At 33.8% G+C, this 67872-nt stretch overlaps 6 protein-coding genes across 13 annotated transcripts in view; 3 read left to right on the top strand and 3 right to left on the bottom strand.

Moving 5' to 3' along the window:
- Positions 1-13635: 13635 nt before the first annotated feature.
- LOC116346931 (E3 ubiquitin-protein ligase listerin) lies at positions 13636-20182 on the bottom strand. The gene is made up of 9 exons (XM_031777247.1): positions 19965-20182; positions 19203-19813; positions 16576-19108; positions 15988-16490; positions 15736-15919; positions 15385-15568; positions 14906-15275; positions 13982-14828; positions 13636-13894 (listed from the first exon to the last, which is right to left on the bottom strand). Exons 1-9 carry the CDS (start codon positions 20010-20012, stop codon positions 13835-13837), a joined length of 5340 nt encoding a protein of 1779 aa, XP_031633107.1. The 5' UTR covers positions 20013-20182; the 3' UTR covers positions 13636-13834.
- Positions 20183-20615: 433 nt separating this feature from the next.
- On the top strand, positions 20616-24166 carry LOC116347082. Its single transcript, XM_031777499.1, has 2 exons — positions 20616-21201; positions 22065-24166. The coding sequence occupies exons 1-2, from the start codon at positions 21031-21033 to the stop codon at positions 23187-23189; spliced, it is 1296 nt and encodes a 431-aa protein (XP_031633359.1). The 5' UTR covers positions 20616-21030; the 3' UTR covers positions 23190-24166.
- Positions 24167-25060: 894 nt separating this feature from the next.
- On the bottom strand, positions 25061-28714 carry LOC116346889 (transcriptional repressor protein YY1-like). 4 transcript variants are annotated; one of them, XM_031777157.1, is made up of 7 exons: positions 28326-28711; positions 27531-27768; positions 27265-27406; positions 26718-27130; positions 26385-26607; positions 26109-26228; positions 25061-26013 (listed from the first exon to the last, which is right to left on the bottom strand). In XM_031777157.1, exons 2-7 carry the CDS (start codon positions 27730-27732, stop codon positions 25896-25898), a joined length of 1218 nt encoding a protein of 405 aa, XP_031633017.1. In that variant the 5' UTR covers positions 27733-27768; positions 28326-28711; the 3' UTR covers positions 25061-25895. The 4 variants fall into 4 exon arrangements, with proteins under 4 accessions (XP_031633017.1, XP_031633019.1, XP_031633018.1 ...); XM_031777159.1 differs by having other exon boundaries at positions 27265-27403; positions 28326-28707; XM_031777158.1 differs by lacking the exon at positions 28326-28711 and adding an exon at positions 28229-28245.
- Positions 28715-29152: 438 nt separating this feature from the next.
- On the top strand, positions 29153-31651 carry LOC116346888. The gene is made up of 4 exons (XM_031777156.1): positions 29153-29399; positions 29495-29659; positions 29741-30140; positions 30197-31651. The coding sequence occupies exons 1-4, from the start codon at positions 29268-29270 to the stop codon at positions 31543-31545; spliced, it is 2046 nt and encodes a 681-aa protein (XP_031633016.1). The 5' UTR covers positions 29153-29267; the 3' UTR covers positions 31546-31651.
- Positions 31652-32262: 611 nt separating this feature from the next.
- On the top strand, positions 32263-37646 carry LOC116347120 (nuclear factor NF-kappa-B p110 subunit-like). 2 transcript variants are annotated; one of them, XM_031777559.1, is made up of 10 exons: positions 32263-32516; positions 33836-34039; positions 34116-34712; positions 34784-34888; positions 34953-35098; positions 35172-35202; positions 35561-35821; positions 35882-36864; positions 36957-37175; positions 37242-37646. In XM_031777559.1, the coding sequence occupies exons 1-10, from the start codon at positions 32471-32473 to the stop codon at positions 37338-37340; spliced, it is 2691 nt and encodes an 896-aa protein (XP_031633419.1). In that variant the 5' UTR covers positions 32263-32470; the 3' UTR covers positions 37341-37646. The 2 variants fall into 2 exon arrangements, with proteins under 2 accessions (XP_031633419.1, XP_031633420.1); XM_031777560.1 differs by lacking the exon at positions 32263-32516 and adding an exon at positions 33042-33114.
- Positions 37647-39386: 1740 nt separating this feature from the next.
- The window catches only part of LOC116347119 (serine/threonine-protein phosphatase 4 regulatory subunit 1-like), a 52553-nt gene continuing 24067 nt past the window's right edge, over positions 39387-67872 (bottom strand). For 2 of the 4 annotated variants that reach the window (XM_031777556.1, XM_031777555.1), the window contains exons 3-12: positions 55282-55394; positions 45244-45389; positions 44898-45059; positions 42928-43098; positions 42505-42791; positions 41187-42388; positions 40442-41082; positions 40244-40372; positions 39707-40154; positions 39387-39513 (exon numbers count right to left, since the gene is read on the bottom strand). In XM_031777556.1, coding sequence (XP_031633416.1) covers positions 39464-39513; positions 39707-40154; positions 40244-40372; positions 40442-41082; positions 41187-42388; positions 42505-42791; positions 42928-43098; positions 44898-45059; positions 45244-45389; positions 55282-55394 — 3349 coding nt within the window. In that variant the 3' untranslated portion in view covers positions 39387-39463. Of the gene's footprint in view, positions 39514-39706; positions 40155-40243; positions 40373-40441; positions 41083-41186; positions 42389-42504; positions 42792-42927; positions 43099-44897; positions 45060-45243; positions 45390-46935; positions 47210-55281; positions 55395-67170; positions 67444-67872 lie in introns of those variants that run through there. The other 2 variants (XM_031777557.1, XM_031777558.1) reach the window with 2 other exon arrangements.

Below are 67872 nucleotides of genomic sequence, written 5' to 3'. Positions count from 1 at the left end.
GGTAAATACAACAACAGGTGCACTAACGGCGTTTAATAACTATATTATATATATTTCTTTTAATTTGTACGTACGTCCGTAAACGGAACTATTTTCCGAGAATCCCTGAAACATTTCGATTATCTCTTCCGAGCGTCCACTGTGCTATAAATTTTTTCTCTAGCAATATCAAATATAAAACATACTTCGTAAACGCCGAACTACGTTTCGATATGTTTCTCGCATGAACATATTTTTGACCGTACGTACGTATTCCAAAGAATTTTTAAAAAATATATATGTTAATTTCTATATTTGCAAAAAAAAAGAAAAGAATTGGCCGTCCGTACGGGCACTAATGTCGCTCGTGTTTGTACGGACATTTTGACCGTACGTACGTAATATACTTAAACTGTTTTTGTCCGTCCGTCCGGGCACTTATGTCCCTGAGCCGGTTTGTATGCGTGGCTTTTTCTTCTTCAACTTTGCTCGCCAAATCAAATGAACTGAATCAAATCGAACAAGTAACCGAAAGCGGCTACGTTGATGACGACAACGACAAATTCAAAGCAACCAGCCCAAAAACAATATTTATTTGGCGAAATTGTGTTTCGCACACGTATTGCTATTGCCGTCGCGTATTTCTCTTCGGATGTTCGCAGCATCATCATTTTAACCGTCCCTTTCTTTCATCTTTTTTTCAACACACATTTGAACATTGGCATAAAATTTTGAATTAAAATTGGGTTTGGATTTTTCAAACCATAAAACAATTCAATGCTCTTTTGTGCTTTTGACCTACGATCGTGTGCACCGAAAAAATTTAAATTGTGTGAGAATGCATTGTGAATATGGCATGAAATGTTAAAGCAAAGTCCAAATGTGTCAATAAATGATAATAGCAGAAAGTGCTGCAGCTGTAATTCTATTCTCTGTAGGTCAAATTCCGATGATTTTTTTTGTTCATCACTCATTATTCAAACTGAAAGAATTCACATCAACTAGACAAAAATATGAGTTATCCCATATGTGTAACATTTGAATAAAAAAGATATTTGTCAAAAGAACAACCATTTTTTCTTATAATTCAGAGAATTGTGATAGTTGGTTGTCAAATTTTCCATCAAGCAACTGAATTTTCAATTCCAAATGTCTTCAGAAATCTGTTAAATCAAATATTTTTGATTGAAATATGAATTTTCTGGGAAAACTCAAGTATTTTATACACAATAAGTTGCAAATAATGATTAATTTTTCATTAAAATGTTTGTGATTTGCTGATAGCATCAATTTTCTGTTTCATACTATCATTGTATTTTGTTTATATTCAACATTATTCGTCCATAGACAGTAAATACAAAAAATTAACAGAAGTGTAGTCAAAATTGAATTGAAATTATTATTTCAGATCGGTTTTATCATAATTAGAATTTATTTAGTTTAAACCCAAGTTATAATAACATGAGAACTATTGAACCTAAATCATTTCATACGTTAAAAGAGCCATGCCAATGATTTTTTATGAAGTCCGATATGTTAAAGGTTTAATAAATGTGGCGAATTGTGGATTTGCACAACTTTTCATTCCAATGAATGTTACCATGATTAATGAACAGCCCAATAAAACATCTTATATTATGGCTCATCCCAATAGTACATTGACATCATTGATGTGAAAAAAATTACCAATTTATCACTTCTTCCATTAGTTAACTTATAAGACTAACTTGTATATTGAATATAATGGCGGAATCATATTAATTTTTTTGATCTTTCCCGTTTAAAATAAATTAAGGAACTATTTATTGAATCTAAAACAAAATATTAGCAATGCTGGAATAAAGAAAATTTTACCATCTCTTGGACGACTGAATTATCGAAAAGCAAAAACTAATTTCAAGTGATTCGATATTTGAATTATTGGTGAAAAATATTCTTCCATCGGAAACAAAAAGAGCTAAGAAAGAAATATCTGTGTGATCGATTTAATTTAAATTTGTAGCGTCGCATTTATAGATACAGAAGTTTGCATGGTCATATTTAAACACGTGTTTGCAACGAATACATTATTATATTTTGTTACCCTATAGGTATTGCAAATTTAAGACATAATTATGCGGCGGTTTTATCAGCCGCTTTCTATATTTATTTCATTAAAATTATCAACAATCAGACATATAACGAGATATTTTCAGCCACATGAATCACTTCAGCCAGATATCGTCAGGAGCTGAAAGGGAGTGAACACAATCAAAGTGATTGTTATAGTGATTGTAGCAATGTAAGTGTAATTATAACCATAACAATCACTTCTATTGTTTTCACTCAATTTCAGCTCCGGACGATATCTGGCTGAGCTGATTCATCTGGCTGAAAATATCTCATTATAATGTCTGTCAACAATATTTTGTTACATTATTTTAATATAAAAAAAAGTATAAAAAGGAGAAAGTCAACTTTTGAAAAAAAAAACATTCTCGACATCGACACCAAAAAAGTTTTTTTCAATAAAATTCTAGATTTGATTTATTGATTTACAATGCTCCAAAATAAAAAGAGCATTATATAGTTATTAGTTTGATTTTCGCCGCAACGATTATGTATGTAGAATTAGAATATTTCTCTGTTTCTGCATGAATTGATGATTTAAAAAAATATATATCGTAGATTTTTCTTTCTTCTAATGAAATGAAAATTTGCCCATGGTCTATTAACAATTTGAATGAAATTGATGACAAAATGTTCTGTATTATGGTAAGTCGTAGTTGCTATTTCCCAGTTAACCATTATTAATGGTAAGACGAAGAGATATATCTGGCAAGCAATGCGAGCATCAAAAGCAAAGCGCGAACATATACAGGAGAACTTCACAAAATCGAAGCCTAAAAACAAAATTCATTTGGCGAAATTGTGTTTCGCACACGTGTTGCTATCGCGTATTTCGTTTCGCTGTTCGCAACATGCCATCATCAATTTACCCGTCCCTTTCTTTTATTCTTTCAACACACATTTAAACATTGGCATAAAATTCGGTTTAGGATTTCTCAAACCATAAAACAATTCAATGTTCTTTTGTGTTTTTGACCTACGATCGTGTGTACCGAAATAAAAGAAGAAAAAAAAACATTTCATGTACATTGGGTGTTCAATTGTTGTTCGATGCCTCAGTGCTTTTCATACACATTTTAGGTACACGGTAAAAGTAAATCTCTATTAAAGACTACATAAAAAATATGAGTATATGTTTTTGAAAAACATAAAAAGAGACGAAAAGAGGAGAGAGAGACACACACACAAAGAGAAAATCCCATCAGGATGAAATGTAACGACGCCACAAAAACGTCAGCCTTTGTTATTTCTATCCCGAATCATGTAATTGATTTTGCGCGTAAGTGCATCAACATTCTTTGCAATGTGCGCGCGCACACATCGTTATGAGTAACAACAACAATAAAAACAAGTGAGACACTGACAATGAGTTTGGCTTTTAATCAATTTCGACATATTGGCTCTGTGTGTACACACAGTGCCATTCCAAGAAATTGGATTATTTTTCATGTCATTCATTTTAATCATCTCACAAACGAATGATTGGCGTTCTGAGAGAGGTACTGAGATAGAGAGAGCGATATCCGCATGTTAATGTAGCGAAAAATCGTTGAACTTTATTGTTGTTGTATTTCTGCGAAATTAAAAAGTTGTTAATCCTTCATGATGTACAGTGTATGTGTGCGTTTTCGGTCTCTTTCGTTCATGTGTCGCAAATATATATAGATATATAAGTGCGCTTGTGCATTCATTACAAGAGTTTGCATTTGAAGAAGTGCAATGATCATAGTCCAAATAGAGCAAAACGATCGGCAAATAAACCGCTCACGCATGAATCAAATAAAGAACATACAAAAAGCATATGTATATTCAAGTATATATTCAAGCGATCTTCATTGTCAAGAACAACATGAACGATGACGTCATTGCTACGGGCCGTATTCTTATAGTGAGACCATAAAAACGTGTTCTCTTGTCGCTTAATTCCTTTTTTTTTATTCTTTAATTTTTTGTTTCTTTCGTTAAAATTGATGATTGTATATGGTTTTCAGAGTCGCAGAATCTGCTGCTGTTGGTACAGTTGCTGTCGTTATTAAATGTAATATACAGCAAATGTCTCTCTTTCTCTCTCTATATATTTATATCGCTTGTAGAGCGAATTGTACAAATAAACTCGTGTTTGCTGCGCATAGTTTACAGCCACTCTAATGTCAAACCTTCAAAACGAGCGTTGAATATATTAACACACAACAGTTTGTGAATCAAGCAATCGCGCTCGCGCTCACACTCACAACAATAAGGCAAACTTGCGCGCGCGATTCGTTTACTCGATGTATATATGTATGGCGCGCGAATATTGTAGAATCATAAGATGATACCAACAGATCTAAATGTGGTATTTGTCAGAATACAAACATTCGCGAGCCCGCTCACAGCTTTTATATTTGTCTACTTCGGTTTATTGCCTTTTTTTCTCTGTTTGAATAGCGCGCGCAACAACACCCCAAAAAAAAGAAGGCATGCCTCGATGTAGAAAAGAGACAGACAAATAGAAAACGAACGAATCACGTTGACTACAATATTTCGATCAAACAACAATCGTACCATGTTAGAATGTATAGACAACGAATTTTTACAACGTACAAACACATTCAACGGCATTCACAAGAGCAACAAACGCAAAACACTAAATTAAGTATGAAATTTTATTTAAGACGCATAACCGAAGTGTGCAGAATTGAAGAGAGAGAAAAAAACCACACACACACACATACCATTTGGCAAAGGCCGCAATTGATTTTTGCACGTTTAAATCGAATCCTGAACGATTTCGATTGTGCAACATAACATACAACATCTCGTATGGTACATGTGAATATGAGTATTTTGAATTGAACGACATAAACTAGTAAGCACACAAAATTCAAATATTTTATTTGCCTCTAGTTCTCATTTCAGCTCTCGTTATGCACATTTCCCATTCTGTCTATTAAGAATATTATCTGTTGTGGCCTCTTGTATTGCCATTTCATTTTTGCCATTTGCTGCATGCATGTTAAACAATCCGTAATCATGTTGCATATTCATAAAAATGCAGAAGCAATTATCTTGTTGCTATCACAATATTCATAAAAAAGTTCGGTTTTTGAATTATGAACTGCAAACATATAATTCTTCGCCTTTGTATAAATTCAGGCTAATCGATTTCTTGTGATCATGGATTTCACCTGGATTGTTTTCCATTTGTATCTTTGTTCGTGCAACAACGAAAAAATGAATTGTTTCTGTGTTTTTTTTTGTGCAGAAGAAGCGCAAAGTTTTTCGCTAAACAATTTATTAACACGATTTAGCAAAATCTCTATTACAAAAAAGAATGAACCAAGAAAGAGAGAAAAAACGAGCGAAAGCAAATAAAACCGTTATGAAATGGATGGGTTTTTTTCGGCGAATGGAATAGCTGTTTTTGCATATCCATCGACGAATTGTATCATGTGTGTTCAAGTTGACTACCAAAATCTACGAAATTTTAGCAAATTACTATTATTTTCAAAATGTTCTTCAGAATATTTGAAATGAATCCGGCGAAGAACCGGATGTATTTGTTGATTGATTCGGTGATAACACCGGAGAGCTTCTATAAAAGTATCTAATTATTTTTGTTTATGTGAGAAAAAGAACCGAAAAACCATTTCAATGCTCACCATGCTAATGAACTTGAGTGTATTTACAAAATGATCGTAACGAATCATTCATTAGACCATTGATTGTATGTGTTTGGATAAACTTCAATGATTCGAAGAAAAGAATGCGATTTTGAATTGATTTCAATCAATTTTCGTGTTAAATCGGTAGAATCGACGCATAGACATGCATTGATGATCAGTCACACCAGATATCTGTCTATTTATGATTGGCCCAATTTTGAGGCCCACTCAAAATATGCATATCGAATGGAAAGCGCAATTGCCAAACACTTTCATAAATTAAAATCAAATTTATAAAATAATTAGCTGACTTACCGAACAAAAAAAAAAAAAAAAAAACACCGAACCTATATTATGAATAATCAAGCTAATGATGCACGTTTAATTTAAATGAAATGTTTTGTAGCTAACGATGTTAGGCATTTGAAAATTGATGTATTACTTATAATTTACATATATCGAAGTTTCATTGCGAGTAAAAGTCAATTGCTATAAATGTTGAATCTAATGAATAGTAGATTTCGAAATGAAAAAGGAAGAGAGAGAGAAAAGAAGTGTGAATGATGGGCGAACGATTTTGTGTATATGATTTAATGCATGTTGAACCACAAATGTGTGTTTCGTACGAATCTTTGGGCCGTTGCAAAAAAATCAACAACTACGAAAACTGTGTTGATGTGAAACGAAAACCTTCTTTTACCGGAAACAAATTATATTTATACATATATATTAAGTGAATTTTCGTTTCGAAAAGTCAAACGATCAACCGAAGAGAAAACACCAAAACCAAAAAATTATCATCGAAAATGCCTAACTAATTCGTAATTGTTTTTGAACCAACAACATCACACACAAAAATTTCAAAACATACAAAATATTAATTATTTTCATTTCAACCTGACGACTATAAAATACCATGTAATTGGAATTATTAATAATAATCCCGGCTCTCTGCATTCACTTTTTCCGATCATTTTCTTCTGCTTGACCATATTCATTCGTTTCATTTTTGTCGAAAGAAAAGGCACCGATTGAGACGAACGAAAGAAGAAGTTGAACACGAAAAAAAAAAGTGTTGTAGAATTTTAATCTTTGCTTTCAGCCGAATCCTAACATTGACGCTCACTATAAGAGAATACGATGATTTTGTCGTTTTTTTTTTCTTCTTCTTTTCTCTCTCTGCCGTTGCTCATACAATAAATAAAAGGCATCGGGAGATAGACAGAGCGAGAGAGAAAGAATTTCGGTGTAAAACAGAGATGGAAAATGGTTTTGTGTGATTTTTTTTTCCTTTCAGAAATGCTCGCTTCGAAAATGAAAAACCAGTTTTTGGATACAAAAATTGTCGACGATCGTATATGCTGAAGGTACAGGATATTCTTCTCTCTGTGTTATATATTTAAATATGCAATAAAAAAAAATAATCTTTGAAAACCGAATGAAGAAGCAAAAGAAATATCCAAACAAACCGAGAGTGGTGTCGATGCTGCGTTTGTTGTTGTTGATGATGATGATGTTGGTGGTGTTGTTGTTGTTATTGTGTATGCCTTTTTTTATTCATTTAATGCTGCCTGACCGTTGATTTGACTGAGCTGCGTATCGTTTTAGGTCATTTTAATGTGTGTATCTTTGCATCTTCGCTCCACATGAAAAAGAAAGGGCCCTCACGAAAAAAAAAATATCCATCTATATACATACATGGCCAAGTCACAGTGAGATCGGTTGTGTGTCGGAGAGCATGCGAGAGATGATAATGATGATCACCGACATGGTTTTGTGCTTGTGTAAAATTATACCTTATGTACCATAGTTTGTTTCATGTATCAAAGTCGATTTGGTGAGATCCTAAAGCTGAAATTTTTAAATAGCATCCGCTCTTAGCTATACATGTCTCATTTATCTTTTATACCAGCTACAGACATACACACACATACACGCATACCAATGCAATCGCATTCCATTTTTATGATACCACACAATGATTCGCCGTGGCTTCGGCAATCAAATCGCATAACTTTTTTTTCTTCTCTCAAACACACCAAATCTAATTCGATTTAAGTTAGCCGGCGAAATATGTATCTGATACGTCCACAATTGAAATGGTCACATAAATGTGAATAGTAAGGGGTAGAGAGCGTCCAATGAAAATGTCATGATGTTGCTATGCGCTTTTAAAAAAAAACTCTTTCTTTCTTCATCTCTCTCTCTCATTTTTTCTTCATTTTCAAATTAAATGTGTTGTTGTCTGAGCGCATTTAACTTTTTTTTTATGAACCAATAAAATCAAAACCATTGAATATCAAATTTTATGGAATGATTACATTTGATGGGCTCGAAATGTATAAATCACCGGGCTTGGAATTATGGAAAAACAACCAGCTAGCATATGATAAAGTGAAAGAGTCAAGCGACGAACTTTTTTTTTTTGTATCCCAAATAAAAGTAACGTTCAACCATGTATTTTAGATGCATGGTGAGAGTCTATTGTAACCGGCGAGTAAGAAAAGGGAATAAAAAAATCATATCCAATGTTTGAGAGGGAGAAAATGTGTATCTGGAACTATAAAATATTTTCATATATCAATGACAATGATTCGGCTGGTGGAAGCTGATCGGAGATATAACGTGAAAATGGAAAAATGCAAAACGAATACAAGCGATGATTATGAAGAGAGAAAAAAAAAACAAAAAACGAAGCAAAGAAATCATTGTGTGTTGTATAGAAATACAAACTACATTGGCGTGGTATTGCCAGAAAACGATTAATATGATACATGGAAACTATTTTATCGTCATCTTGCTCGCAGTCTCTGCATTACTCAATGATATCGTGCACTGTTATGCTAAGATACAATGCTGCACGATCATAGTATTGTGGCTGATCATAGCATTTGTATACAGCTCTTTATGTTACATATTCAAAGCGAATCGTTTCATGTTTCAATTTTTACTGAATTTTAAGTTCTTTTTTTTCTTTCTTCTCCTTTCTTATTATTTCTTTCTCAAATTTGCAAAGCGATCGCTTCTCTATGTTAAAATGTACACTGTGCCACATTATTTTCCATTCCATGAATATGCTCTTTTTTCGTTTGCTCCATGTTCCCTTTTTCTGTGCACATAAAAATGTGTGGCACTTTTTTTTTTGCAAAATACTATGAAAATGCGCGCGCGAAAAAAAATCCCTTATCTGTTCGGATACTTAAAGTTCGTATATAATGCAGAAGGTTTGGCATCCTTTGCGAATTCTTTTTGTGAAAAATGTTATGCACATTTGTATTTAGTAACATATTCTTTTCACATATACATCGGAATACATTTCGATAAATATAAAGTCATGGATAAAACAATGTGGCATGCACACGTACGTTCCAATCAATTCACAGCAAAATTCATTGTTTCTACGGCGAAATTTTCAAATAAAATCTTCTTTCGAATGGCATTCATTTTCTGCAGCTATACAGATTTTTGGGTCGATTTTTATGGACCATACATATCGTGCAGATGCCTTCTTAAATGTGCATATATATTTCAGAAAAAAGAAACAACGACAACAACAGGCAACAATATTCACAATTGCAAACTCATTTATTTTCAAGAGAGACACATTTGATGTGCCTTTCTGCATTCAAAAATTTTGTATGTGCAATAAAAATTTTGCGCGCGCTCAGTATATTGTTATCCCATTTAAAATATAATGTATATATGCGCAGCCTCCTATAACCGTGCACGCATCCAACAAACCATATTTTCATGCAACATTGCGAAAAACAATCCGGCAACAATCGGAGAGAACAAAGGCTACAAGAAAAGGAAAATAAAAAACCGATGAACGCAATTGCATACGAAAATATTGCTCCTCCAATGCAGTGTGCGTGTGCGTCTGTGTTTGTGCATTGAGAGAAAGAGATCGAGCAAAAGGGAGTGCAAAGTGCATCGAACAAAATTGAATGAAAGTAAGAGATAGAATTGATTGGTTGGATGTTTGCCTTGTTTTCGTGCCGTTTCATCGTTTTATATACGAATGCATAGCCATAAAGTCGGTTAATTTATATTATCGTGGTAGATTATTTTCCACCGTCGATCATGTTCCATCTATTTGCTGCTTGAGTCGTGTGTGTGTGTATGTGTGTGTACGGATGCGCGCATGTGCCCACAAAACCATACACATAATCGAAAGAGAGCGAGAGAAAGATTGTACAATTTTTGTATCATTTCGCATTCGATGATGCACTCTGAACGATACTCGAAAACAAAATGCCAATGTAATGTAACAACTTTTACAATATGCTCACAGCTCAAAATGGCTGTGTGTTTCGGATTGGCTCTTGTGAGTGCGCGCGCACGATGAAAACCTAACCCATGCCGATTCGAAAATATTGATTGTTATTTTTGTGTGTATATGTTGTTGGCGCTGTTGTTGCTTTTTTTCGTGCTTTACGATATAAAACATTTTAACGTTAATGCAATGCTTTTGCATTGTAACAGCATTACGGAAAAAAGTACGGCGGAAAAAACGAGAGACGATATGTGGCTCTCGCTAACATAAAACAGCAATAATAAAACTGCGGAAAGAAAAGCACTCTTTAAACACGGGGCAATCGAAGCGCGGTTTTTTTTTTCGTATTCTCTTCTCTTCTTCATCTTATAAATTCCTATCTCCATCAGAAACAGCACATACGTATGGAATTCGATTGTATTTGTGCTGCTTTTATATGCTCGATAGTTTTCTTTTTCAGCGTGGGGATTTCGAGGTCAAAACATCGTTTCAATGCTGGAAACGCGGAGGCGTTATACCTAAGCAAACGTTATATTGTACGCCATTCTGAAATGGCCACGAACATAAAGTACTCTGCCACCGTCGCCGTTATTATGCTGAGAGTTATTCGCTGGTTCACGAAACGAAAAAAATATATACGTATTTATACAAATTTAATGAAATTAAAAAAGAAACCAACAGAGTCAAAGCAACTATGCAATAGCACAGCCACAGCCACGTACAAATCAGCATGAAGGACGAGTATTTCTGCATTGTGTAAAAATATTCTTTTGGTGGTTTTTTTTCTTCACGTAGTTCCAAAAACGATTCAATTTCTAATGAAGATGAAATCCCACCATTAATTGAATGAAAATCCATTGATGTTTTTCTTCGGTTTGATCTCGATGATGAAGAGGAAAAACCACAAACGAAAAAAAAACCTCGTCATTCGAGACACACCCTTCGAAAGTGTCTGACATTGAGATAAACAAATTGACTTGAAAACGAAACTAAAATGCCATTTCACAGCAATACACATATTTTAATCAAACATCTTCGATTTTACCTAATGGCTTTTCTTAGAGATTCTCTCCCTCTCTATTTTATTTCGAATCTCACATCATGAATGATATGTTCTTTTTTGTTGGTTTTTATCCTATTTTTTTGATTTTCTCACATATTCGTTGACTTCGTCCATAACAAAAGACACCTACTATGGACCTGTTTTTTTCTATTTGTGATAAATCAGTGCATTTGGTAGAAAGAGAAAGATGAGGAGAAAAATGAAAAATAACGATCATTCTTTCAGATTCTTTGAGTTTTTTTTTCTCTCAAAACTATTTCGAATTTCAATACATTTTTCATTGCAACTCGCTTCCTTTCCTTCTCTCTTTATCCCTCTCAAACGAATTAAATACACAACCACATAGAAATAATTTAAAAGTAAAATCTCCCCACAAAAAAAAATTAAATAAATCAAATTTATCGATTGTAATCACACAATACATCTTGACTCATTTTTTTTCTCGAGTTGATAGATGCTATTCATTAAATCAGAATTACATCGGGTGCATTTTATTCAAAACAAAAAATTCGGTCATAATTTTTGTATAATTGAAAAAGAAAAATCTGTTGAAAGTTCGAGAGGTGTTTTTGAACGGCGATCGCTGTTGCGTGAATTACGACGATCCAAGAAAAAATGAAAGTGATTCACGAACGGGACCCTGTTGCGTTAAACCGATGATATAAAATATTATATGATTCAGTCGTTCCACTCATTTTCAACTCTTTCAATGTCCTGTTCCATTGTGCTAACGTTATTTTTTATCACTCCGCCGTTAATCTGATTTGATCGAATATCGAAAAGAGAAACAAAATTCAGTGACCATCCTATACCATCTGTTTCAGCATTATTCATTCTAATAAGAGAATGGTTTCAACATATCAATCTTTAGTTTTTGTTTCTTGAAAATAATTTGCGTGATTGATTACCCCCAGTTCTCTACATGATTCTTTTTATTCCCGTTTTTCTCTCTCTCTCTCTCTGTCTTGTTGTCATTTGAAACACGCAGAGATAGAGAAATAAAATCCATCATAAAACTTTCCAAACTCATTATAAAGTTCCCGAAATAAAATGTGTATACAAAAAAATATCATGAATTGGTATTTTTTTAATGCCCGGCATGTCAACATTCAAATCAACTAATTTATCTTAAATCATTAATAGTTAAATATAGATTTAAGTTTGGATTTGGTGTGCCAAACATATTTTTATGGTATATTTGTATATTAATAGAAAATCGCTAACTGAGCGAACACTGCACAATGTCTGTGCCAAAATGTCAACGTATTTCAATTGAACTACCGTCGAAACAATATTAATCGATTTTGAAATTTTCTGTCGACTCTAAATAACATTCAATTTACCGCCTTTCTATAGTCGATTGTTTGAACCAAGCGGTCTCAACGCGGTGTCTCTGTGTGTATTTTGTTCAAAATGTTTCATTTCAACATATATGAATAACATGCATTTGTGCTACATCTATCGTCCAATAGTTGATATTGACATACACTAGGTATATATTAGTGATTGATTTCAATTTTAAGAGTTTTTTAAATTTGTTCTTGACTGAACACATTTATTAATTGAAAAGGTTTACATTTTACGATTTACAAACCCTGTCCTTCTATAAGTCATGGGAAGGTGCTATGATATTGGATTGACCACAAACATGAAACAGTTGAACATGCGCATGGCAGATTTCGCATAAAAATGTGCAGCCTTATGATGATTGTGTGCACAATATAATTCAAATGATATGCAACAAGGTGATGAACAACATCGAAAATACAACGAAGATTCACGCAGTAAAGTGAAAGTAGCGCTATTCAATCCAATCAGTTTAAGCACAGTTCAATTGATGATTTTCCACAATTTATTCAATTGAGTTTGCATATCAATGCGTGTATTTATCAAGTGAGTATGATTCAAAATAACATTCTTCAATTAAAAGAATCTCAGAAAAATCCAGACTTTTGGTAAACTTTGCACTTTGAGAAGTGCTCAATCTTCTTATGGCATTTCATTAATTTATTTCTTTGTGCAACGTAATTATGACTGTCTTATTGATTTTCGAAGTAATAAGAACTTTGAACATTTCAGTGGAAAGAATTAGCTTAGAATTGAATAGAACCAGATTATCTTACCTTCACAACTGAAAGTACAAAAAACATAATAAAAAACCATATCAAATGTAAAACTATTAAAAATGTTAACCTTAAAACATCATCAATCTATTGATGTATTATTTATTAATGGTAAGCTAATGGTAAGACCATTTTAAAATTCTGTGACACCAAATTTTAATATTAAATTTTTTCTTCAAATATTCTTAACCTTAGAAGCACTTAAAAAAGTTTGCTACTGACTCACATAATAACTTAAACCTTTCGGTTGGCTTATGATTCGTTTCAAATGCCAATTTGGCTAGATCACTTGTAAATGTGTCCACATCTATCGTTCAATAGTTGGTACAAATGAAGAATGCATTACATTGCATTATTCTAAAATATTAACAATTCAATTTTAATACAAACCATAATATGTTCCATATGTGAAATCATACAACTATAAAAAAAACTCTGGTATTCATTCAGCAAAAAAAATCTAATTAGTTTCTCAATTTATTTGAATTTTTTTTAAGTTTGCCTTATTTACAATGCTTCAAATTGATACGAAAATATTCTTTTTTTGTTTTAATTTAACTGCGAATTGATATCTCTTTTTTTGCTTTGAACGGTACCTGAGATTTGTGCGCATCCAATATATAATTTATCTACAAATAAATTAAAACATATTCCTGCAGATAGGGCAAGTTGACTTATTGCTTGTGTTGAACCATTTGTACTGTAAAATGAAAAGAAAATACATGTAAATAATAATTAAATGAAGAAAGAGCTAAAATTAACAAAATATAAAATATAGTTCGCTTACCAAACATTGACCATGGAATTTCTTTTTGCATGTTTTGCATGTAAGTTTTGGTAATTGACAAGTTTCTTGATGTATAACACTGTAACACACGTAGCACTCTTCAACGCCATCGAATTTTCGATCAAGATTCCTCTTCCACAACGACAGACCATTCCAAATGGAACCATTTTGATGTGTCAAAAAGATGGACAATTGCATAACAACCTGACGTGATTGAAGTTTATCGCCAATTTGTTGGCCACAATTCACTTTCACAACGCCAAGCGGATAATTTACTGGTAATTGTATGATCAACTCCATGCAAGCCTCGTCAATAACATATGTTGCATGCACTTCACGTGTTGTCGAGTGTACGGTTATTTGAAATGAATCGTGCTTTTCATTTTTATCGAGCAATGCACGGAATTCATCGTTACACAATTGTGTGGATACAAATGCCGTTGTGATTTTATCAACCAGCGATTTTTGACGTGGATGCGAATTGGTCCACCAACGTCGTACGACTGCCGGTAAGTATTTCAATGCCAATGTATACAAATAGCATGCATAACGTTCCGATGTAATTTCATCATTGGCAATTTGTTGCCATGTAACTGCGGTAAAGTATGCACTTCCGGTTGTCTTAATCTCTTGACTTCGTAGCACTTCATCGGCGGGCATCATACGGAACAGCATTTGCAAAAATGTTTGATCGAATTTCTCTTCCACCAAATATGAAGCGTAAATCGAACGTAATTCAGACGATGCATCATCACAAATGGTTAAAATACAATGCCAAAGCAACATAAATGGAATTGAACATTCGCATGGAATCTCACTGAAATCGTCCAACTCGGTTAATTTAAAGCTATCGATGAAATGGAAAAAAAGAAAAAATAATAATTTTTTTAAAAGGAAAAATGGTTTTGGTGTCTTTTTTCATACTTGAATTCTTCAATGAAATTCTGCGTCCACTCATTTTGGGCGGTTAATATGTTTCGGAATTTATGTAAAAGATGCCATTCAATTGAATCGGTTGAGTCGTCGAGCGTTGTTTGTTTTTCCTGCCGCTTGCTTAACTGTTCGGTGTCACTTTGAATGAGATATTTCATCATTCGTTTTATGATTGTTGCACATCCAACGCGAACAATATGGTATTCATGTGATAAATTTGTTAAACAAAATTGTATCAAGTCGTCGATGCTCGTCTTTGAATCGATCTTATGCGCCACTTCAACGTACTTAAAGTCTACATGATTTATTGCTTGGCTCAATATTTTCAAGAAATACTCTTGACGATTGTCACTAGCTGCGGCTATTGCATAAAATTCAATTATATTAATTATTTGTTAGTATTGTCACAAGAACAAAAAAAAATGTGCTCAATTTTATCGAATCATAATCGTGTCATAAAAGAAATTTACCATTTGCCTGAATGAATCTTATGAAACATTTTAATAGAATCAAATTAACATCCTTTGCGAAAACGTGTTCCCATTCGTCAATCACTTGGGACACGACTCTTGTTGAACTCTTGGCACGTTCTTCTCCGATGAATCCATACAGCACCTCGAACATTTTGTAAATTGCTGATGTAAACACAGCGATCTGCCAATACAACGTAAAATCATTCATTTAGTGAAAATCATTCAAACTCTCTAAATGGACAAAATATTCACACCCTCATATTCTTCGAAACTGTTTTGGTCTTTTTCACAGCTCCTCCGAACATCTAAGTTCACGCATTTGAACCATTTTGGACATGTTCAACATACCTTTGGACTTTTCCAATGATCACTGCTCTTCGACAGTGTTAAAACCCAAGAGCTAATTGCAATACGAATGAAATCCCATCCCTTTTCGGTGATGTTACCAGGGAATAATTGAATAACATCAGCCAAAAATCGTACATATTCGGTGATTTGAAGCACTTTTTCGTCGCTAACCGTCAATATATTTCTGAAAATACACAATTAAAGTAGGGTCAATCAAATGAATAATAATAATCGTTTCTTTTGTTCGCTTACTCGTTATAAAGTAAAAACTCCTTATTTGTTTTTGATTGTACGTAAAGCTCTTCAATAAGATTCAGACATTCGTTGACAACTTGTTGATCGCCAATCTCATTGCTATCGGATGTGAAGTAGTTCCTCAACAAGCATCGCAAACCAATTGCTCTTAAATGTGGTTCGATTGAACTGTCAAAGATATTAGCACTGATCGATAATTGTCGCAGCGACAATTTCTGTGTATACGTCAACAAAACATTGATGTATTGCTGTAAATTTTCGGTGCCATTGCAAACTTTATTTAGATCATTGTGAAGTAAGGCCAAACAATTCTCCTGGCTTTTATACGGTCCGATTTCTTGTAAAAGTAACGTGCTATTCACCGCAAATGGATCATCAAGTCGTTCGGCATTGATCCAATACTTAACAATAAGATCAACTTTTTCTTCGGCAATGTGGGTCAAAAATAGGTGAACTGTCTCTTGGAAGTAAAGGATAAATTCTTCGAATGTCGATGACAACTGTAATTAAACAAAAGTCAAATAGAGAAAAGTTTGATAATAAATAAGATACTTGAATTTAAATGCGAAATTCAAAAAAAATTACATTGAAATTATCCAAAAAGCTATTGAATATTCCGCCTATATAAATTGCACCGTGAATTTCTGCAAAGATTTTGTCCGACCATTTCTTCAACAATGATTCATTCAAATCGAAAAAGTCTTCGGTGTGCTCTTCATCCAATGGTTTTACAACATCCACTTCGGCGTCATCATCGTCTTCGTTTTCAGTCTCATTTTCGCTATTTTTGCGGCTTTTGGGCACGGTACATGTGATTTTGAATATCGTACGAAACTTGAATGTTGCCAATTTTAGTAAAGCATTTGCATTTTTATACACATCCAGCGTACCTAAATCGTTGTCCAATTGTGACAGTATCGATGGAACGGCCGTCATATTACCATTTAATAATTCAATAAATGTGCACGCTTGAAGGCAACCATTCAAATACATATTGTATTCGGTATCGAATTTGGCAAATAAGTTTGCAATTATTTTGTCGGCATGTTGGTATTTTTGTTCATCGTTATCATCAAACCGTTCAATTGAACATAAAATCAATTTTGATACAATTTCAGAAATCGTATCAATGTGATTGATGGTGGTGCTTTGATCTGAAATAGCCGCCACTAGGCTATCTTTGATTATGTTCGAACATGTTTCCAATAGATCATCGGTTAATTCGATATCGTTGCTGGACAATGCATCTTGCCATGAGGTAACCGCTTCCCAGAGTGTATCTTCATTTAACATGGCCAGGCGATTTTTGTCAACGCACAAATCGAACAATTTTACAAACATTTTATTGCGAATGTCAACTTTTTTCGTGTCACCACAAATGACTGGCATCACCTGTGACAAGAAACTTACGCACGTATCCAATACATTGTCATCGACATTTGGATCGATCAATGCATTACAGAGAATCTCAATGATACTTTCGCATGTATGGTTATCAATCAAAATATGACCGCTTTCCATTTGAAAGAAGCATTTATGCATCAAATTTATGGTTTCGTTGGCATTTTCGGTGATCAACTCTCTGGCATTTTTAATTATTTGTTCGGTAACAATTGGCTGCGAAAGAAGACGTATCACTTCTGCTTCAGCGCACAACGGATGACTCAGCAATCGTGTTAGGGTCCAATTTTTTACATTTTCATTTGGGAATTTCAATAGTTTATTCAACATTTTTGACTTTTCGGTTGCATTCAAATGTGGATACAATTTCAATGTAATATCGAGTACACTTTCGGAGCGTATTTCCTTGAGGAGCAACCAACTGGCAAATTTATCATATAATTTTGGTATGTCCTCTTGCGAACCACAAAGTTGTTCGAAAAATGTTGCACTTGTGCCAAATTCATGCAGCAAACACTCCAATGGTCGTACATAATAATCGCTTATACTATTCGATGTCTTTTTCATATAAAATTTACACAATTTTACAATTAAATCGGATATTTCGTCTTTGAAGAATGTGATTTCATCGTTGGACACTTTTTTCGCGATGCCATCAATTTGATCGTTTGCCTCCGCATCGGTGTCGATGTTGAATTTCACTTTGGACGATTTGATTTTATTTACATTCGATGATTTTGATCGCAACAATTGAACCAAATCATGTACCAGCTCAAGTTTTGAACGAAGGTGTTGATCCTCAAATGTTCTTTTATCAAAGGAATTTTCAATCGTTGGATATAACTCTGTCCAGAATCGAGCCAATAGAGCGCTATAAATTTGATTATTGCCACCATTTTGATTCCAAAATTGTATCAGTTCGACCATACGTACCAAAACGTATTTACCATTTATTGTCGCGTGATTGGTCAACAGATAACCAATAACATCGATCACATGTTGTTGCAGTAAATTTAAGCTGTATTCACTTGCGTTTTGGCCATCTTCAAACATTTCGGGTGAAAAGCCTTGCACTTGAATCACAATGTATTGTAGACATTCATAGTATGCGTTCGATATAGCCGTAATATCTGATCGACTGTTGGCTTGATAAGCCAAACGTGCACACAAACCAATGTTTAGATTTTCAAAGAAATTGCCATAGAATGTAAGTACCTTTTCGCCAAGAATATCACGATTCAATTTTGATAACAATGGCAAAAAGTGTGGAAAAATTGTTTCGGCGCTACCACCGCCGCCACATTTCAAAATTTTCCACAATTTCGGTAACAACGCTTTTTCCATATTTATGTAGGTGGGCCATTCAACGAACCGTTGCATCACCAATAATACTGTCGTCCAAAGGTGAGGCAACACAACAGTTTCAGTCTCGTCGATATTTTGTAAGGCAGCCACTGTCAATTGCTTTTCATATTTTGTTAAGTCCACATTTGATTGCAATAATACATTCATCGTTTCAAACCATGCAGCTCGAATGCCGGGATTCTTATGCTTTTGATATGACCAAAATTTTTGATTTTCAATCAACGCAGTATTTTTGTTGGACGCTTCTTGCATATGTTCGTCCGAAATTTTTGTTAAATACATTGCATATCCTTTTAAACTACAAATCAGTACACGTTGATATTTCGCTTCACATTCTTCCAGTGTATTGGATCTAATTGAATTTAAAAAATAAAACAAAGAACAAAAGAGAAAAAAATAAACAAAAATTCGTATCGAACCATCAACATAAAAATGATAACACTCACTGTGGATTTGATAGAGTTGTTGCTGTGTAAACGATTAAATTTTTGGTGATATAGTCGAGTATTTCGTTTTGGCAAAAATTGAAAACGTCCTGCAGCTTATGAGCGGGAAATGATTTTTGGAAACTTTGCGTTGCAATACTGGCGGCCGGTGCATATGTATCATATTGACTGGTTATCCAAGCGGGTGCAATTTGTTTTAAATATGGTGCAATATTTTTTCCAGCTTGTGTCATCAATGCGGATTGTGCCTGTTGGGCGGCTTCACGAACCCGATGCTCAACATCGGTCGATAGATTATTGTACAAACGTGGCCAAAATGGTAAAATTGTTTTGATAATGTTTGGTTCGGTTTTCAAAATGAGCTCACTGAATTCTTGTAACGCTTTAACCTTGGTGATTGGATCCTTTTTTGTCATCTTACGAAAAACCAATTGATAATTTGTGTCCAATGATGAGTCCATGTCTTCGATGCCATTGCTTGTATCGGTTGCCACAGCTGAAAAGTCTTGTAACATTGTGGGCAAAAAACCGAACTGTGTCACATTCGCAAAACCAACGGTTGGTATCGTTGATGATGCTAATAATTCAGCTGATCGCCCACTACTCGATGGCTATACAAGAAAACAACAATGTATCGATAAATTTTAATTAAATCAAATTGCCAGCGTGTACACAGCAGTTGTACATCGATGCAAAACATTTCGAATTGTATGCACTGATTCACAATCAAAACACTTTATTTTTTATTTTGTTAATGCTTACTTTTGTGTTATTTTTCGTACGCTGTTGATGCTTCGTTTTTCCACCCATCTTGAAGATGATTTCAATTGCGTGTTGCACTTTTTATTATCTTTTGAATTGAGAAAATTCTTTTCGAATTCAACTCGTATTGAAATTATTTACAAAGAAAAAAATGGCAGATGTACATACGAGACTGATATTAGCTACAATAGCTTAGCTTAGTGACGTTCGATACTCTAGACACACTCAATCTAATAATGTTTCGTTCACATTGACAGAGGCGCTGAAACTATGACAGATGATGTCAAATAACAACAATAACCAACAAAAAAATCGTCAAAATTCATCGAAAATATTTTTTTGGTTTTAACTTTTAAAGAAATATGTTTACGATTTTAAAAAAAATGCCAAATGATTAAAATTCCATTTTTTTCCAGAGAAACTTTTTTTTGTTTTTTCTCGACTCATATTGAAGTTTACTGTTTTCATATTCAATGACAAATTCAACGGCTGTTTTCATTTCAAAATCCATGCTCAGCCATAATACACATTGTATTGTGAACATCAGACGAAAGTTGATTTCTTTTAATTGTGTGTAGCACATAAGCTTTTGCATACACACATACATATACAGCCAAACATACAACAATAACTAATATAATAGTACACACAGAGAGTTTGTCTGTCCAATTAAAGAAAATTTCTTTTACTGTGCACGTATATGAAACGCTAGCAGAATTCCTTCGCTCTATAGTTTTTCGCATTAACATAATGTACGTATATATACTGCGTATAAGATAAAAGTTATATAGAACAAAGGTTTTATGTGAAAAAAAAGGCAAAACGAAATATAATTGAATATGCTGTTTTAAATTATTTACTAGTGTGCTGCTTTGTGGTTTCATTTTGAGCGAGTTTTATTTTTGTTGTTTATTCTCTCCAGCAAAGAATAATTTGGTGTAGAATTCTTCCGTGAAATAACAACGAAAGAAAATAATTTTTTTTTGTTTGTTGAGTGGAAAGTGGTAACTCGAAAGAAAAAAAAACAAACGTTGCCGACATAAAACGAACAAATCGCTCCCAAAAAATGAATAAAAATTTGGGAAATATTTGCCGTGTTTGCTTGAGCAGTGCATCACGGAATATTTTTGAGAAATCAACAGCATCTCAAAATGACTTCTCGATCCCTGCAATTGGTGAAAATGTCTCATCTTTAGATCGTTTGGTTGAAAAACTACGATATGTTACAATGTTAAAAGTAAGTCAGAAAATTCATTTCCCCATTACATTCCATACACGACACACATAGCATATCGAAGTATTTTTTTTTTTGAGAAAGGTTTCGCGCTTTCTTTTTTTATTCGCTGCGTTGTTGTGGTCGTTTTCGATTAATATACAACAGAGAGAAGAGAGGAGAAGAAGCACAAAAAAAAACAAAAACACATAGCGCGCGTGAAGAAATGAAATTGGATCAAGGCTTCGTCTGCGTCTGTGTTTATGTTTTGATTGTGTGTTTGGACTGTGTTTGGTCGCATAATGAATGCGCATTAGGGGTATTTATGTAGTTGTGTATACTTATTTATCCAAAAATATATATAGACACAGAGCTGGAAACGTACATACAATGAAAAAAACGATCCAAGTGTCTCGCACACGCGATCCACGTAAAATGGGAAAAATGTGGAGAAAAGAAAAACATACAACAACAACAACATCATGGATGAGATGAAACTGTTGATTCTTTTCTTTTTTGTTTGTTTTATTTATCAAAGCTAATGACGTTCGTAAAGATGAAAAGAAAGAAGAGAATTGTAATTTTGCGGTTGTTGAACCAATGCGTAAAAAGCTCCGTTAGATGCAATGTAAAGGGGTGATCATATCGCAGCTGCTGTTCTGTGTATAGTCGATCACCATAAAACCTGTTGCGGACCATTTTAAATGGCATTTAATGAAAGAGCTTAATATTTTTGATTCGAACGCTTTTATTTATGCATGTTTCATACGAATTATATACCAACCAAGCTCAATCTCATTTTCTTTATCGCTGTTTTATATTATTCATCATTTATTTTGTTTGTTTGTTGATTTAATTATATTTTGTATTTATAATTTATTCAACAGGTTGACGAATGTGAAAATTTACCGAAGAATATGTGCGATTCGTGCATAATTCAATTGAATGTTGCTTATAATTTAAAGAAAAATGCAATACAATCGGATTTAAAATTGCGACAGTATATGATTGAATTTGGTATAAATGTAACATCATATACAACATGCAGCATAAATACCGTATCGGTTATACGTCCACCAGCTATGATTTTGCCAGCAAATACAACATCCGAATCGGTGACAATTACCACAGCAAAATCAACAATTGTTGAACCACCATCGGCACAACCGCCACCGCAATTACAACCGCAACTGCATCGACCATTTCCGGTGATGCCAATCATAATTAAAGAAGAGCCAGAAGATTATGACGAAATTATGTCCGATATTACGGTTGGTACGAATAACGAAGCATTTATTGAACAAGTGCGTAATCGGCAAAATGAACGCAACGGAAGTCGTAGCACGCCAGGTACGTCGACAAATTCATCGTGTAACAAATCAATTACACCGTTGCCACTTCATTCAATGGTCGCTTTAAATAATAAATCATTGTTGGGCTCATCGTCGGATAGCGAATTTATCAGTGCTTATGTGAAAAATGCATCGTCTGTTGCAAAAAAATTGAAAAAAACTAGACAATCGAAATCTCCGAACAAACAAAAAAGCGTCGAAACCGTTGCAACAACAACACCACCAGCACCAGCACCAGAACCAGTACCAGCGCCAAAATCAAAAAACCAATCAGCAGCCTCAAATTCAAGCCAAAATGGCGAAAATAAAACACCAGCTAAGCGAGCAAGAAGAAAAGAAATTGATGCATTGACCGAAGACAGTCACATTCAGAAGATCGACGTTGATTCAAGTGCCAAACGAAAAACACGGCAACAACTTTCAAATGCAAACAACATTGAAAATAGCAAGCACGCATCACGGTCGAGAAGTGGCACGAAAAGTGATTATACATCATTTTTCAGTATTAGACCGAAATTGACCAATCGACGCAAGAGCTTTGATCAATCGACCAAAAGTAACGGCCGATCGTCAAACGCAAAAACACCAACTCGTTCCGCGAAAGCAGCAAATCTTCGCAAAAGACGTGACTCAAGGACACATAATCGCACAAGCATTTGAAAGCGTTGCAGTTGTTGTTGTTGATTTTCCGATAAAAAAATATCAACATTCGGAAGCACAAAAAGTACATAATTTAATTGATATTTATGAAGAAAAACAAAACAATTTATATTTGTATAGACTAAAGCGGATTAAGAGCGGGAAGACAGTTTGTGGCGTATGCAAATAAATGAAAAAAAAAAAACAGGTACATTTGTAGCTAGTAATCACAGTATTCAGCTAAAAAAAACACTCACGATGGCGTGAGTTACAAGAAAACACGAGTATCAATTCAACACAAAGAAACAGACACATATATGACTAAATTCTGTAGAAGCCAATTAAAACAAGGAAAAAAAACAATGTACAAGCAAATTGAACTTACCAGGCACCTAAATTTTAAGGACGAAATTATTAGAATCGATGTTATTTATGAAAAGCGAAGAAACAAAAATGGAAAATACTCGATCTGTTGATAGCTGTAATAAGAGTATACAAATGAATGTAGGGAACAACAAAAAAGAAATAAAGAAATTTTAATTAAATAATTAGGAATAGCAATTGTAAATGAAACGTAAAGTTTTCCATGGATGGTTGAATTGAAGAAATCAGAACGGCCAAATTTAACGAGCTAGCTTCCCTTATCCTGTGCTACATGCAAATCACTAAATTATATATATACACGTGTACGAAAAATGTTTAGATATCAAAACGGATATACGATAGTTATTATTTTTAATTGAAAGAATTAAATGCATTAGATGCTGTATGTTGACGCAAGAACTGGCCAGTCTAACAAAATGAAATTATTTAAATTTATTCAAAATGTTTATCAGAAACATTCACTCGCATCCAACTGATCAAACACTCAACACAAACACTATCAACACTACTTAATTAAAACACTCACCACGAAACAAAGAAAACAATTATACATTAATGATGTACCTAATGAAAGTTAATAAAGTTGCAGAATCTAAATAGATTTGCAATAAATTGATATTTTAAAATTTATTTTTAATTTAAAACCAAGTCAATAAATCTTCTACGAATTGGGTAAGTAATTTCTTTCAAAATTACGGTTGATCTAAGGATTCGGGAACTATTTCGAATCGGGAATCAGATTTCAATAAAAACAACAATCAAATTATTGGAAAAATACGCTTTTTCCTGGTTTATTGAAATTAATACAATTTTTCATCTATTTTTTGTTTTTCCTTAAAAAAATCTATGCCATATTTATAAATCAAATAAATTCCACAACTTGAAAAATACCCATCAATTGGATAGTTCAAGACAATTTTTTTCTCTTTACGTACTCATTTTTTTGTGTGTCTGTGTGTATCTGTTTCAAATGATAAAACGATCGAAAATTTCACGGCCATACATAATACACTTTCTGAATGGCCTCACCAGTATCCACATATCCAATACAAACAAAAGAAAAATCTATGGAAATATTGTCAGATTGAGCCGCCATATAAAACTACTTTTCATCATTGTTTTCATCCTTTTTCTCCCTTTTTTTTTGCTGCATTAATTTAAGAATTTTTACATTCGAAAAAAAAACTGATTGTTTCACTTTAGATGTGTGTAAAATGGTTTTGCTTAATATGTGTACAAATTACCCATAGTGAACTCGCATGCTTCTTTAATGTAATTTTTGTTTTTACCACATAGATAGACTGTACCACAATAGTCTAAGGTATTTTCTTAATTTTTTTTTACAAAAATCAAATCCAAAAATTACCTCATACAAAACCAATGGATTAACAAATATTGTGCAAAATGATTTGGAAAAATGTTGGGCTATTTTTTTTCACCTTTGAATTATTACCAAATGCAAACGCGTAAACACATGGCGGCACATGCTGCGTAAATTACAATTGAGATTTTTTTTTTTGGGGAGAGGGGTTGCCGTTCAATGATTACGCATTAGCATTTAGTATAAAAAGAATGGCGGAACATTTTTCGAAATTAATTGTTTTGGGGAAAAAATCCTGAATTTCCCGGAAAACGTACATTTGGGAGAAATAATTTTGGAAAATGTTGCGGCATTCGTTAAAAACTTGCGTAAGACTATTGATTGTTTGTTGATTTTAGATAAAAAATGTGTTCATTTTTTTCGTGAGTGGCATAAAATGAAACCGAGACAATCTATCTCGAGGTATTTGATTCTAGCTAAAATGCTTTATTTCCACTCTTATCTTAAGTTAAGAGGTATGTAAATAATCGGTATATATATGTATAAATGGTTTTCAAGCTTTTGTTGTTGTTTTTTTTTTTCAAAAAGAAAAAAAAAGAAGAAAATTGATGAAGTTGTATTGAACTATACGTAACGAACTAAAGCTTAGAAAACTAATTGTTTAAACTATTTTGTTGTTGTTTTTTTTATGTTAAATGTGTGGTTTTCGCGCTAGATTCATAATTTTGAGGTGAATTTCTCTTCCTATTTTGTTGCATGTCTAGCGTTCGCTTTTAACCAAATGTAGTTTTTTTTGCTCCTTCGATGATTTTGAACTGTTTTCGCATTACTTTCGATCGCAATTTCAAGTGTATGTGTTTATTATTCCTTTTTTATTCAACTTAAAATTTTAATTAAAAATAATGATCATATTAAATTTGTTTTTGTATAGGCCATTGTAATTGCCCACTTTTCCATATCCATTTATGACTTTTACCAGAAAAAAAAATCATATCGTATATCTCTATATCTAAATTCTATTTCTAATCAGTGTAAACGATATATTGTTGATTACTATCAAAATCGACCGGCATTTCCATTTTAACAAACGACTGAGGAGCCATGGTTGGTGTGTTACGATTGTTGCCGCTTGTGTTTCGCCTATTTTTTAAAATTTAATTAAAGAAACACCATCGAATATTAGTTCATTTAAGTAAGTACATAGTCAATATACATATTATAACAGAGACACTTACTTGGCGCGAGCATGGGTTAGAATGTGTGATTTCAAATTTGTTGATTGGGCAAATTTCTTGTTACAACCATCAAACGGACAAACATACGGCCGATCACCAGTATGTATTCTCACATGTGTTCTGCAGCAACACCGAATAGAAAAGAAAATGAAGAAAAAAATAACGCAATCAATAGACAAATAAAATTAAATTAGTATGTTCATTGGATAATATAGCCGTGCACGTTGCACAATTCAATTATCAATGACTGTTATGACTATGACTTCATCAACTTACCGCAAATTGAAATCCAATGAAAAACGTTTACCGCAACCATCAAATGTACATTGAAATGGTTTTTCGCCCGTGTGCACGAGCTGATGTCGCTTCAATTTGGAGCTTTCAACAAAGGCTTTACCACATTCAGCGCAAACATGCACGCGCGGACCATGCGTATGCAAATGCTTACGCATCGCTGAATTATCACGGAACATTTTATGGCAATCTTTATGCGGGCATCCTATTGTACATGATTATTATTTAAATATCGATTAGTTTAAATTTTCATAACTTGAGCTAAAATTTTTGGTTCTTTTTCCACGAGAATTGAATCAATAATGTGTTGCTTACCTATTGTGCGGTCATGTGATTGTTCGATATTGGTGCTATTTGGTCGTTTTGTTTTTGTTTTGTGACCAGGTCGTGCAAAATCGGCTAATTGCTTTGGATCCGATAGATCGAGACCAGTTACACTGTCTTGTGTGATTTTTTGACCTGTCATATATTCTGTGTAATCTGGATCTGGTTCTGGATTTGATCCATCCTCTTCGTCTGATGCACCTGATGCCCACATTGTCACACTAAATTCACCTTCCATTGTTTTGATTTGAACTTGTTTTTGCTCCCATCGACGTGGTTTGATTACTGGCTTATGCTCTATGCTATCAATAGCAATTAAATCATCGGCATTTGCGGCTCGTACACGATTCACAACCCTTTGTTGTTTGACGGCTGTCTTTCGTTTTCTATTTGGTAGTAAATCACTGTAAAATATTCAAATAGAAATATATAATCAATTTTCGATTAATTCAAAATCAATTTTCAAAAAAAAAAAAAAATGCAAAAAAAAATTCGGTTAATAAAATCGGTTTTTATCAAAATAAAAATGACAACGTACCTAGATGGGCCTGGCGATGATTCGATAAAAATTTCATTGCCCAAAGCTGAAACGTCTCCATAAACACACAAAGGATCACCTGATGCATCTAACACCTCTTCATGTACAGGTAGATCCGTTTCGGAATGTAGAATCACTTCTTCTGATCAAAAAGCAAAACGCGAAAATAAAAACGAAACGAGAAAAAGAAAGCGATATCAATTTAGTATGTTTACATCATCATATGTGTTTTTTTTTTTGTTCTTAGATTTTCCAGCTATAATTACCATCGTCAATATTCTGCAGTAAAAGTCCTTGAGAGTCATCATTTTCGCAGGTAACTTCTTCATATTGATCCTCGTCGCCAACTCTGACCTCATAGTGATCATAAGCCACAACACCCATATCACTGAAAGCCTCATTATCGACGACTTCCACAATACTCGAATCTATTTCAACCTCACACATGATATCGTTGTGGCTCGACATCGTATATTTCGTAAGTTATCAATTTCGGCGCGTTTCCTATAATCATTCATCAAATTAAAAAAAAAATAATCACTTAAAAACACACACAATTTACAAAAATAAAGCACAAAAATTCTAATCAAAGCGTATAAAATGCGGCTTTTTATATGAACGATGAATGTACACAAAAAAAAAACGAAAAAATGCTATGAATCAGTCAATTAAAATTTGAAAACAAAAAAAAACAAGAACTATTTGACACTTTGTGCCATTTATTACACAAATTGTCGTTCAATTTAAAGTCAGTGAGCATGCGACTGTATTTGAGTGTTTGCATCTTTTTCAAATACCCAAACAAAACAAATGCCGAAACGGACGTGGATAAAACAAAGAAACTATATCGAATTCAAATCAACACGGCTCAGCGACAGATAAAAAAAACAACAATATATGCTATATATGCACATATATATATACTATATACGTAAGAACAATAAAAAAAAACTTTGAAACTCACGCTTAAAATATAACTTAAATTTAGAATAAAATGGCTTTTACTTCAAAATTGCTTTCAATTTCTTTTGTTATTATTATTGTTATTTCTGTCAACTTACAAACAATGGACTCGTTACGGCGTATGTGTTATTTGATTTGAATGCTGTGTGTGAATATATTCTTTTTTATGCCGTATATCTTTCTTAACTCTTGTCGGAATATTATATGAAAATGGTTATAATGGCTACAGCCACGCACAAATCGCTGACAATCGATAAATTTGGTACACCATACAAATAAAACGCAATATATGCTATTTTTCACATTAATTGAAACGAATTATTTGAACGAAAAAAACTAAATGGAAATGCGGCAAATGAATTTGTTTTCAAAATTAACGCTAAAATGTTTATAAAATATGTCTGCCGAAAAAAATGGCGTCTGAAATTGAATATTACAAAAAAAACCAAAAATGGACGACAAAACACCCGTCACCAGTAATACACTGCCTTTGTAATAATTCCCGAATGAAACTAAAATGGAGGACGTTTCGCATAAGTAAATTTCCATTCGTTTTACGCTTTTAGCTAAATTAGTTTACGTTTTTCGTCTATGTATTAGTATTTGGCGCTACGAGCGTTCACAAATACATCCTTACCATTCCGAACCGATTCAAATGGCCGATGATTTTAGTGTTACCCGCATTCAATACATCACATTCATACGAAATATTCGTATAAATGTCTATCCGTTAAATTTAATTAGTTTTTTCCATTATTTTTGTTTCGAAAATTGTCTCACAAGCAATTGAATCGAAAATAAATTTCCATTGAATTTTAAACGATGCACATTTGACCGAAATAAACGAAAAAAAATACGAATTGTAAGCAAAATTTAGATTATGACCGTATATTAATGTAAATCATTTTTTACTGTTTGACAGCTGACATCTCCAATGTAGAAATTGACATTTCGCTTCACGTGTTCGGCATGTATGTATCCAAAGTTTAAAAACATAAAACCCATGCCTTCGGAATTACAACCAAAATACGATTGAGACAATGGCAAAAATTCTGAGCTATTTTCATTTGTGTCCAATAAATGATGAAGAGGAATTTCTTGGTTTATCGCGTGATCAAACAAAAGGCAATGTCATCAATACGCTCGGCAAAAATATTATCATTAACGTAAAGGTATGGCGTAACTAAGTGTTCATAGCAATCAAATGAATTTCAATTTAATTTGCGTTCATTAAGTGATTATATACTTTTTTCTAATTAATGTGCAGTTGAGTAATCAGAAGCAAATAACCAGTTGGACAGCTTTAGATAAACTTTCGAGCAAAGTGGTTTATGATTTCAATTCAAAGGCTTATGTTGGTGTTTTCGGACGAAAATGGATTCGATGCTGGTCAGCCGATTGTTCAGATATCAATAAAATTAGGAAACTCAAGGTATGCTCCGATCTAGGCTACATTGACATTGTTATTTGTGACCAGAATGACTGAAATTAATTTACTTTTTTTATTTTTCAGCTTTCAAAACCTGCTAGCAGTCTGATTTCCATTGAAAATGCTGAAACAATTGTTTTGTATGCGGACGGAACGTGTGAATCATTAGAATATGCGATTGAAACACGGAAAGAGAAAAAAGATTTATCGTTGCCACAATTCAAACCAATCGTTGATCAATCATCGGTCGATATATTGAGTTCAACATATTTCAAAGGTGCCAACGATACATTTGTGCTAACATATTTCGTAAAGTCGCGTGAAACTCAGGAAATTGATTTAATTTATTACAAATTGGAGAAAGAAACATTACGCGTGGATGGGCCGATAAATCGTCTAAAGCTATTGCGTGATGAAAAGAATATTCGGTTATGTGGTTTCACCGTCGTTGACAGCAGCAATTGTCCAAACTTAGTCACAATATGTAAGTACACAATTGAATTAAATCGTTGAAAAGATTTCTAAATTGTTCAATTATAGGGTCGGATCGTCGAATTTTCATGATGGCACTACGTCCAAATCTAAGTGAAGAAGCTCCTGGTCATTTTGTGTCAATGTTGATGGCAATAAATGTGGATCATCCGTTGTGTGTGCTTGGCGTTAGTCGTGATTGCATTGCAATTTATGGTGCAAACGCAACACAAGAGGGTGGAGCACTGTTATTATACAATACACAATTCAAAGTGATCGAATCAAAGCAATTATTTAAGGTATTCTTCACCAATTCACGTCTCTGGACTGTTGATACGCACATCTTTTTAGCGGCTGGTCAAAAGTTGGCCGTCATTTCATTCCGCATATCAAAAGAGCAATTGTCGGATATGTTGGGATCACAGCGAAGCATGAATCTAACATCATTTGTCGATACAGAATGCATAAATACAGACGCCGAATTGGAAGAAGTTTTGGAATATGATAAAAACACGGTCACACAATCAATTGGCGAAGAGACAAACGGTCACATTGATTATGATATGAGTGAAATTGATGACGTACACATGGAAAAGCGTCAACGTGCATTCGAGCGACCCGACGATTTATTGACCGACCTTCGATCATTGCAACAAAATGATATTCTTATCGATATCAAAATGGACGATGACTTACTTGCTGATATGGCCGAACTGAAATTGTCAGCCAACACAAATGATACACATTTTGATAGTAAAACGATACATTCAATGGTCACGGAATTAGAACGAATTGGTGAAAGTGAAATTGCCATTAGCAATATGATTATACCGATGTGCATTGAATCAAATTTATCCGATGATTTAATTATATGCATTCGAAACTATTCGAATATATCGGAAAAAATGCTGGCCATCTCAATAAAATATTTTTTGGATAAAATACGAAACAAAACGATTACATCCGAAACACAAAAAACCGATGAATATAAAACCCAATTGAATGCAATTCTATCGTGTTCATTTGAATCCGAATTGATGGTCGAACAATTACGGGCCTATGTCAATTTTGAAGGCGTACGCATACTATTGAATCACATTTTTCAGGCAATACAATCGGAAGATAGACAACTCGAAAATCGACCACAAAACGGCGATACCGTTGACGAAGACATTTTACTGGTGAAATGGTTTACGGTCATTGTTGATTCGCATTTTCATCAATTCATTTTGTCACGAGATAAAAGTCTAATTGAACAATTGACAAAATGGAAAGAGATTGTCGACAATTTTCTGATTGACATACAACAATCGAAAATCATTTCGGCAATGCTTTACAATTTGGTTGACAGCAAACTTATGGCCAAAGAAAATGTTGCAACGAAATGGTATTCAATAGAAGAGGTTAAATTGTATTAATAAATAAGAGTTGATTATGATTTTGGAACAAATTAACATACATTTTTTTCCAAAAACCATATTTTTTTAAAGAATCAAATAAAACGAATTATTATTATTAATAGAAGATGTTTTAATGACAACGCATGTGCGTACAGATTTTTTTATTTGAAAAAAAAAAAAAAAATTAACATTCAGCTTTTATGTTAAATAATAATAAATCTAATTTATAAAAAGTATCACGGATGTCAACGTTCGCGAAATCGAAATATTAGCATAGAATGCAGAATTTTAGCTGTGTAATATGGATGACTAATCAAATGTGGAGTATGTAACTGATTTATGAGGCATTTTTTTCGTAGCAAGATAAGCGTTCATGGCATCGGAAGAAGATGCCGCAAATAAACGCTTTAAAAAAAGAAATAAAAAACCACTCTGTATTCACTTAAAACGATGCAAAAACTTTTTTTTTGATTAAAGCACACACGCAATCAACAAACAAAAGGTATAGTACGAATGACGGATTTTTTGCTCTTCTCCCGCAACTGAACGTCGTATCTACATTGCTATTCTGTCTGTGTCGCAAAACTCGCTAAATATAATTTTGTTAGTGTAAAATATAGCATGCGATAATTATAATTACGGGGAATCACACTGGGAAATTCTACCGAAGTGGAATTAAAGCAAGTGGCGTATTTGTTTTGTTTTCAGTTGTTTTAAATGTTTACATCTGAGCGCATCAACAGACATTCACATTCATTTTAATACATCGAATTAACGACATTTATTCATATTTCACTTTCTTAAAATCGGAAATTTAGCATTTTCACAACTTTTTTTACAGAAGATACATTTTTTTTATTTTTTTTTAATAATACATTTTCGGTTAAATTAGAATCGGTTCAGTATTTTGTTATTGCTTGAAACTAAAATATAAATCAACGTGATGTCTGTATTTCATAACCTGGAGCCATATCATCACGATTATTACTGTGAGTATCTTTTTCTCAATTTAAATCCATATTGATATTTATCAAATGCATTTTTCTCAAAAATCGCAAATTTTTTTAAAATTAATTTTGTCAAAGTATCAAATTCCTGAATATTTATTTTTGAATAACTGCGGTAATAATGCTTCATATTTAAAACACCGATTAATCTCTTTTGCACTTGATGTCGTTATTCTAAATGTTGGGAAAGTACAGAATCTACAAAAAAAACCAACGTTCTTGGTAAACAAGTTCCCATTGTATTGTGATTCATAACATGTTGAGATCTGCGGTTGTTTATAGTCTTTATTTTTTGTTATTGTTCACTGTATACTACAAACAGAGTCGAATCAATGTATTGCTAAGCATGAAAGCGATTTGAATTTGTGTGTGAATTCACGTGGTTATCGATCGTAGATACAAAGGCTCCCGCTAAACTTGATACGTTCAGTTTAGATTGCAGTAACAGTGACTATACCGCATAAATAAAGAAACAAAACTTTAAAATAGCAATACAAATATATTTTTTGTAGCGCCAGTGTCGTTTATTTATTGAGACAATAAAGTTGAATTGTCATTTGAATTTAGTTTAAAGAAAAGTGTAAGTTACAGATGTTGTAATCGTTTCTTCCTTATCGCTCTCAATATGCTGATATTGGCATTGATATTGATGTAGTCTTTTTATCGCATTTCATTTCGATTAGAACCATTTGCAAAATACGAGACCGGAATGATAATTTTGTTTTTGTTTCGCTGTCCAATTCGGAGCGCGTGTGTGTGTGTTTGAAAACAAGAAATCGTTTTGAATTGGCAAGGTCATATTATAGTCATTACAACGTCATTATTTATCGTACACGCATATTATCAAATATACACAGATATACCAATTTAATTGCATCTGAATAAACAGAATAAAGCATGTATAACTACTAACTGATATTGATCATATTTCTGGTTGTATTATCTATAAAAATCACTTTCATGACAAATCATTTCGCGCCTCTTTTTTTGTTTGAATTGCATGTCGCGCAATTTTCTCTATTTATTTTGTGTGTAAATAATCAGATTTGTTTTTTATTTTGTCACTGAAATTATTCTAATGACTCATTCCAGTCAGATCAGTGATGAGAGTGCTACTTTCCAAAGTGAATAACAATTTGAACATAAACAATAACGCTCAGCATATTTTTTGTTGTGCTCATTACTTATGTGTATCGAAAATACGAAATTCAGATAAAATTTAAATTTTAAATTTTCACTGATAAGGCAATCGAAGACAAACATTTTATCGCTCATATTGTTAATCTTAAAATTTTATGCAGTAAATTCGCCGTCATTGCTATCGTCACCATCGTCAGTCAGTTCAATGAATACAGATGGAAATATTCATTTGTACGGTAGCACAATGAGCTCACCGATGTCAGGCAATATGTCACCAATATCGAACAGTATGTCACCGGTTTCGTCGAGTGATAGCAGCAGTGCATATCATTTTCAACAGTTGCAAATATCATCGAATGCCAATGGTAATATGCACCTGGTGTAAAAGTTGTTATTTGTTCATAATTTAAGTGAATGTTCTAAATAAATTGATTTTTGCAGAATACTTTGTGAATACGATGAACACAAAAATGGATGAACCATTTTTAGAGATAATGGAACAGCCCATCGATAAGTTTCGGTTTCGTTATAAATCCGAAATGCATGGAACTCATGGTATGCTCACCGGACAACATTCGAAAAAAACATTTCCAGCCGTTCGTCTACGTAATTTCACCGGTGAAGCATTGATACGATGCTCATTGTATCAGATTTGGAAACCGGGCCATGAACTACCGTTTCCCCATTCGCACAGTCTGGTCGTTCGTTGTGGTAACGATGATAAAAAAGATCCACACGAAGCGATGGTATCACAATTACATGGATACAAAGCAACATTTCAAGGAATGGGAATCATACATACGGCACGAAAGCACATTGAAGACGAATTATATGATAAATTGGTGGGTCGGGCTGAATTCGAAAAGGGATGTGATCTAACCAAACCCGAAAAGGATCTGTTACGATCAAAAGCAAAAAAACATTCCAATGATATGAATTTGAATCAGGTGTCATTGTGTTTCGAAGCATATGAACGTGTTAATGGTAAATGGATGCGATTGTGTGAACCTATTTTTTCAACGCCCATAAACAATTTAAGTAAGTCGCTTTGTTGTGGTGCGTACAGAAAGGAATTTAATTTGTTTTTTCTTCATTTTGTTCAAATGCAGAAAGTGCATTGACGGGAGAATTGAAAATAAGTCGCATGAGTTCGGTCATTGGAAGTGCAGCTGGAAATGATGACCTTTTCATATTTGTCGAAAAAGTTGGAAAAAGTAAGAAAATCAAAACAATTCCATCAAACCAAATTGTGTGAGTTGAAAATGTTTTATTTTTTAGAAAATATAAAGGTTCGATTTTTTGAACAAGATGACGATCAAATCATTTGGGAAGATTGGGGAAAATTCACGGAAGCCGATGTTCATCATCAATATGCGATCGCATTAAAAACACCACCATATCGTGAAGTCAGCATTGATGAAAGTGTACGCTTGCATTTCTCTTGTTCTTATACAGCAATTTGTTAATGAGATTTTCTTTTTGTTAAACAAAAATTAGGTAAAAGTTTATATTCAACTGTATCGACCGGGTATGTATTTTATCTCGTTTACTTTTCAATTTTTTCGATTTGATGTGTATTAAGGTAAAACGATTTTATTCACTGTTTTCGTGGTGGTTTCAAGTCTGTGTTTGCAATTTTTCCAAGCCGAAGCCGAAGGTCGGATTTATTTCGGTGCTTGAAGATCGAACAAAATAATATTGACCATCATCACTATTGCTTGAACATATTTTTCTCGCCAACATGAACGCCGTTCCGATTAACGGACGCCAAAGAGAAAAATCAAACACAGACCCGAGATTACTTTGAAAACAGTGAAATAATGCGTTTTGTGCGCTCTGAACCGAAAAAACCCAAAATGAACGAGACCAACAATAACTTTCTATAGGTGATGAAGCCATTAGTGAACCAGTTGAATTTCGATACAAACCATGTGTCAACTTCAATTTAAATATGAATCGAAAACGACCACGAGTTGCCTCTTTTTACGATTCCGACATACCAGTGGTCGTGGCAGAAAATGCATTTGTTCGCAATCCGTCGGACAGTTATGTGCCACAAATGGATAATACGAGCAATGACACTGACATCGATCAAATAATATCCGATCTTTTCAGCAACAGTCCAAATGAACTTCTTGATCCAGAAGGTACGTCTGTTTCATCACAATGTACACAGTAATTCAACACTTCCTCTTCTTTTCAAATAGAATTCACCTCACTACTGCAACAATTGAATGAGAATCCAAATTGTGCGAGCAGCGAAGAAAATTCCGAATTTGATAAGCTTGCAAAAGATTCGGTCAGCATTGATGACGATCATTCAAATGCATCATTATCAAAAGAAGAGAAATGGATTGCACAATTTCTCAACAAAATTAATCCATTGATTAAGGGCCACAATGTCACCAATTCAAGAGTTTGTCGAAAATTCTTCGAATTTATATTCCAAAGGGTTCTTTTCAATGGCAATAACATTATGCACATTTGTGCAAAAAGTGATGATCTCAAGCAAATGAATTGTATTTGGGAAATTATACATAAATTCCAATTATACGATTTGTTGGACATACGAAATTACAATAAAGAAACTTGTGCACATTTCGCTAGCGCAATGAATAAAACAAGTGTACTTGAAGAGCTCATCAAATATGGCATCGATTTGAATGCCGTCGATGCGGATGGTAATACAGCTCTGCATATTGCAATTCGTGAAAAAAATGACGATTGTGTTGCGGTCATCATGAATAGCAGCTCAAACAAATGGGGAAAAGAGGTCGAAATTAATTTGAGTATACTAAATGATTCCGGTTTTACACCGTTGCACATGGCATCGATGACAAATAATGTGAACATTGTTAAAATGTTAGACGTAAAATCGGCACAAATGAAAAAACCAATATTCGATGATGTAGAGGGAAAGCATGGAAATAATGCGCTACATATTGCAATCGAATCGGACGCTCACAATGTGGCCGAATATTTAATACAAAATAAATGCATAAATCCATCGAAAGTAAACAAATCCAATCATACGGCATTGTACTTGGCACGCGTGGCGAATTCAATGGATTTGGTAAATTTGATGCAACGATATATTTCAGTCGATAACGAACAGTCGATGGATGATGATGACGACGCAAGCTCAAAAGATTCGTTTGAATCACAAGAAATAAACAAAACAACGACTGAGGTGAGATTAAAATTGCATGACATTGACATTTAAATGAATTGACGCAATCGAATGTGATTGATATAGTAATTTTGTAAACTTGTTTCATGCAGGCCAAGCAAACGAGCGTTATCGTTAAAACTGAATCATGCAAATTGCAAGAGAGACAAGATGCAAAGAAATTTGATAAACAATGTCTTGATGAACTGTGCGTTATATTTAACAAGAATGATAAATGGAAATCGATTGCGATGATTTTGGGCTATCAAGACTGCGTGGAATCATGGCAAAAATCTCGAAATCCAACCAGAATTCTACTCACCTATGCAGAGGTAATTTCGAAATTTCGAGTGAATCTCTATTTCATAATAAAATTCGAATTTGTGTTTATATTACAGTCGTTGAAAGTGTCCAAAGAAACTATCGTTGATATTTGTGTGCAACTTGGTGAAAAAAATGCCGTGAATTGTATAGATGAATGGAAAAAGGGGGTTTAAACGTTGAATGCTTATCGCTTTGCTTCAACAAGATTATCGCCGCTGTTGATGACGCTGTTTATTCCGTTTCTGAAAACAAAAGTCCCTTCGATGGGAGCTCATCATGTTTAGGAATAGTTTAAAATAAGGGAAACCACCAGGTTCAATTGATTTTTTTCTTTATATACTTTATTTACTTCGAACTACAAAAATGTGTTTTTTTTATTCATTCTTTTTTACATCAGATTAATTTTTTTTTTGTTTCTGCATTTATTGTTCTCACCTTAAAACTAATTGAACTAAAAAATAAAACAAAACGTTTCTATAGATGATGCATTTATTATTAGAGTTGCTTAACGTATTTGATACATATTCTTTCAAAATTTAGCCTGGGGTGGGGGAGGTATCGATGAGCGAAAAATGTGTTTCCCCTGTGTCTTATTTTGTTCAGTTCTTCGGACGAACAGAAAAGAACATTTTCCAAAGATCAATTTTAACAAGTGTTTTTTTAGTGCTTGTTTTCTAATGAATATTATACGATTATGAATCGAAATCGTACGAATCACTTGTATTCTTCATCTTCTTCTTTCACTAATATAATTAAATTACACACATTTTGCGTGAGACAATGAGAAAAAAAAGCCGTCATTTGGTAACTCAATGCTTTACTGAGTAATTGCTTTAATTGTCGCGATTCATCCATTCGAATTGCGACCATATTCATCTCGATAAACATTTTACCTGTAAATGAATCGGCGCTTGATCGATTTGGATTTGGCCGAATAGAGTTTGACGTTAAATCAAATTTAAACAAAAAGAACAATCTCGAAAAATATTGAGACATTGTGTTAGGTGTAACATGTGCAACTGTCTCAATAAACAGCCAAATCCAATCTTCAATTTGATTTCGAAAATAAATGTAGTTGTAAATTTGTGTCATTCGATTTGTTTGTTTTCATCCTATAATAATCAATTGATTCTCTCTACCCCGAAATGGACATAACGAATTCGAATCAACAGAATCGAGAGAATATATTTGGCGGTTATTTCACGCATCAAGCATTTGATTCGCTTAAATTCGTGTGGTCCCAATTAGGTAGTATGTTCTATGTGTGAATATTACGTGTAAGTACCACAGTTCGGAAATTTGAAAAACTAAGAACTAAATGCATTTATAGAACCGATTTTAACTAAAATACAAGGGAAAAAACACATGTTGCTTTGTAGTTGTTTTTATTACACAATAAAAAAAATATTAATTATATGCGGAAATCACCGAAGCACATGCATTCTAACAAAAAAAAATTTCTTTCATCCTAACATATCTAATTTGATAATTTCATCCTAAGTATATAAGTAAAAATATGATGGATAACCAAAAAAAAGATTGATAATAATTGGCAAAACGATCACAAAAATTCTTTAATTTACATTTTCAAACAGTAAAGTCGATATTGACAAGTCTCTTTCACATCGAAATCAATAGTAAAATGAAACCTAAATTGCGTATATCTTGTATAAATGAAAAAAATGGGAAAAAATCGAACAAAAAAAGTTGTCGAAAAAAATGAAAACATTTTTTCTTTCAAATCTTTTTCTCTCTTTCACAAATAACTTTGATTATCTTCACAAGCCGATGATTCAATATTTGTGTAAAATATAGATGTCAATTTACGATCAATCACATCGGTCGCATTTAATTTCAATTCGATCCTGAAATTCGGATTTATCTCTGTTTCTAGTATGTGTGTGTGTGGTTGTTTCATCATTTCTTGTATGCGAGTGTTTTCTTCTTTTTTTAAATTTAATCATTTCTTGTATTCATTCCATATGTAAAAGGGTGTATTGCATATAAATATCATGTGTTTTTTTTTTTTTTTTTTCAATAATTGAATGTAACTATTTATTTATTTATTTGCTTTTTTTTCATTTCATAATTTTTGGCTACATGTTTATTCCATAGATTGTATTTTTAATATTTCACAATTTTTTTTCAACGCTTTCATGAGAACACTTAAAATTTAAATGAAAGATAAAATGGAATTTAAAAAAAAAAACGAAAAAAAAGATTAAAAGAAAACAATATGCTAAAAAAATATTTTTTTCTGTTGTTTTTTTATTTATATATTTCAAATTTGCTTCGTTTATGTTAATTGTGATGAAAGCAATTCACTAGGTAAAGAATCTTCACTACCTGTCAAATGTTTTTGAATAAAAGAAAGAAAATACCGCAGATATTTTGAATATACAAAACGAAGATCGAACAACGAAAAAGAAAGAAAGAAAAGAAAAGAAACGAAAAGAGAAAGAAAGAAAAAGAATTTACTCGTAAATAAATGTGCAATGTGTGGAAAATTGCGATCAAACGAAGCAAAAACCTCACATACTTGTGTTCTTTTCGTCTGTATCCAAATACAAGCTTATGCTATCTTGAGATACTTCGCTGTCATCACCTTCACGATTAAAACTCGTACCACCATCCGTACAATTCATATCAACCGTTGATGCAGTTGATAGCGATGAAATGTTTGTATTGCTGGTCGATGATTCGCTTAAATTGCGCGTCGTGTCATTGTTATCGTCCTCGTTTGACGGTAAATCACAAGATAATGCAACGTCACTCACATCCGGATCGCTATCAGTTTGCATTTTACGCAATATTATGACGGTTACTTTGTATCGTTGGGTGTCAATGTACTGTTTCGATAACACCAACGCAAAGCACCTGGCAATGGTCATTCGAATATTTGGTACGGGATCTTTCACCAATTGACAAGCAATATTAAACAAACGATCGTTAAAAACGTCCGGATATAGGGGCGTCTCTTGTGCCATCTGAAATTAAATTTGATTATAGACACTCAATTGAACTGAACGTACGAAATTTATTGAATATGAATATCGAATAAAATAAAAACACGCACCCATTGATGACAAAATTCACTGAATATTTGCCGATGACGCCAGTTTGAATTTGATCCAAAATGCTTTGATAAAAATGTGCAAATCACATCGCATTCATCAGCGCTTAATTTTTTGCAAATTTCAACCATCTGTAAGCGAAAATAATTTGGATTTAATTTATTTGGAATCGACTGGTGAAAGAGAATATGTTAATTTACCGTTTCTAAAGCAATTTTACGAATACTATTAACACGATCACGTAGCAATTTGATGGTGATGCCAATTAAGTTGAGCTTATGCGTTGACCATGCCAAATCGCCAAATGATTTCACCAAAATTAAAATTTGTTGAGCGAACTCTTCACGGAATCGCCATCCGGCCTCATAATATTCACCTAGGCAGTTTGATAGTGCGGCCACAATTATATCGTATCGTGGCCGATCAATCACGGTCAAAAAATTCGATAAATTCTTCAATGCAACCACTTTAACCTTGTCTTGATCTTCAAAAAATCGTAAATATACTGGTACTAAATCTTGTGTAGCTAATTTTCGGCCAATGATCAATGCAATTTGGTAAATGGACGATGCCATTGTTTTTCGAATGTCATCAATGCCATGGTTACATAACAATTGCAATAGGCTGCACATGACGGGCCAATTTTTTCGTCCTAGTGTTAATACAACAGCTGGAAAATGATATGCGCAATAATAATTTACAACGGGACTATCCTGAGAGTGAGCTAATGACACGAAATATTTGATTAGTTCGGCTGGCACGATTTTTGGCTGATAATTTATCAATTTTACACGATCGAATCGTCTGAGCTCCAACTCTTCTTCCAGTTGTATTCTCATTTCTATAATGGTAATTAAAATGGTAAAAAGTCAGAGTTTGTTTTTGGTTTTGTTTTTCGATATATTTTTATTTTATTTTTGGCTAACCAGACTTGAAAATGCTTACTTTTTTCTTCGGGCTCTAAAAGGATATCCATATCGACTGGTATATCGGGGCTAATGTACCAGTATTGATGTGAATTGAACTCTCTAAAGACCTCTTCATCATCGTCGTCCTCAGTGGTTTTGGTTGGTCCCAATGAATTATTTAAATTCGAATTGATATCGGAATCATCGTCTTCCAGTCCCATGTTTACAAATGATTGATCAAGATCCTCGTATTCTTTGCTGTTATTAAAATTATGTTCATCATCATCGGTATCATCGTAATCGTCCAATTGCATTGTATTGATACGATTCATGAATGTTTCGGTATTTTTTAAAATATCAAAATCGTTGCCGGTCGCATCGTCATCGTCTGGAATACTGCTGAAACCGCTTGATTCACTGAATCGTGATACACGTAATTCGCGTTTGTTGTAAGTGAATCCATCGTATGCGCCATCTTCATTAGCTGTGCTTTTAAAATTTAAATTTATATCCGACGTATTGTTGACCTTATTGTTTTCATTATCGGTTTCATTACTGTGTAAACTATTGCTAAGATTTGAGTTAACAGCCGATGAAAAGTCTATCGATGAGGGTGCATTTTCTATGCTTGGTGTATCGGGCTCTGAATTGGTGATCGCTGGTGGTGGTGGCGGTAACGATTGAAAACTATTTGTGCCTCGTTCTTCTTGCAACATTTTCACATGTGGTGCAGCATTTTGACGTGGTATTTTTGCTTTGATGGTAAATTTTCGTGTATTTTCTTCCTCTTGTTTTTCCATTGCCTTTCGTACGATCATTGGAAAATCGCGCGGTGTATTCTTGCGCAAATGATGGTATTCATTGATCGGTTCCATTATTGGGCTGGTCAAATCAAAATTGTGACCGCTTGAGCGTGGAATGCGCTGATGGCTGTGACCATTATTATGTTCGCTTTGAATGATAAACGTGTCTAATAGATTTGTGATTGACAATGAAAAACCATGATTATCGTAACTTCGAAACGAAAGTGCATTGTGAAATGTTTCCGGCAAAGAGAAATGTGGATTCTCATTCGATGATTCACGTGACACTTTCACAATAGCATCGAAATCAATTTTATTATTGAATTGTTTTTGTTGTTGCATAAAATTCTTTGGATATTCTGGCGCTGTTGCCGATTTCTCAAACCAACTTTCGTATGACTCAAAGTTACTTAGGATTTCAGTTTGGGAATGTTGTCTGCAGAACAAAAAAAAAATGAAAATGAAAATTATAAATAGTTGCAAGTGTGAGAGAGAGAGAGAGACTCATTGATCGACAGACACATCGAACAATAACTCAAAACCGTTACTCACTTATAGTCTGCATCTGCAGGATTTGGTATATAGAGATCGCCGTTTGGGCGATATGCGACGCCTAAAATACACTTTTTCGCAAATGAAGAGATGAACAGTCCCAAACTTTCCGATGCTGCACGATACACCCATCTGCATGAATCGTTCATTAATTTGTAGAAGGCTGGACACAATTTGTCCCGTCGAAATGGATGCGAACACAGCAATGCAATTATACGAATTGAATCGGCCGCTGCTTTGCGTACATCCCACACCTTGTCTTCGCATAGCCTTAAAAATGCTGGGATCTGATTTAAATGGAAAAACACACAATTTCTGTGTTAGATCGTTGCGATATCTTTCTTTCTTCTTCTTTTTCTTCTTTTTTGTTTTAAATTTTGATTCAATGAAATCAATGTTTTATGACAAGATTTGTATGCGTACCAAATGTTTTTCCGATACTTCGATTCCCATCACTTTACACAGGTGTGGACAGAATACGGCACACATTTTTCGAACATCGTAGTTTTCGTTTGTGCATAACTCTAAAAACTTATCTAAAAAATATTCACGAGTTTTGTCGGCGCCAATAATTGGTGCAAGCAGGGCCATTATCTGTAATAAAAAAACAAACAAACCAACAAATGCCAAATGAAAACATTGCAACAAATTCAACAACAATTTTATTTGATTCAATCAAAAAAGGAATTTTATTATTATTTTTTTTCATTATTACTATTAGTATGTGAGAAATGAACTAACATAAAAATGAATTTATTATAATGATGCATTCAATTTTGTTTTGTTTGCATTTCTATATGACAATGCAAGAAGTAATTGCGAGAATCTAAGCTCATCAAAGCTGGCTGTGATATGAATATTTAAAGAAAACATTTCACAACCACTTTGTGAGAATTAGAAATTCGCACAACGGTTTGCCATTTTGATCATATGCAATGCGGAATATTTTACCGATTATGAATCATTAAAAGAAATCACAAATATTTATTCAATACAATTGCTTTGTTTAAAAAATCAATTCCAATGAAGAGAAAAAAAATGTGTCGCAACGAGAAAATCGTATCGCTCTTCAAAGCTGGCTGTGATATGAATTTCAAATGCAACAAGTCACAGCCACTTTGAAAGGCAGCACAATTTCCATCCCTTAATTTTACTAACGCGCACACATACACACACCAAGCGCTGCAATTGTCCTTTTCATGCATTTTGATATTGTTTCATGTGTGTGTGTGTGTGTGTGTGTGTGTGTGTGTGTACGTGAAAGTGATTGAAATATTTGAATTGATAAATGAAATGGGAACCAATGCAGAATCGAAAAGAAAATTAAAACGAATACAAAAAATCTGCCATCAAACTCGACAAAATGGTTGTGCCGTGCTATTTAAATGTTCATATCACAGCCATTTTGACGAACTGATAACAGAAATATGATTTAGAGATGAACGATGACATCCTTTTTTGTTGCATGGATGTGACCGCATACGCATCAAACACTTCACACTGCGTACCAATGACTGAAGCTGCAGATAAATTACGATAGAACACAATTTTAATTGTTTTTCTATAGTTGCATAAATAATAACAACAAAATCCACTCTCTTGATGATATTATTTTCAACTAAGCTCATCAAATGGCTGTGATATGACCTAATTATACAGCATTTCACAGTCAGTTTGTGAGTTAAGTCGAAAATGAGCATGTTTCGATGATTTGTTTGTCGCTGGTTGTTGTTGGCAGCAGCAGAAGCAGCAGCAGCAGCAGCCACTCCACACTCAACCGTCTACACCTTAAAATTGATTGCAATTTATATTGACGCTTAAACGATTTTATTGTCATTTTCGCTTGAGTTGATAAGGGATGTTCGGTAAAAATATGTTTTGCTCATCAAAGCTGGCTGTGATAGAAATTTCATAAACACTAATACAGCCAAATTTGATGCCAACACACATTCTTTTTATTTCTCATTGATGGATGTTTTTGGTCAATCTGTGTTTTAATGCAAAAATCACGATGGTTGCGATGTGGTCATTGCTCATAACGCCAATTTGACGTTGATCATTTGTTCATCTTCCAAACGTTTGAACACATAAATCATATACTTGATATGGATGTTTGTTATGAAAACCGCCAACATATTACCGCTCTATATATCCAAACACAATGTTTCGGAAATAAAATGAACACATTTCTGTTGTCACTTTGGGTTGTTTCCCATATATGTTGCTGCGCATATTTCAAATGTTGATTTGCATTTATATCAGCATTACGCTTTTCAGCAAAACTTTTTCATCCATTTATGATTTCAATTTCAATGTTTAAATTATAATGTATGAATGACAACGGTTAAATGGACAACGATAATATTTAATGGTAACGATAAAATGGTACACACCACAAATGCATCTGGATGCCGCTCTCTGACTACATCCTCCGGCAAACCTTCCAGATTAAGTAATTGAACACTTGTCGGACACACAAACTCTTCGATCCGTGATGCGCTCAAGTATTTCTTCAATAAGAGAACTTTGATGGAGGCAAAGGATGTTTCTCTAACCTAAATTGGTTATGAAATAATGAAGAAAAAAGAGAAAACATTCATCAGTAATTATTAATCGGGCGCAATGAACATTTCAAAGATTCAAAACCCATATGCTTTTATAAGTAAATGAAATCTTGATCTCTCGATCGGTTTCTCTTCAGAAAAAATAAAATTTGAAAAAAATGTTTGTTGTACTCACCATGTTCTCTTCATTCTTCAAGAATCGCAGCACTATTTCGAGCATACGATCGAAAAGGAAATATTCCAATTCCGGGTTACCTAATTCGATACATCTGGCAAATATATCAGGTATAACTTGAACTAGCGCTGCCCGCACCGAGGAATCTGAAAATATGACAAATAAAAATAAAAACTTTAATACACATTTAAGAAATTTTCAAACTCGAACTAAAGCTTATTTTCGAAAGCAATGAAAAAAAGCGATTGTGACTGAAATCGTTTCATTTTAAAATACATATTCCAAGAAATAAGAAGATTAGTATTATGTGTTTCTTTGCCTATTCCAATGGATTATTATTAAAAATGTCCTTATATGCCCATTCAATTTCAATAAATTTTCAAAAATCCAGCACGGTAGCAATAGAAATACATCCTTTAGAATGGATGAAATGATGTTTAAACTAAATTTTTTGTGACAATCAATTGAAGAAAATATGAAAAATTGCATGTTATTTCATATTTGAAAATACGTTAGATTTGGTTTTTCATTATATTTCTCGTTTGAACCAATATACATTTAATATTCGATTCATTCGACTGAATACATGTTTCGTGGCGCGATGTAATGAAAATGCATCACCAAAATTTGGAGTATGTGTGATTGCATGGAATTCTCATAAAAAAATGAAAATCTCCAAGAAAACAGAAACAAAAAACGAAAAAACCAAACGCGATACAAAGATACAAACAAATAAACAAAAACATTCCGATAAAATGTGATTTGGTAAACGAAGAACAAAGATATGAATGATGCAAATACACCGACTTTGAGTTGTATACCATTGAATGTGATAAATTTCTTTGACTACCATGGCGCGGCAATAATGACGACGACGACGTCGACACACCCAAACGTGCACAGATATATAGAGAGCAAGCAAGCTCGCGAGAGAGAGATATGTATGGAGTATATGCCCTGCTCTTTATATTAATGTATTGCACGAGTATCAATGTTAAGAAGGTTGCTGTTTGATAACGCACGAACGGAATGGAATGGAATGTTGTATCTCTCGTTGTATTGCATTGTATTGGAAAAGTAAAGAACGAAGAGAAAAAAAACGTTTCGAATTCTTGCATCTCGCTTCTTGTCTTCTTGTAAATGAAAGAATGACTTCGCGTTAGCGGTTGGATTTCATGACAAAAACAAACAAAATGTTCTTTTTCCCGTTGTCTTGTATTTTTCACTTTGACTTTGTCGCATTCATTGCACACACACACACACATACATACATACTCATACACACAAATGCACACACATATATATCCATTTCGATATTTTTAAGCGGTCGTTTGAAGTCAAAAACATTTGGAAACTGAATTTAAAGGCGCACAATAATGATGCCACCATTCTTTTGAACTGTGTACATTATTATAACGGAGAAATATTAGATCGAGAAAAATGCGTGTGAAAGAGGCAACGCAATTGATTTTTTTTTGAATAAACTTTGTGAAAATTTCACTGTCACTTAAACCAAATGTCAATGATGATTTTTTTTTGATAAAATATGCGAAAAAGGAATAATTCCATTGATATTTCAATTGAAGCGTCCATTTATTGTGTGAGTTTGTGTCCTGTTTTACAGTATTTTCATGCAATCTAATCGTAAAATCGGTAATAACTATGTGATTTTAAGCTACTTAAGATTCTTACAGATTCACTTCACACCCATTTTGATGTCTGACAAACTGACAAAACAACCAATCCATTTGTTTTAACGATTTGACTTTCAATACTGCACGTATTCGATTCGATATGATTTTTTCTTCTCTCCCACCCTCTTTCAAGTCCATTTTCTTTTCGATTTCGAAAACTTTTCACCGAAATTCAAAATGCATCAACTTGAATTTGATAACTACAACCGGAAATACAACGATTTTTTGAAAAGGAAGACCAATTTTCTCGTTTGATGAACACACAAATTCGATGATTCGTTGACAAAATTGAAAAATCTACTGCTTCTCGTTGTGAAAATATCGTCGAATGTTACTGTTTGAGAATGCTAAGCAATGGTATTTTTGCTGTGTTTCTTCATCTCTCTTTTTCTCCAAGCGTGCGCTTCCATTTCTACTCACTTTCGCGCCTCTCGTCCTTTTTTCCAACTTTTCCATAATTCCTTTTTCACTGTTTGAAACTTTTTTTTCTTTCTATATCGTTCTCTCTCTTGCTTTCCCTTTCGATCCTTCTTTTTCGCATTCTATTTGTCACTATTTCTGTTCCTTTTTGGGGAGATTTTTTTTTATATATATACAAAACACAGTGTGCCGAATACACGCAAAAGATTGTGAAAACGGCGCGCAATCTATACATGTATTTTAAGGGATCGTCCTGAAAATAACATAGTATTGGTGTGAATATATGAGTTAGAGAGAGGGCGAGAGTAATGCCACGATGGTTACGTGCTCTCCCTTTATCGTTCTCCATTTCTCTCGTTCGTTCTTTTTCCAGCACATTGTGCGTATAGTAGTTTGATGCCTTTTCGATAGGATCGAAGTGAATGAAAAAGCAATACAAACATTTTGTGGATGAAATATTTCATCTATACGGCACGGTCTTAGAGACGGAATTTTTGCGCGCGTTCCAAACTCAGTTTATATGAATGTGTTCATGTGTGGATGTACACTCTGTATGGATAGATATACGCATTCCTGATTGCGGTTGTATGCACATGAAACTGTGAATATATATATGTGTGTGTGTGTGTGTGTGTGTGTGTGTGTGTGTGTGTGTGTGTTCGTCAGGATATATGTGAGTATGTGATGAAGATAAAACAAACGCCACCTAAACTGCCTGAATATTTTTTTCGGCAAATTCATTGAATTCCCTTTGGTGTTTTCGCATATTTTCCCTTCTTCATTCATGTATCTACAGTTTAGTTTGGCCAAAAATATTCAATTAATGTTTGGCAAAATGGTGTATGAAATATTCTTAACGGTATAAGTTTCCGTTGCCACCACCATAAATGTGATAAACTATGAATCTACTAATTTGGATAACCGTTTTTCCTCCAATTGATATTCGTTTTTATCAAGATATATGGGTAGATTATATTTTGGAAAGTACGTTTTCAAGGTGCGACTGATGCGATTCCAAACAACAAATTGAATATTGGTTGTGTATGAAAATGTCATTGTATGTTCATCTACAGCGAAGCATATTGTTTCGGTGCGCGCGCGTGTGTATGTATGCATGTGTGTGTGTGTGAGAGTGTGAAAGCACACAAACACATTGCCATCGAGATGAATGTTACTGAAGCGTTGCTGCGCATTTTCATCGGTTTTATGTTGCAACTACCACCACCATCAATAACATTTACAAAAACGGCACTACACCCTAAAGTTTTGGAACAGCGCGCGCGCAAATAAACTTTTTTTTCCTCTATACAATCCAAGTTTTCCGTGGTTCAGTTTGATTATTATATGCTTTTGCAAAAATTCTTCCAAACATTCGATGGAAAATTAACCATTTTTCCAGAGATACACTTCTTCGTAGCATTTCAATCGATCCATTTGTCATTCCTGAATACACCCGAAAGATATTGGATACAACGACTTTTTTTTTCTTCCCTTTCTCGCTCGCTCGCAACCAAAACGCGTTACGAATTTCATTGTAAAGATCACGTCCCAAGACTATTAGAGCATTTTTCCAATTTTGTAATATTTCAACGGCAAATATAGTGTGTTGTTTCGTTTTGAAGCGAATGAATGAAATGAAGAGAGAGAGAAAAAAATTAGCAAACATTTATGTCGCTTTCCTTATTTTTGCCCATAAAAATAAACTACATGTAATAAACGCAGTCGATACGCATGCAGAATCCCAATTTATACATAATTCCAATTCAAATCTATTTGATGAGAGATAGAAAAAAAATAACGCTGATAGGGTATTTTTCTTCTTTTTGCCTGCGGGATCATGCTAAGACTATTTTTCACCAATATCGACTAATATACGGCAATTACAACGGCGTTGGTGCGTTTGTGTGTGTGTGTGCGAATGTGATGTAGTTAGCGTGTTTCATTGTTAACAGCCCAGACAGTGGGGAATACTAATCACATTTTGCATTTCATATTTCACATTTGGCTGGAAATGCATTGTGGTCGATCTGCATATAAATTATCTATAGTGGCAGCATGGTTTGCAATGAAGAATATTTGCGATGACAGATACATCATCGATACGTCAATAAATCATAGGAAAAGTGTGTGTTTGTGTGTGTGTGAAAGAGAGAGCCAACACATTAAACTCTGAAAGAAAGGTAGAGCATTCTATAACAAAAAAAGGGACAAAGAAAGATGTAGATCGATTCGGTTTGATGTTTGGTGATTCAGCGTGTTTTCTAGTATTCGTTTCATGAAAATGATAGAAAATTAGAGTACCTTCGCAGAATAATAATAACAGCTATTGTGAAAATGAAAAAGGAGCGTAAGAACCGCGGGAGAATGTATATCAACCATAAATTTTTATTTGCGTATATACAATATTATGTGATGTGCGTGAATTACGAATAAATTTGATTTGATTGCAAGCAGGTAAATGGATTGGCAACGACACAAAAACACGATATAATAATATTAATAACGTTTGCGAGAGTCAATGGCACATTTATACTATTTACTTTTTTTCCCTCTGTTTCTCTCTCTCTCTTTGTCTGTCTTTCTCTCTGTCTCTATCTGCCTTGACTTGAATTGATTGCCGTTATAATAAAGTCACAGTCACTTTTCTCGTTTATTTTCGTTGTTAATTTACAATGAATGTGTTCTGATTTTTCAATATGTTCACAATGATTCGACTGTAGAAATTTTATTGAAAGTAAAACAAGACAATCAAGAGATTTTTTGCATCGCTAAAACAAAAATGTTTGATTTAAAGTTGTACACATAAACTATTAAACATAAAATTCGGAAACTAATTACATGCCAACTAATTGTCGCAATGTCGACGGCGTCTGAAATGGCTGACTAACAAAAATAAATGAGCAACAACATACTTATTTCAATTAATAATGCATTAAATTCATACTGCATTTGCTTGATTGCTCCGAATTTGTTTTTTGCACAAGTTTTCAGTGTTTAGTTTCGCATTGAATACAAACCGGATAAAAATACTGATAAAATATTAGCGATCAGAGAAGAACAATCAAATTTAAAATTGGCAACAGTATATTTTCGAATGGATGTCGCTCTGATTTAGGAGTGAATGACACGAGCCTAAAAATAAATGCTCATCATCAAAAAATTTATTTTTGAGCATGGTTCACCGTATGTCTCACGTTCCGTCATTAGGCAAATGAGAGAAAGAGAATGATTGTGTGCATGTGTCTGTTGTGCTTAGAAAGTAATTGAGACCAGACTGAAACACGTCATTCGAGCATTTTTCTCAGTGTCGCAATATCGTTTCATCTGCTCAAATAGTATATCGAAATAAGTCCATACCAAAATTCTCGATACTATTCAATTATTATTTCTCGTCATCACTGATTCTCGACGAAGATGTTTACGAAATGTTTACGATCATTTTCAAATCGAAACCTATTTCGATGTGATTTTGAATTGAAAAAAAAATCTATTTTAATTCATTCATGAGTGTGTCCGATGTCAGAATAAAATTAGCACTTTTGTCTCGTTGCCAATATATTGTTTTTGTCCAATAAACACAGGCATGCATATTGCACACGGAATAAAACAATTACCTGATTGCTGTTGCTATAGCATATTATTATTATTTATTTATTTTTCGAAAATAATGTGTGTGCAGGTAAACATTGCATTCATAATCGAAAAAAAAAAACAAGAAAACCAAGCTCGGGTTTTCGTGGTCATAGCAATCGAGAGCAGAAAATGAATGAATATATGATTCGTTTTTATTTGACGTGGTGACATTCATTATTTTTCGAGGGAAATTTATTTTAAAGAAGAAAAAACCACACACCAACAACAATTGTTTGAACCACCAGTTCATGTTTCAACATGGATTCGAATCGAATTCAAACTGAAAAAGAAGAAGAAGGAAAACAAATTAGCTCTGTTTTCATCACATTTTTCTCGTGTTGCATTTGACACGGGGAAAGAGAGTTTGTGTGTGTGTGTGTGTGTAAGAGAGAAAACAAACATACCATACCGGAAATGATTCATTGTATGATTGACGATCACTTGCAAAAATTAACACATGAATTTAATTCGTTCGTTGCACACGCAAAGAAACAACCAAAAGTGTCATTTTTATAATAAAGCATGTTGCTCGATTATGAGCACTGAAATTCAAATTAGTCACCAAATCATTCATAGCCTGTCTTTCTACTGTCAACGAAACTTGTCGGATATTTATAACACAAAAAACAATATTCAGAGTTCGGAGTGATGGAAAATATTGAATGTAAGAAATACCGAGTGTATTTGTGAGGCTTAAAATCAACATGAGATTTTACGTTCGTTTCGATTTTGTTATATTAAACCTTTTCTGTGTCACATAGATATTTGCACTTGAAGCAAAGGTTTTTTCGTTGGTGTCGGTGCACGAATCAACATCGATCGAATTGATCGTAAGGAATGCATGTGCAGGTGCAAGCAAATAACATCGTGCATTACATAGTCACAGAGTGAATTTCGCACGAAATCGTTTCTCATTCACAATCGTTGTTATTCGTTTTTTTGGTTTTTGTGAATGAATCGCACACATAAAAAAACATGCACACATACTTTATGACAGACATTCAAATGTATGGTGCATTGTTTCACTTCGCATGTGTGTTGTCACCGAACATTGTGCAAATACTTCGTGTTATTGACCAGACGGAATCGTTTATTACTATGTTGATACATGTTTTCTATCGCACAGCACACACACCCAATGTTCATATTGAATGTTTTTGTAAACGTGTGCTAGTGTGTACATATGTGCAATATTGCATTCGATTGTGCGCCTTTGGGTCAAATTGTTCGGGCTATTTCATTATCGAATCATTTAAAGTTTCTGTAAAAAAAAAACAAGATAAAAAAACGTCGACATAAAACAATCGACTGATAACGATAATATTGACCAATTGAAATAACCGCAAATCACTGTCAGCCCACAATCAATACATCACACGAAACAGATGTGAAAAAAAAAACAGAAGCGAGAACAAATCGAGAAACAAAAGAATCGCATATGTGTGTTTGCCAAAAGAGAAACTTTGACGAAGAAGATTTCGAAAAAAAAAAACAACTGCACAACCATGCCGTATACAATAAAATATGGAATTCAGTCATTCTGTCAATGAGTTTGTCAAGTGATTTCGTGCTCAGTCATTTGTGCAAAGCACGTAGTATATAGCAGTGCATCTATGTATACATATCCATCGTATGGAGGTCTTTATTTGGGTTTCATCGTGTTTTGGGCACGTACGGCATTGTAACATTGTGAACGCGTTTAATCAAGCTAATAACAATTAATGGATAATGTGATGTTCATCCATTTAAATCGGATTCACGTCAACGTAAGCGTATAATTTTTTATGAATGAACATGGCCAACACAAATTTATGGTATATGAAGTGTGCTCCATATGCGCGGATACAATAACAAAATCAGCGGCAACAACAGCAGCAGCGACGGTGGCGGCGTCGGTGGCGGCAGTGGGAGCAGTAACAACAGCAATGATACACAGAAATGTTAAAAAAAAAAAACAGAAAAGAAAAAGGAAACATACAAAGTTTTCCGTGAATTTGTGTTGAAACTGTGCTGCATTGCACTGCATATTTGTTGTAATAATTAGGCATGCATGTATTATTGCAGCGCATATACGTAAATGTAAATGTTTACGCGGAGAATTGCATGTACGTAGAGCTCATACAAACGAAAGCATGTCGTCTGTATGAAAAGTGGGGCGGCACTTTTCACATGTATTTTATCCCGTACGAATCATGAAATGTACGTTGTTTGGTTGACTTTTCCTCTTTCTTTATCGTATATGCGTTCTACAAATGTGAGTGTGTTTATATGAATACATATGTGTATGTATTTTAGTGTGCTGTGTGTGTGTTTCTTTGGCGTGTTACAAATGAATGGCAATAAATCTGCGGAGGCATACTTCAACACATGTAATCGAGACATCAGCAGCAATGGGTGCGCTTGTGGTGATGGAATGTGACACGCAATTAATGCATTCATGCAATATGCACAACAACAAAAAAAAAACACAACACTCGCTGTCTCATAGTCTCATTTCGCGTTGTCGCTTCGTTTGCTCGCCTCAAATCGACCGCATTCGCGCGCGCTCATGGCTCCTTTTTTTGTCTCTCCACACATTCAGCCGGTTTACAAATACAGCCAAACACACACCAACACACTCTGTATTGTATTTTATGCAATATCTCATTCGCGTTCCTTCTTCCAACATATGTATCTCTTACACAATTCATTGAATGTCCTGAACATGTTGCAAATCAAGAATTTTAAATGTTAAGTATTTTAAATGCTGAGCTAAACGCACACATTAAAATCTCATTCAAATTCATAGGAAATATGCTGACACTAAAAATAGTTGAATCTATTTTTATATTTTTCGTGCTTGGCTGTTTTAATTTGTTCGGTTTTTTCGTGTGAGTGGCGTGCGTATTTTTGTACCGTTTGCATATTGTTGTTGGTATTTGTAACGATAGAGAGAACAGGCGAATGGTGTAATGTCGTTTTTTCGTCTTTTAAATTTTGGTTGTTTTCATTTTCTGTCTGGACGCTGAACTAATTGAGTTTCAGAAAACTCATTTTCGAATTTATATTTTTTTTTTCAGTCGCCTTTGTTCGAAGGAAAAGAGAGAATTTTTTTATATATGCCCGAGTTTGCTCTAGCTTCGAACGATCGCATGCGTTTGCAACTTTCTAGTGTCCATTCTATTACTGCTGCTGTTTAACGTCTCTCTATCCGTACCGCATGTCTCGTATATATTCACCATCTCATATATTCACATTCGATCGAAATGTGCATTTTATGAATGATACAATCGCGCATTTTATTGTGCAAGTTGGCGGAACATGCAAATAAAAAAAGGCTTAGATATTTTTTTTTGCACAGCGTGTCAATTGCTCCGAATTCGAAAATGTTATACTATCGTTTTGTGTATACACGAGCATAAATCATTAATGGCTTTAATTATTTTGAACCGATTAACTAAGCAGACGAGAGAAAAAAAACAACATTGCGCCAGGGGAATCGTTGATATAAATTTGTCAATTTTTAATGTGGATTTGGTCATGCATGAGATTGTATCTTTCTAAAAAAAGACAATGTTAATTTTACCGATTCAAACATTTTACCATGTTTAAATAGGCTGTGTACTAATTTTTCGTTAAATCTAATTCATCATTTAGTTGTTGTTGTTGTTGTATTTTTTTTTATTGCTTCCTCGCAAAATTTGGCGAGTTGATTTAAGTTGTGTTGATCTATCAATGCTCGGCTTTGAATATGCATACACTCTAATTCAGTGTGTGTGATAAATCATCGGCATCGTGTTCACCAAGGAGACAGATAATTTAAACCAAAAAAAAAAAAAAATACAAATATTTATAAGCAACAGAACATTTTGTAAAACCTGAGAACATCATTTTAATAAAAATAAAATAAAATAAATATTATGACTTCTACAAAATTGCAAACAACATGAGAAACATGTGCCAATTCAATATGTATTAAAATATTTTAATTAAGTACCCGCATTTTTTTTTCTTCTTCATTTTAGAGAATAAATATTGAGAGAAAATAAATTTAAAGTGTGTGAAGTTAAGAAAAAATGGTCTCTGTCAAACCATGTAAAACTTTTGGATGGAAATATAATTGAGCTATCTTCAATGAAATTGAATATCAATTCGAATCACGTACAATTTATGGACCGTGAATTGATGTGACAGCTCTTATTTCCATCAAAATCTATCAAATATATTTCTTAAAATATGTTGACAATTCAATCACAATGACTTGGTTTCATTTAAATTTCTGTTGATTTTCTGACAGAGTATTGACTCTTACCTGTATCCTCTGATGCCATTGACAATGTTGATGCGATTTGATGAATGTTCTCCAATACATCGTTGACTGGATGCTCTTTCAAAACGTCTAGAACCACTTGACCGCATTGTTTTCTACAATTATGAGGAAAAATGAAAGAAGAAGATAAAAAACAAACGTTAGTTAAAGCATATAAAAGAGTGAAAAGTAATTAGAATCCTAGTTAAATAGTGAGGAAAAAAATCAGATGTTCACGACACGCCGCTTTTATATCTTTTATGTTGAAATCACGAAAAAAAGAGAAGAAAAATTGGAGACCACCCGGTTTTTTTTTGTTATTATCACCGATTGAAACGGGCAAACGAACAAACGAAGATAGAAAGAGATGTTTAGTTGTGTGATGGAAAACGAGTAAAAGATTTTAAGTGAATATTTCATGTGTATGTTATTTGTTGAACAAAGAAGCCAATAAATGGTTTATTCTATTGGTCCGATATACGTTCAACATTCAATGCAAAAAAATAAGAATGTGTACGCACACACATCACATTTGCATGTAGTAGTTGTTAAATTGCAGTTTTGCAAATGATATGAAAGAGTTCTGCGATATTGATCCAGAGAGAGAGAGAGAGGCGCGTGTATGACACTGCATGATCATAACTCTTATGTTTTGATTCTATCTATGCATTAGCATCGTTTTGCGTATATATGAAGAAAATATGTCACTTTGACATACTTTTTTTTTAGAATAAAGAATCGAGTTTTCGAATTCTTATGAAATGTTCTTCAAATCGAAAAAAATGAGAGAGAGAAAAAAAAAATTAGACATCACTCACGCACCAAACCGTTTTCTTGTAAAATTTCATTAAATTGTTCAACTTCAAATGAATAGTGGGAGGTAGACCAGTTTTCACAGAAATTTCAATCCATAATGATTGAACACTCGAATATATTTCATTTTAATGATGTAAGTTAATGTTTCATGCACTTTGAAAAATCAAACATTCTCAAGCCGCCTAGATAAAAAGCCATAAGAATCTATTATATATTGATGTCAATAATACTCGTCATAGAGATGTATCCGGATGTTATTTGAGTAACAATATATTCTGAATAAATTGACCAGTGAACAACTTATGCAGAATTTTCTCGTAATAAGAAAGAAGAAAAAACATTGTTTCCAATGCAATAAATCCAGTACATAAAAACCTTTTCGATTTCTGTCTGTGTTTTTGCTTTCGATTTTCTTTTGTGCAAAGAAGAAAAAAATTGTGTCTCTCATAAGAGCTCTGTTGTTGTTTTTTTTCCTTCTCGACCAATATGTTATACACAATTGGGTGCACATTTTTTTCTTCACTTTATTCTGACGGTATACTATATAGAATAAGAAATGAAGAACAACACAACAAACGTGCGCATAGCAAATGCAAACATACGCGGATATACCACTTATAGTAGCGTAGTTAGATTTTACGGAGACGATTTTCCGTTTTAATCATAATACAGGTTTACTTTTGCGTGTGAAAGCATTTCAAATATATCACACAAGCACACATAGTCTGTATCCATATCATAGCGATTATACGTTTATATGTAGTATGTCTATTTTGTTGTGTTTATATTTTATAAATTGAGTGCGCCAATAAACATGCCATCCACGATGGCGTGAATTCGGTTTTTCTGTCTTTCTTCCATTTTCAAATTCACTGGAATTTATACAAATGCACACAATTATTTTTTTTTTTCGTGTTTCGTTCTCACTCCTGTGTATTTGGTGTTTGTGTGTGTATTGCAATATCAAGATTAAACACACATTGTGTGTCATTAAATGTACACAGATGCAAGAGAGAACAGTAATGTCGACGAACGATTGATTTTTTTCCACGATGTGCAATGGAATGATTAACGGAATGTTTAACGTATTTTGTGCGTTTATATTTTTGATTTATACATCATGGAAATGTTGAGCAATTTTCATTAGATTCTCTATTATTTTGACTATTTATCCCGGAGAAATTTTCAACGGCCTGAAAACCAAAAAAAAAATCCAATTCAAAGGGAATGATTGTTTTTTGGTTCAAATTCGTTGTGAATGCCCGAACTTGTATTTTCCACAGACTAAATAAATGTGCGCTTAGTAGAAGTGATTCGCTTCAATTCCAATTCTATTTATGCGTTCTTTTATGTAGGTACATGCATAGATATCGGCTCTCATATTTTATGCACTTTCGACTGCCGTTGATGCTGTTGCTGCTGCTAGCGAGCGACAGTCATTTTATTAGATGTCATGAAAACATGCAGTGCTTGCCGTCTGTGTGTCATTACTTCCCGTACGATTTCAATTACATATTACTACATTTTACTACTATGTTTATATTTATATTGCCCCTCGCCACAGAGCCAACACAATTCAACATACACACATATACAGAGCGAGAGAGAGATAGAGAAAATAGAAATATACAAGCGTATGCTGTCCAACTTACAGATGCACACAGATCCGAATGCTGGTATGGAACGAGAGGATTGTTCATTACATATAGAAACGTGCAATGACGATGGCGGAGAATCAACATACTAAAGAATGCGAAGTCGATTTATGTTGCGAACCAATTTCTCTCTCTGTGTGTGTATTTGTGTGTTTGGTTGTTGGAACACAGAGATAAACTGAAAAAGCAAGCGATTGTGCGAGCGACAGCAAATGTGTGGTATGTGTTTATTGTGCGCGTCAGTATTCGAGTTTTAGGGCAATGATCGATACATTAAACATTATTCATGTTTTGCGAGAACGAAAGAGACCGACTGAAGAAAAAATAATGAATTGAACAATAATAAATTCATCAATCGTTTGGTCAATGATTTGCCTATAAAAATTTGCCGATGTTCGATCAACGGAACATTATTCGAATTTGCTTTGGAATTTGAGATTTGATCGTTGTCACATCATTCTTTCTGTTTGTTTGCATTCTCTTCGTCGGCCATAGATTTTTGTTTGTTGGCAAAAAATAAAATTGCTGGAGTGAAATTCAAAGGAATTTGACCGATAATGTTAAATATTCATTTGCAGCGAAATTCCACAAATCAAACAAAATGTTCAGCGGAATCTGCGTGTATGCAATGTGTTGCTGTCGGAAGGTCTGGTTCTTCACTATGCCATACATATAATAACTACATCCGCACCATAAAACATGGTATCATATATGTATCATGTATCACGTATGAATTTAATGTTTGTATTTGCTTTTTAACCGTTTCTCACAGTCAATCTACCGTTGGAAGTTTTTTCTTCTTATTATTTATTATAACGTTGTTTTTTTATTCATTCTCTTCTCTCTCTCTTTACTCTGCCTATGGTTTCATTTTGTTTTACTTTGAGAATACTATGCGCGCGCTCTACTGCCTCAATTCTCTCCTTCTGATTAGCGCGCAATGTCAAAATAAGAGAAGAAGAAGACGAAAAAAAAACTTTCTCAAAAAAACTTTCAGGAATCTGTTGAGACTTTTCGACCAAGCGAATAATTCACAAGTCATTCATTTCCTTTTAACAATATTTCAATCGGGCGTATGCAAATTTGCATGCATTTTTTTTATCCAATTTTATGTACACATCAAATTGTGTTTGTATGCACTTTCAGATGCTTTTCGCGCGCAAAAAAAACATTGCTTATTCGATTGGCAAAACGAGACGTAAAATATTTGTACAGAAAATCAAACCGAATGCCATTAGTCTCTCTTGCATAAACGGGATAGCGGGAGAGGTGAAAAAGTGAACGATTGAATGAGACGAACATAGAGAAGAAAAAAAACCAAATATTTTTCGAAATGAACGATACACACAGCGAAAACGGAAACTATTCTGTTTACATTTTCTCTTTATATTGACTTTTGTTTTGATTTCTTTTTTGCTGTTATATTTTGTCATCGTGTTTCTTCGTTCTGAATTTTCTTTTGATATGACCGTTTATTCATGGAAACACTATCACACAAATGCGTTTTAATATCTATGTGTGTTTGTGTGTGCATTCTTTGACTGTGTGTCCTCTTTTTCCTTACGTCGAAATGGTCGGAGCATTCCGTTTCAAGAATTCCACGAACGATCGTAAATGGCGCCATAAAATTTAATAGTGTTGGGAAAATCAGAATCGTGTTACTATTCCGAAATTATCAAAATATATATATAAAAAGTCAAAAGAGATAAACAAAAAAGCAAGAATCGTTATTAGCTAGAAGCAAAAGAGAGGTCGACTAGAGCAAAAGACGAAGATGATGATGATGATGAAGAAGAAAAATAGAATCAAACAACTTGTAACTTGTTTGAATTGATAACAACTGGATGTCAAATGTAAATGAAATTTGGCTTGATGAGGAATTTTCAACAGCAAACATACCAACGTGCACGAACGAAAGAAAATAACGAATTCTTCTTCTATTTTTTGGTGTGTGTGTGTGTTTTAGATAGACAAATTGTGTGAAATAATAAACCGAATCATAGTGCATGCTCTCTTTTAAAAACTTGTATAAATCATTCGAACAAACGTGATATTCATTGAAACGCTGACGAAAAACCGTTTAAATTTTAACTCAAAAAATTCAGTGACAAATTTAACACCGAATATGGTCAAGTCAAATGAAATGTAAACGTTTTATTCCTCTATCGCAGCACATTTTGAGAGGTCAATGCGCTCATTTTTTTTGTACACTTCCAAAGAAAACTATTTACAAAAACATCAGATTTTGTTGTTGTTCAGTTCATTTGAATGCTCATGCATGTATGTGTCGCTTACTCGGTTTGTGTATGAGTAAGCATGTAGTGTCCAAATATCCAATATACAAAAATTAATAGAATTGGTGTTGGACACACATTCATAATAAAGGTTTAATTAAGATTGAATATGTCGATACGGCGTAAAAATGTTTTTTTTTTCGGTAATTTTCTTTCGGTTGTTTTCTTGAAATTTGGCCCATTGTTCATATCTTTAGGTGTTTATGTGCTTATTTATGTATTGGTTATATGTAAATATGTGCCGTCCATTGGCATTATGGTAATGTGGTATAGCGGCTGTTATTCCAGCTCAATTACATTTCCAAAAAAAAGAGTTTCAACCAATGCCAAAGACATTTTTTTCTATTCATTTTTCATAGTTTTACACCGATCTCATAATTGAGTGTCCGGGTGTAGGTGAACATATTCTTATGAACTGCACACAACTTTGTACAAAACATAAATCTATGATGTTATTTTGAATACATTTCTCGAAAGCAATCTAAACCAGAGATTACTATGCAAATATTTGAATTTGTGTGTGCCTTTTTTTTCTTTTTTTCTTCACACACAACACATACGCGCTCTCATAATAAAAGACGAAAAACATACATGGAACCGTTTGAATCTTTCAGTGACTATGTTAAATGAAATGAAACTCTTGGCACGTTGAAGTGGCCACATTTAATCGTGAAAAACGAATTGAAACTGAGAACAAGCAAAGTAATGAGAAAACCAAAAAAAAAAAAAACCAAACAAACAAACCGAATAGTATCGAAGAGGAAAAGCAAAAAACCTCTAATGAACACAAAATACTTCACGGCAATAACTAAATAAAATTGTGCAATATCACATTTCTAGAGATGGAGAGAGAATAACAACAAATATTGTTTACATACCGTCGAGATGTGAGAAAATCACTGAAACAAAAAACAACACAGAGAATCGAGCAACGAAGAACAAAAAATAAAACACACACACACATAGAGAGAGAGGGAGAGAGAGAGAGTAAGAAAACGCGACAATAAACCGTAACCAGCCAAGATATCCACATCATTACTATATGCGATGGAATAAACGAGTATCGATGTACCCAATGTAGCGCCTCGTCGAATATTAGCGTTATAGAGCGCACTTGCGCCCGAATACACGTGGGAGATAGAGAGAGAATGAGAGAAAAGAATGAAAGAAAAATCAAATAATCTCACAGCATTTTGTATGCGATCATTGATTTTGACTTCAATGAAATAAAATCAAATGTTTGGAATTTTCTCTTTCACACAATTAAATATGTGCTAATATATCTATCTGCATCAAGTGGGTTTTTGATAATGAGCATGTGTCTGTCTGTCGATCTGTCTGTTTGTGTTGAGCTTAACGTACCAACACGTAGGCCACATAAATTCATGAATGAAATTTTAATTTTCTTCGGCTCGTCGGTGCGAGAGAGCGTTGTTTTTTTCTTTATCTCTTCATTTTGTTCTTCACTTATTATTGCACACATTTATCTAGCCAATCATATTGCTTCATTCAATACTCTAGTTTTGTATTGATCATAATTCATTGATGTGTGTGCGTGGCCACTTAGCTATGCTCATCCGAATAGAAAGTCATTTCAGTTGAAATAAAACAAACTAGCCAAACAAAACAATCAAACGAAAAAAAATGCACATTTTTTTTCGTACAGTATGGAAAACGAACATACGAAACAGCAGCAAAAACAAAGAAACGACATTCAAATCCACACAAAGAGATGCATGCGCTCCTTTTGTTGTCTGCATTTTGCGTTGGAACGTTGGCCGAAAGTCCATAAGTCATTTACTCCATAAACTTGACAACACACACACACACACACACACACACACACACACAAATATATATATACAAGAAAAGAAATGATTGTAAAGCGCTTGTATTTTATATAGTGAGATGTTGAATGCATTTGTGAAATTCTTTTCATCATGTCTGCGCGAAATATATCGCGAATGGTGAATGAGCGCAGAACATGCTTGTGCGAAGCATACAGAACAAACGGAGTCAAGAACGGAACAACGACAACAGAAATAAAACAAGAATAAGAAGAGATGGAGAGCGAAAGAGAAAGAACGAATAAAAGAATGCGGCAAGACAAATCAACGTAATCGTAAATGCCGTTGAATGTCTGAATGTCTAGGTCTTCTGCTGCATTCGCGATAAATACAACAACAATAAATGCTTGATTATCTCTTTCAACGTATCTCTGTCTGTGCCATGCTAACGGAATTCGTGCATCGATGGTATGCGCGCTCACACAAACACACACACACATTTGCATTTGTCTACCAAGATGAATTCAAACAATCAAATGGTCACTGGTTCAAACCACCAAAGCCAAATACATTTTTCTACGTTACCGATCGTCAAATATCAGTTTTTGTTTTTGGTTATTATTTCTTGAATCGTTTTCCTCAAGACAAAAACAAACACGGATTATTATTTTTTTTATGTGCGTAAGCAATTGAAGTATTTATTTGATTGAACTTGGTTATTAATAGCAATGTCTATTGCATATATTCAAGTGACATTAATGGGCCTAGAGATTTGTGGTTTGTGGAACACAATTCAACGAATATGATTGCATTTTCATGATTCAGTCCCATTTCAAGCGATTGATTCATTCCGATTCATCATCAATTTGTGATGTTTGAATACAACAAACGTTCAAGTTCACAATTGGAGCAAATATTTATTCTGCGACATATGTAAATAAAATTCTACGCTACAATCATATTCATTGCTGCCTATTTGTAATAACGTGCATTTTTTTCCAATTCTTATCTTTTCTACGTGTTTTTTTCTTTTTATTATGAATAAATCAATGAATGAATGAAATATTCAGCTCAATGCACACTAACACGCATCAGTGTGCTGTTAGAATGATCGTATGATTCGATTGTGCTGCGTAAATTTGGCGGGAATGCTCAGCTAATGAATGTGTATTTCATTTCCATTTGATATGCTTGATTAAATCGTTCGATTTTTATACTTTAAACAAAAAAGTAAATACGATGAAAGCACTATTGAATGTGCCAGAAGCCATTTATTAGGCAATGAATCGATAAGATTAATTGAATTCGATACGATTACCGTGCAAGTAAAGAGCAAACGAAAAGAATTTAAAACCGCGTGCAAACTCATACAAAAACATTTGTAGCGTTACTTGCTTACGCATAACGCCTCAAAATCGTCTCAAAATTACAAGTTTTCACATGTGCCAGAAAAGTATTAAAAAAAGTATAGACACTTCCGGTATTAAATTCTATATTTGTATGAAAAAAAACTAAAATGTACACCGTTTCACAAACTGTGAGAGGCCTGTCTGTGTATGTGTGTCCAGGATCGTGTATGGCTACTATATGTATTAGACAAAGAATGAAAAAAGGTCTACAACTGTCAGCTTAAGAAAAGACGACGAAGAAGACGAAAGAAAAAATGCGCGCGTGTGGCGGCGGCCAAACGAATACAAATATTCAATTCGCTCTCCGACCAACTTCTGGACATCAATGTGATAAAATGATTCACGCTTGCGACGAAAAAGCACATGTGTCCGCTTAGTACACACAGCTCATACCGATTTGTCCATGAATCAGTTTCTAGCGAGAGCATTGCGTCTCACATACACACATTGTATCCAAATAGATTGAATGCTACTACTACAATTACACCAACTACTACTACAACCAACGAACGAAAAAAAAAAATCGAACCATACGCAAGTCGCATGCTTCGTAATGCACGTCAACATTAGAGAGAAGTAAAAATGGTTTTAACACACCAAAAAAAAAAACTAAAGGACAGACGAAAAATTCTGAAGCAAAACTATTCTTATGTATGAACACGAACATATCATACAAAATGTAATCTAACAGACAGCCGACGACAACGACTACGTCTGTGGAAAAAAAAGATGAAGAGAATAAAGCGAAGAGAAGAGAATACAACACAAGAAAGAAAAAAAACAATAACAACAACAACTGAGAAATAGTGCCCGACAAATCTAGCTTATACGAAGCGAGCGAAACGACAGAAGATAAAGTAGACTTAACCACATAGAAAACATACATGTATGCAATGATTGATATTTTTTTGAACGATGACGACAGAGAGGGAATATAGCCACATAAATTACGCACGTTGAACAAAGACAAACGCCTCTGTAGTCTGTACAGTCTCTTTCTCGGTACGTAAATTTGTTGTTGTTGTTGTTTCTTTTTTTTCTTCTTTCGTTCTTCGTGTGCCTTTACGTTTGCTTTTCCGTTTTCTTTTTTGTTCATTTTTTTTCTTCTTCAATTTAGCCGCTTATTTGGATTCTACGTACGTTCCAATCAATGGATTCTTAGTTGTACTATATAACGAAGGAAACAAAGGACTCGAGAACGAACCCAAACAAAAATGCACATAAAAAAACGAAACGAAAAATCGTTCTTTTTTTATGAGCATAAAAAAATATATACAACTTGTCTGCATAATAGAAATAATTTTTCTTTCCGTATGAAAAGAGACAAAAAAAAATGTTGTATTTGGACCCGTTAGTGAATCTTTGGTTTTTTTTTTTTATCTGTCTTCGGTATTTTTTCGTTGTTGTTGTTTCGTTTTCGAATTTATTCTAAAGATTCAATGAGCATGTGTCGTCGCATGTGTGTATTTTTACATTACAACCCTATTTTGTCGTCTTCGTAGCCGCCGCCGTCGTTGTAGTTGTTGTTGTCGTCTTCGTCGTTGTGGACGTCGCGTTCAACGTCGTCGTTAGACACCATTCTGTATAGCTATAGAATGATGATTCTATTTCACATGCGTATGTGCGTTTGATATTTTCAAGCATGATGCTTGTTTCAGGAAATAGACAAGCTGTTGCATACATTTAATTATTGTTTTTATACCAAAAAAAAAAATATTTTTATTATTATTATTTGATGAGTTTGTATGCATTGAAGTCCTTTTGTTGCAAAACGTGCGCTCATTTTGAATCGAAAATTAAAGAGAGAACTATATGAATTTACCGTGGCATTTCTTGTAAAAAAAAGAGACAATTTCGAATTAAATCGAATTGTAATGGCACGCCATGCTTCCACTTTAGTGTCGTACAAAATATGTATACATACATAAAAGAAAAGAACGCACGCACACTTTGACCGGTGTGTGTGCGTATACGTTTATTGTGGTGCGTGTTTGTATTGAAAGAGAGACAGAGATGGAAAGAGCACGCTCCAATATGGAAAAAAAGATATAAAAAGGCGGAAATACTATCACAAAATCTTTTTTTTAATAGCCTCTGTGTTAGAATTTCGTGAATTCCAGAAAAAGCTAATCCTGAATTCAACACATTCATTCAATTATGTATACTCTCTTTATGATTTCCGATTACATTACATGTGCTACTAATAACACGCATTTAACGCGAACTTTGGACCGCAATTTTACATTATTATTTCTTTTTTTTTCGTCATTTGTTTTTTTTTTTTCGTCATTTGTTTTTTTTTTGAGGATTTTATTTTGTGTAACTTTTGAGTTACTTATTATCGTCGTTGGGCTACTGTAAATGATATATCTTTTATTTCCCATATAAATCATACATTTTTCGAGCCAATGTGCTTCTTTTTCATAATTAGAAGGAGAGAAAATTTCAAAAATGAAATAAATATTTGTGACAAACAACCGTATGAAATGAAAAAGCACATTACGCTTTGTGCGTAAATTCCATTGATTTTTCACACATAAATTTATCAATATCAATTTCAAACGAGACAATAAAATGTAACCGAATATTAAAAAATATTCTAGAAAATGTGAAATTAAATTTGACGACTGATACACACCGCGCACCGCAGTTTGGGCGTTGTTATGTGTTGTTGTTGTCAAACATTTTCTCTGGGCTCAGTTAAAACCAAAGTTATTCCCGCGCAATTGTCGCGCAGAGAAGAAGTGAAAAATCGCAAATGCTCACAATCGCTATGGCTATGTTATACCACAATGAATAAATGAAAATGAAACTTTTTCGAATTCCGCCGGCTTACAATTTAAACGAACAAAAACGAATTCACTTATTTCGAATGCGAAACGGGACTAAGAAGTTTTTCGATTTTTCTCGTTAATCCCAGCATTATTTTGTGCGTTCACTTCTGTTTGCTGTTCTATGTTTTATGGTATAATCCATAGATTTTCAATGCGCGCTTAATCCTTACTGCCATATATTTTGTAGACAGAGATATAGTTATTTTTTTTCGACATTCTCGTTCCCAACGATTCGAACCAAAGACAAATGCTATTTTAACCTCTAGCTCCAAAAAATAATAATAATAATTAAATATGTGATGCATCTGAATCATTAATGTTGCGAAAAACAAAAGAAAAAAAAATATGTATCAATCACCACATCTTTGGGTTGATTGCCCATTGAGTTGTTGACCGAATCCACGACAGAAGACAAATTATCATTGTCGATCTGCTTTATTGGTTTTCGTTAAGTTGCTTCTTCTCAAAATGGCGGCGTGTAAACAATACAGCCTTTCACGCACACCCAAATACCAAACTGAAATACCACAACGACAACAGTAACGGCAACAGCAACGGCAACGGAAAATACAGGCGAGTCAAAATTCTCATCCATTGGATATTTACTCTACTAGAACTAAAATGCACATGTCGCGTATCCGTCCATCTATTCGATATTTGAGGCTCGTTTCTGTTCGTTATTATGATGATTATATATATATTTTTTTTGTGCCGTCTTGGCGTGTGTATTGTGTTGCTTTTAATTTTATTTTTTATTTTAAAATTTCGGTTATATTTCAGTTTTATTTGAATCGTTCAAATATTTTCCACAACCCTATGTACGGACATGTACGGCTTCAACCATTCAAACGTAAATGGATTTTAAGGATATTCTTTTTAGTCATAGCACATTTTGGTTTTTCGCTCTTCTCTTACAATTTCTCTTTCGCTCGTTTTCTTGCACGCTCTCTTTCATTCTCTCTTTTTCTTAGTTAAAACATATTGAAAATTTGAAGAAAAAAAAAAACAATTTTTTTTATTCATGCTATGATCACATTTTATGTTGAATTATTTTTTTTTCTGTTAAATTTTGAATCAGCAAAATATAAAATACGCACCGGTAATAAATTATCTTTGCACTTTATTCGATACTTTTTGTGAAACTGATGAGACACCATTTTAAATGTATATAGATTTTATTTTGTTCACTTAAATACGCTTTTAAATTCCATTCGATGGAAAAAAAATGGAATTTCTTTTATTGAAAATATGCGACGAAAAAAAAAACGGTTCGTCAATCAAAAACTATTGACAGAGAAAAAAATATGCTTGCTTCATTCTGTCTTTGAACGGAGACAGCGCAAAACAACGGATAAAACCATCCCAACTATAACAGCGCACCAATTCGAACTAATTTATCCACAGTTCATATAACCTAATACAAGTATCACAATTTTGTGTGAAACAGAGTCGACCAAGTGGTGCGACAGAGCCAACTATACGAATGCGGTAGACAAGCATCGTGTTTTTCAACTAGCGTATTTTTCATTGTGTATTCATGGTGCGTGTAATGTGATTCTTGCGCTTGGTTGTATCGATGCAATTGTATTGGTGCGTACGGTAATCTTCGTTGTGTGTTTGCGCGCATAATGGTATTTGTAAGTGGCATTGCGTACATAGCATGCAGGGCCGTGCCTATGTCTGCTGTCTGTATACTTATGTGTGCTTGAGTGAGTGAGTGAGTGAGTGAGCGTGTGTATTCATGTGCGCTTTGTAGTAGTTTTACACGGTGTGTGTGTGTGTGTGTGTCGTCGACATAC

This window comes from Contarinia nasturtii, unplaced genomic scaffold (genome assembly GCF_009176525.2).
Source record: "Contarinia nasturtii isolate CC-2019 unplaced genomic scaffold, AAFC_CNas_1.1 Cnas_scaffold_1699, whole genome shotgun sequence".
Classification (NCBI taxonomy): Eukaryota; Metazoa; Arthropoda; class Insecta; order Diptera; family Cecidomyiidae; genus Contarinia; species Contarinia nasturtii.
This window is presented reverse-complemented; position numbering and strand designations above follow the sequence as displayed.

Bases quoted from the DNA above. Each gene is read 5' to 3' on its own strand.
- LOC116346931 (XM_031777247.1), bottom strand. From the start codon at position 20,012: ATGGGTGGAAAAACGAAGCATCAACAGCGTACGAAAAATAACACAAAA. The intron at 16,491-16,575 runs GTAATTTTTTTT...GTTTAATTACAG, and splicing joins GCTTTTTGGATAATTTCAAT to TTGTCATCGACATTCGAAGA. The intron at 15,276-15,384 runs GTAAATTTCTTT...TTTATGCAATAG, and splicing joins AAGATTCATTCAGGCAAATG to CCGCAGCTAGTGACAATCGT.
- LOC116347082 (XM_031777499.1), top strand. From the start codon at position 21,031: ATGAATAAAAATTTGGGAAATATTTGCCGTGTTTGCTTGAGCAGTGCA. The intron at 21,202-22,064 runs GTAAGTCAGAAA...TTTATTCAACAG, and splicing joins GATATGTTACAATGTTAAAA to GTTGACGAATGTGAAAATTT.
- LOC116346889 (XM_031777157.1), bottom strand. From the start codon at position 27,732: ATGTCGAGCCACAACGATATCATGTGTGAGGTTGAAATAGATTCGAGT. The intron at 27,407-27,530 runs GTAATTATAGCT...CTTTTTGATCAG, and splicing joins ACTGCAGAATATTGACGATG to AAGAAGTGATTCTACATTCC. The intron at 26,608-26,717 runs GTAAGCAACACA...CATGTACAATAG, and splicing joins ATCACATGACCGCACAATAG to GATGCCCGCATAAAGATTGC.
- LOC116346888 (XM_031777156.1), top strand. From the start codon at position 29,268: ATGGCAAAAATTCTGAGCTATTTTCATTTGTGTCCAATAAATGATGAA. The intron at 29,660-29,740 runs GTATGCTCCGAT...TTTATTTTTCAG, and splicing joins ATAAAATTAGGAAACTCAAG to CTTTCAAAACCTGCTAGCAG. The intron at 30,141-30,196 runs GTAAGTACACAA...GTTCAATTATAG, and splicing joins TCCAAACTTAGTCACAATAT to GGTCGGATCGTCGAATTTTC.
- LOC116347120 (XM_031777559.1), top strand. From the start codon at position 32,471: ATGTCTGTATTTCATAACCTGGAGCCATATCATCACGATTATTACT. The intron at 34,713-34,783 runs GTAAGTCGCTTT...GTTCAAATGCAG, and splicing joins AACGCCCATAAACAATTTAA to AAAGTGCATTGACGGGAGAA. The intron at 35,822-35,881 runs GTACGTCTGTTT...CTTTTCAAATAG, and splicing joins TGAACTTCTTGATCCAGAAG to AATTCACCTCACTACTGCAA.